Source organism: Pseudoliparis swirei, chromosome 16, assembly GCF_029220125.1.
Source record: "Pseudoliparis swirei isolate HS2019 ecotype Mariana Trench chromosome 16, NWPU_hadal_v1, whole genome shotgun sequence".
Lineage (NCBI taxonomy): Eukaryota > Metazoa > Chordata > Actinopteri > Perciformes > Liparidae > Pseudoliparis > Pseudoliparis swirei.
In genome coordinates, this window is record NC_079403.1 from 16,652,871 (window position 1) to 16,717,045 (window position 64,175).

The window sequence follows — 64,175 nt, forward strand, 5'->3', positions numbered from 1 at the left end:
ACATACACTAAAAAATCAAACCCACTCAAAACGAAGTATAATCCCCGGATCCCGACAGTCCCCAAAGTCTTTGCAGTCCCCCAAAACAAAGTAAATGACTGCACGCACACCCCTCCCCAAAAGCCGGCAAACAGCTGACCGACCAGGCGGAAACGTGGCGAGGCGCCGCGTTCAATCCCCGCGCTACTTCACCCTAGTCCGGTAGGTGCTGGGCCAGTTCACAGTGTTCATGCGCAGTCTTCGTATTAGTGATCCCGCCCGTTGGTATAAATCCAAAATAGAAACAGTCGCCGGATTGCTGCCGTTCTGAGTCCGCCGCCTGTCAGCGCGCTCCAAACAAAAAAAAACCCGCGTCACCTCCCCCTCGTCACCTTTTATAACCCGTGACACGTACAAATAATAACAATAATAATTATTATAATACAGGACAACACATGATCCTAACTCAATTCAAGTGTCTGCAAGGCTGCGGCTATCGTAACTGGGTATTTACGACACTGAAGTAAACGTTAAATACCTCAAAAACTGAAGGGGGCGCTAAAAGGGGAAAACTACATAGTGGGGCTTTAAGCCAAGTATGAGACACCACGCTGATCCTGCCACACACACTCTGCCGTACCCACTATATATGAAAATTATCTGCCGCAGTTAAAAAAGAGGAAACATTTGACATTACAGGGAATGAGACCACAAAAAAACATCTTCTCAAATGTATTTACCTCACCTTCGATACGATTTGCTTCCCAATTATTGTGAATGACTATCTTAGAAATATTTCACATAGACAATCAGAACCATGGTTCCCAGCCCACCCAAACTCTGCCGAGCACATTTGGGTCCATGGCTTGGTCCAGCAGACAGTCCACCTGCTTCTCCACCGACAAGCCGGCGGCTGGAAGCCGAGCCCGAATGTTGTGCTCCTCGGCCCCCAGGGCCACAGACTTCATCCCTTGGTAGGCAGCGTCCGTCTCAAAGCCCAGCTTCAGCTCCTCACTGACCAACAGAAAGCGACATCTCATCACGCACAGCTTCAATTCAAACGATGCCAGTTAAGACAAGTTACAGTATCGTGGCTTGAAAGACGATTTCAAAATGTAACATTGTGTCAAGTAGGTTTTGATTTTAAACATACATCAAAGATCGTGTCAAACTTAATAAAAGTGTTATTATTAGTTGAGTATTAGGGCTTTGATAAGATACCTGGTTAAAGTTGCTGGATTTGCTCCTTCCAGTTTTCTTCTGGCAAAGTTCACCTTATGTAGAGGATACCAGTTGATTTCTTTGGTGTTCACGCTCTCCGTCCATGTGCCTTTTTTCTTCATCTGTTTCAGCTCAAAGTTCTGTTCAGAGCAACGGGAAACACCGTGTGTCACATAGTTTATTTACAGTTTACTGTACAACAAAGACAAATCAGATTCACACCATACATTCTGCCTGTAACACATTTAAAATGTCCATTTCCCAGTTACATTCCTTGAGAATGTCCTTCCCTCTTTTATCTGCAGTTCAAACAGCGACAGTCAGAAATCCAATGTTGAATGGGACCCCTGCAGCAGGAGTGATCGTTACCTTCCAGTCCAACGACGGCTCCTTGACGAACACGTCCATGGTGTTCAGCAAAAGGTCCGGCTCGGCACTGTAAGCGCGGAGGGAGTGGACCATGATGCTCTGGATCAAACCCGACTCTCTCAAGGGCTGCATTAGATTCACAAACTGCTGGGTCAGCCGGAAGGGCATGAGCTCCGGCACAGGGAGGAACTGTGAAGAAATACAATATTTCACGGAGAGGGAATTATTTATACAAGAGATGGTCAAGAGATGGTGGTGTCCTACAAAGTGCTGTTCACATTCATACAGCTGGACACATAAACACCTCAGAACCTCACGGTCTTCCGTTTGCTACATTTTCATGATCGCGTTACGTCTCAATGGACGCCAACGTCGGCCTGGCCATCGGTCAGGCCACCACTTTGGTACGGACTAAAATATCTAAACATATAGTTAAAATACAATGTTTTCCCTTCCCTCGCCCTCGAAGAAACAAGCACGGCCAACCTGTGTGGCTGAGCCGAACGCGTGACCAAAGTCGATGCCGATCATGCCTCCCGTTTCCATGTTGATCATGAAGTTGGAGAGATGGCGGTCACCGATTCCCAGAATCCATTGGCTGACGCACAGCAAGGCATGAGAGCTGATGAAGTGGGAGCGCAAGGAGAGGAACGCCTCGGGACTGTTGCACATCTTCAGAAAAGCTCTCCTAGGTGTTGAAAAAAAGATATCAAGTGATTCTACTGCAAGCGTTAAACGACCATGAGCAGATTTGTAATGCAGAGATTCAACTCACTTCAGGAGATCTCTGGGCACATGCTGCAACACTTTGGAAAAAGCGTCGACCGTCTCAGAACGTCCCACATTCCTGGCAAAGGATGAATATGTTGGAGCTCCGATTTGACAAAACTGTATTTCCCCCGGTGGCATTGCCGAATGTTAAAACAGACGAGAATAGATTATAAACTAGAACGGGCACTCGGTAGAGCGCATACCTTCGCATATCACAAGATTGGGCATTGAATTATGAACATACAAATTTACCGTGCTATGGTCAAAAGAAGATGTTGACCTTTTCATGACCTTGACCTTTGACCCGATCGATCCCAGAATCTATTCAAATGGTCCTCGGATAATAACCAATCATCCCATCAAATTTCATGCGATTCGGTTTAATACTTTTTGACTTATGCGAATAACACGCACGCATACAAAGACACGGCGATCAAAATATTTACCTTCCGCATTTTCAATGCAAAGGTAATGATGTGGATATTAAACTACAATCAAAACAATTCAACTGAAAAAGTAAAGAAGGAACTAAAATGAACATTCAGGAGACTTACTTGTAAGCATAACCATACAGTGCAAAACCCTTTAACTCTGGAGCAAATTTTTGGAGCCATTTGTTGTGATCTTCAGCACACCTTTAAGAAAGAGAAATCCAAGTTTAGAAACAACATTTTGAACAGAAACTCATCACAGTGGGCTGACATCTAGGTTATTAGATTTAAACATGTACTGTACCTTTTGGCCCTTTCCTTTTCCTGGTCAGTGATTAGGAAGTCTTTCAGAGTACAGGTATTCTCCATCCATTCAATCAGACCAATTCTGTAAAAGGCAGTGAAGGTGGTCAATTAAGTTTTCTTAACATTAAACAACTAATTCAAGTATGAAATGAATCAAAATTAAATCATCAATCTCAGCAATCTGTGTCGAGTCGTATGGCTGGTCTGCTGGACGCACAGGAAACAGATCTGGTCTAGTTCTACTTCCACTCGTGGAGTCGGTCTATGCATTCAGTTCAACTGGAAGTCCAGAAGCACCTGGTGGTGATGGGAATGACTTGATAGGTGCGCAGCTGCATGCCTCTGTGTGTGCATGCGGCGTCATGACTCAGCACAATGTTCATGACGCCAAAGAGCTGCTCGATGCGTTGGTCCTGGCGGAGGTCCTCTCCCCCCTTCACCAGGAAGGGGTGGTCACGCTCATCATCCCCGCGGATGATCAGACGTTTGGGGCGACGGATCGACGACATCACCTTCACCTGCGGGGCATAAATCCATACTCATAATCCGACCAGCACACAGTGGGATTTCAAACTTACATAGGACTGCTATTAGAACATTTAACATTATTATCTCGTAACAATAAAAACATACCCTTTCGTCGAAGCCTGTTATTTTTGCATGATATTCTGGCAAAGGTTTGTTTCTGCCATCATACTGTCCTACAGGAGGAACAGGTTAACAGGTTAGCAGCAAATATGATGTTCTCTAAAATCAGTGACTCCCAATATATATATATATATTCATACCTGCAAACTCATGAGGGGTGAAAAAGGTGACAACGGGGGGGGGGGGGGGTGCAGGTGATTTTTTTTTTTTTTCACCACACCACATCCACGTTGTTTGAAGCCTCAAAGCTTTTAGAACCACAACTACAGTAATTTTATTGTTCTGACCACAAATCTAAATAATGATAATAAACAGTTTAAGAACAAAAGGTCCTCCGCTCTGACTCAGCCCTATAATGATAGTAATAACAAATATACATTGTCATTATATATAATATGGTTAAAGTCATTCATGAACCAACTTCCTTTTTGTTGCCTGAACAGTCCTCATGGACTTCTCCCTGAATCTGTTCTGTCTCTACCTGTTTGTCACGATACTCATATTATAACTTCTATACATATTACATACCTGCCATAAATATCATGATACCCGATACCAGAATTCAATACAATACCATAAAAACAATATGGTACCATAAATACGAGACTGGTATATTTATCTATAATAGTAATAAATAAAACATCTGTATGGTTCACTTTTTACCAACTTTTTCAACACTTAACAAATGACAGTAATATTAGTATTAATACAGCCAGATATGAATGAAACTACATGGTTCCATCATAGCATTGATTATACACTATGAGGCCGTTAGTCTCTGACCAGATGATACACAGCTCATCAGGATGAGCAGCTGGAGAGTTACAGAACTTTACAGACTGAAACATTTCACTTCTGGCATCTTTGTATTTGTTAAGCCGAAGTCGGTCTCTAAAGCTGCGCCACTTCTCTCGCTGTGAGCGCTGCGCAGCGCAGTGTGCGCAGACAGCTCGACACGGAGCAGCGCGTGCGCTCTGATCGCTCTCTTAATGAAGTATCGATACTAAAAATATGCTAAATCACATCGTGTTTAACGTACGGGTACTTTGTTAGTATCGCTACACCGTGCAGCGTGACAGCAGCAGATGTAGTGGACTAACATTCAAGCTAACCTGAACCACCAAACGCTGTGGACATCTGAACGCTGATTGGCCGAGACGCGACACGTCCATCAAAGATGTTCTATTGCGAAGAGCACCACTTCACATTTTCTCCGCGTCTCACTGCAATCTCAACGGCAGCGGGCCAGATGACCCCCCCCCTAAAAAACAAAAACTCTTCGGATCTCCACGATTCACGTGGATGACCTATTGAGTTCAAAACAGTGAATTTCACCGAAAGGTGACAAGTTTGCAGGTATAATATAGATATATATACAGTGGCGGCTGGTGACATTTGGGGGGGGGGGGGGGCAGTTTAAATAGCACTCAACAATGAGAAGAAAAGAGGTTTTGAGTAGAATATTGTAAAAAACAAAGCTTTATTTCAAGAAAACACCGTGCTCAACACTGTCCAATAACAACCATCAACATACTGTGACTTTGGGCATGAAAGGTTCAGAGCAGCTTTAAGGAACATCGGGTTGGGTTTCAGAGGTTTGCAAAATAAAAGAGTTTCACCCTCACATGAAAGAGGTTCAGAGCAGAATAGTCAGAAAGAGATCACATGTTACATTGGGTGACAGAGCAGACCCACTACTGTAAAGAAAAGTAGCCTCCTCTCTTTAAAGTAGTCAAACTTCTCAATAACTCTGGTTAAAGTCAATCATGTCTGTAACCAGCCTGTTTCCATTATTCTTGAGGGAATGTGTCTGTTTTTCAGAACTTCTTCGTTGTGTTTCGATGCCAGTTCGGTCTCCTTCTGCTGCTCTGCTCTGCAAACAGGGTTAGCTTCATGCTGTTAGCTAGATAACTGCGGCAAGATTCGTGCTTTACACTTGTCTGAAGCTCTTTTGATCCCTCACCCCGTTGTAGTCCAGAGAGTTTCAGTCCCAGGACTTTGGAACAACAGACAGGAGAAACTAAACAGCATTACTCACTGAGCCTCCAGCTGACCAGCTCCCCGAAGCTCCGTGGAGCTCTCTGGCTGAGGGAACGATACCGGTCTCTGATTGGCCGAATAGTCCAGTCACGTGAAATAATAAAACGATGACATTGGCCAATGAGCGCACATTTTTGTGGCCCAAGATTCACGTTTCATCCGCCAATGAAAAGCCGTCCTTGCCGAAACGACTGAAATGTTTACTCGCTCCCCGCACACACACGTTGGGCCGGTGTCCCGTAAAGGGGGCGGGGCTTCTCTCTGTGATAATGAGTGGCGATATATTATATTTTTTCACATTAACTTAAGTGATTGTTGACAGGCTGACGGTCTCCCACACACATTTAGCGCGTCAACACGGTATATTTACTATTTAAATGATTTGGCATATTATGTTTTTGACAGGATGTATTTTTTTTTCTTCTTCTTTTTTTCATCTCAAAATTTTAAGTGGGGCGGCGCCCTAGCGCCCCCTATGGACGCACCGCCACTGTATATATATACTGTATATATATATATATTGTAATCAAATTAGTTGAGCTACTCTTGATGCCACAATGGGCCTATACAGAATTCATCAAAACCAGCAATGTCCAAGATCTAAAGAGTTCCAATTGCCTTTCTTTCACAGCTCTGCACTGACCTGGGATCTCCAGCTCATTGCTGAATGTGTCTGCTTTAAATCCACTCAGCCAGGGCGAGTATTCCTTCAGGTTCCCTGGTTCCTTCTGAAATACACGCATGGATGTTGCCAGATCTTTCAACTGCTTCACAAAGGTTTCTTCCTTGCTCTTCTCGAACAGATTTCTGCCTTTAGATCCCAGCAGTGTCGCCACATCTTTAGCAAATTTCTGTTAAATACAAAGAATAAATAGTTTGAAAAGTGCAATGTATTTTTGTACAGTGGACATGCTTTTGCAATACAACGGGGGAAAAGCAAACTACTAACTCGGATGAATTTGTTGCGAAACGTTCCGTGACCGCCTCGATTACAATCCCCGAGGGAAGCGTGCATCTCCTCGTACAGGACGCCCATCCGCTCCTCGTCAAAGCTCGGTTTATCCAATTCATTTTTCACACCATTCATCCAATCCTGTGTGAAACAAACGGCAATAATCGTTGACAGGCCAGTAACCAGGAAGTGGCAGGTCGGTTAATTTATGGCTGAACTTGCACTTATTGCGTTGTATGTGTAGAGATTGTAAAGCCCTTTGAGGCATATTTGTAATTTGTGATGTTGGGTTATATAAAATAAACTGAATGACCTTAAAAAGCATTTCAGGGTTTGTCAGCTGCTGCAGTGCATCCACAAAGTCCTTCACAGATCCTCCCTTATCCAGCATGCTCATGAGCCTGTTGACACACACACAGTATCATTAAGCAGACGTTTATATATATATATATTTTTTTCCTTTCATCCCAAAACAGACGGACAACATTAGACCATTTACCTGTCGACAAATCCCTGCTGCTGGTGGCCTGTAGCAGAGTCCTCAAACTGGTAACTCTCCCTGCTGATCATCAGAGCGTAAACCAGAGCTTGAGGGTAGGACTCCGCGATCTGCTCGATGCAGTGCTGCACCGCCACAGCTTCCGGCTTGTCCAGTAGGGCGACCATTTGACTGATCCATCCAATCAGCATCCAGCAGGGAACTGACACCATCTACAGGTGGTGAGAAAGGGTTTTGATGTGTTTCACTCCCAAAGCTGGTGACTGTTGTTCACAGTTCTACATATCGGTATGATCGTTCTCACAGTCACAGCAGGAGAAAAGGGTCACACTGTATTCTTGTGTCTGAAGCTTCCACAACATCCGTGGTCTTAACATACTAACCTCTTTCATCATGAGGTCCAGTGTCTCAGAGGGGTACAACTCAATGATCTGCAGAAGACGTGGGAACTTGAGGCGAGCGTCCTCAGAGTTCATCTTTAGTGCTTTCAACATGCTCTTCAATATATGAACGGGCAGTGCCAACATATCTGGGAATTGGCTTTCTGGAACAAAACGCAAAATGCATCAAGTTAGATCATTGGGTGACCGGCGCATGCTGGCATGAACGTACCGTCAGAGTGCACCAGTCAAAGAGAGCGTGTGTCCTCTACATGCAGGGTACCTGTATTTCATCCCTGCTGTGTATTCAGTGGCACGTCAGAATAACTGGTAAGTGCTCAACAAAGGCATACAGGATCGTTACTGACCAGTTTCACTCTGCTCCTCCTCTCGCAGCCGTTTGTCGCAGAAATTAGCCAAAGTCATGTATGTCACAATGATGCTGCTGCTCTCCACACAGTCCGGAGTATACGGCTGAAGCTCATCGGCCTTTCTGGTCGCGTCACACAGCAACTTCAATGCTTTCACCTGCAGCCCCACTTCCACTTTCTGCAGGGGAAAGTATGTGCCTTAAGATCTCTCTTTCACATAGACTGTTTGCACGTGCTCAAGTCATACTAATGACGAATACAAAAATATAATTAGAATGGGCACTCGTTGGAGCGCATACCTTCCCACGTCACAAGATTGGGCATTGAATTATGAACATTTTGACATCAGTTGCATGCCAATTGGATACAAATTGACCGTGCTATGGTAAAAAGAAGATGTTGACCTTTTCATGACCTTGACCTTTGACCCAATCGATCCCAAAATCTAATCAAATGGTCCCCGGATAATAACCAATCATCCCACCAAATTTCATGCGATTCGGTTTAATATTTTTTGAGTTATGCGAGTAACACGCATACAAATAAATAAATAAATACACGGCGATCAAAACATAACCTTTTCCGCATTTTCAATGCGACGGTAATTAGAGTACCTTTGAATTCTCATGGGGCCAAGCCGCTCCAGAAAGCTTTGCAACTCTCTGAGCTTTCTCAGCGTCCATAGTGCCCAGGACCGAGGGGCTTCTGCTTACAGCTGTGGCCAGGATGTGGAAGGATGTACCCTGAAGTATCTTCTGGTGTCTGAATACTTTAGCCGTGGCACTCTGACAGTCGGCCTGAAGCTCCTCTGCAGAAAGATAAGAGCTGACATGAAGCATCTCGACAGCAAACGAGAGCAGCCAAATTCCCACGTATTCGTATGAGCATGCTGCTGCGCCTGAAGTTCAGTTCTAGTTTAAAAAAATATATATTATCTCGATATCATATAATGATTACCTCATATTGAACAATTGTTTTATTATTACTTAATATAAAAGTCACTATAACTAAATAAAAAATGTGAGTTTCCAACTTAAAATGTTGAATTAGTTGACACGGTGACTAGATGTAAAAGTCCAAGAATAGAGTAGAAACATTATTAAAAGGTACCCCGTTTAGTTTTTGACCACTAGAGGCGCTTTGGAATCACTGTTTTGTTTGTTTTGTCAGATTCTGCCACTAGATTCTCTGAATTCTGCCGACATTTGGCGGCTGCAACGCACCGACGCTCAGCTTTGCACCAACAAAAGCAATGAAGAAGACTTCTAGAAGGAAAACATGAACATCAACACAAATGTTTAGAAAATGTCCTAGTGGAGGAAATCCACTATGATATTTGCTAGACTTCATAAAACTAAAATGTGTTTTCGATGTAAACAGAACTTTTGTTTGTTTACAATAAAACGACTCAGTGCAAATGTAAAATTCCCCTCATGGCGGTGAGAATAACAGTAATCCTGTCGAGGCCGTCTATCATTATCTATCATTCTGTCTAGATCATGTGCATGAGTCGGTTGCCTGCTTACCCAGGAGTGGGATCGTCTCCAGCATGACACTGATCTGTTCCACAGGACTCTGGGTCTGGCTGCGTTTCTGGTTGAAGCGGCTAAAACTGTGGACCCACCGCAGCAACCAGCCTCTGTTTGTTTTGGCTTCTTGGCGAAGTTCCTTCAGCAGCTTGGTGGCCACAGGGAAGTTATTCTGAAAACAACAGTCGTGTTCCAAGGTGAGTTTGTGGTAAACACGCGAGGGAACAAAACAAGTTACTTCCACAGTTGTTGCTTCACCTGCTTCCAAGCGCTGTCGGCCATTTGTAGCTTCATGTTGAACTTGCAGTCGTTTACCAACGTGTCGATGTCTCCCGCTGGGTCTTCTGAACCGTCCACCTCCATACTGTCACCGGGAGCGTGGCCTCTTAGTTTTACCCGGATCTTGTCCAAGAAGAAACATCTGAAACGCAAAGATCAAATATGACACCTCATCACAATTTGTTATCTGATCATTTAAACGTTTTGTACCAAAATATTATATATTATTACCTTCGCATTGAAAATGCGGAAGGTTATGTTTTGATCGCCGTGTATTTATTTATTTACTTATTTATTTGTATGCGTGTTATTCGCATAACAAAAAAAGTTTTAAACCGAATCGCATGAAATTTGGTGGGATGATTGTTTATTATCCGGGGACCATTTGATTAGATTTTGGGATCGATCGGGTCAAAGGTCAAGGTCATGAAAAGGTCAACATATTCTTGAATCGCATGACATTTGGTGGGATGATTGGTTATTATCCGGGAACCATTTGATTAGATTTTGGGATCAATCGGGTCAAAGGTCAAGGTCATGGATAGGTTTTACCATAGCACGGTCAATTTGTATCCAATTGGCATGCAACTAATGCCAAAATGTTCATAATTCAATGCCCAATCTTGTGATATGCGAAGGTATGCGCTCTACCGAGTGCCCGTTCTAGTATATATATATATAATGGTTTTTTTCCTACCGAGATGTAATGATGTCGTCCCATAAATTCACTGGATCCGCTTTAGCGTCAGGATACCGCTTGGTCCAAAGTCGGATGAGCTGCTTGAGTGAGCTCACAGACACTGAAGAATGAAACATGAATGTTGAGAGGGGGACAAACACAAAGACACAAAGACAGTTGCCTTGAAATGATTCCATCAGACAACATCTCCGCTCACCTTCTCCTTTGATGAACATCAGGAAGTCTTGGATTTCAGTCAAGGCCTGCACTGACTGCAGGATGGTCAGCCGACTTTGAGTCAACAGCGTGTCCACGCTGGAGTAATTCTATGAGTCAAAAACATTCAGACGGCAAGCTGTGGTTTATTTGCAGGATGCATACATTTCAATCTACTTATATATGCACAACCTACTGTACGGCACATACGTTAACTTAAGAATGCACTCTCAATAAAGATCTGTGTTGTTCTGAAGCTCAGGTGATGGACAGAAAGGATGTGTACAGCAGACCTGCATAAAGAGCTGCATGGCGTGGTTGGTGTAGTACGTCGCGCGGTCATAGTCCTCCTGCAGGATGTAGAGCAAGCTGAGCTCTTGGCTGTAATGACTTTCCAGCAGCTTTTTGCGCTCCTCCACCTTCATGGCTTTGTCGATGAAGCTGAGGAGAGTTTGGTCCACCGCACCCAGCTGCAGCTGCTTCAGCATGCTGCGAATCATGTGCGGCAGGTACATCTCCTGACAAACGGACACGACTGAGATTTCACTTCATGTTCATTGTGCATTGCATCACAACAGGAGTTTTATCACGCGAGGATATGCTACGGAATTCTTTTAGCTTTTTGGTAAAATTCGGTGTAAATTAGAGATGATTCAACAAGAGATGAAGAATATCACGGTTGGAGTCTAAACCTGCAGGACGTCCGGTCTCCCTGGTGCGTAGCTGAGAGTTCCGTGACTGTGAAAGGTGAGATTGAGTACCTGGTGGAGCGGCTCCGACCACATCTTCTCGAGGTTGGGCGGGGAGTATTCATCTATGTTCACGGTGGAGCAGTACTGAAGAGACTTCCAATCAGTCAGGTGGCCGTAGGCCTCCATGGCAGCTATTTTCCAGAAGTCCTTCTCAGAGTCGGTGGGCTCGCCATCGCTCCAAACCTCAGTGTTCAGGGCCTGCCGGGATGGAAGAGAGTATTCGAGCAATCTGATAGACCTGCACCAATCCACGTGCCTCGGCATGCTACCTCAGCACCACGCGAGACTTATTGCACTGGTGAAAAACTGTACCTCATTGTAAAGCTTCACAGCTTCTGCAAAGTCAGTGTTGGCTTCAGCTTGAAGCGCAGTGCAGGTGATCGACTTGGTCCCGACTTTACCCCCAAAGATGCCGCGCACGACATCATAATCCTCCAACGACCTGTAAAGCCTGGAGAAGAGAGTAATTTGTGAATAAATAAAGCTCCCAACGTTCAGCTAAAAGACAGAACTGATAGAACCGGTATCACGGTCAACAACGTTGACCCACCTTGCTAGGTGGATCCATTTGTTGGTCTCTGGGGGGATTTCTTTGTGTCCTCGTGATCGCTTGGCAGGAGGCTCGTTCTGGCCCCCGTCATGCAACAAGCCCTCTTCCAGCAGCAGGATGCCCGACGGCTGCTGGAGGCTCATCAGGCAGGTGGAGCTGATGGCGGCTGGGTCGACTTGACGCAGCTCCTGATGCTGGCGGCACATGTCCTAACAACACAACCAGAGAGTATCAACTCAACCTATCGGATTTCAGCCTTGAAGTTTAAAGTCTTGAGTTTTACTCTAATAATTAAGCTATCGACTACCGAGGCATTTTTAATCTTAAAATACTTCCTCTGGGTTATACCTGAACACATGCTATGAATGGAGGGAAGCAGAGGGTGCTCTTGGTCAGGAATGTATTCATGGTGCCTCGCAGCTCCTCTTTAATCCTCCCGCTCTCCTCTCTCGTTTTGTGCGTTTCCATTTCTTGGAAGATTCCAGCAAACAGGGAGCTAAACAGCTGTTTGGCTAAAATTGGATCTCTCTAAAGGAACATGCATAGGAGAAGAAAAAAAAGGGTATAAGTATTGATTCATATTTAGAGACGGTGTACTTTGTGGGAAGGACACAGAGAGCAGAGGGTGTGTTACCTGGGCTAAGGCTTGAAGGGGGGCGATGAGGCTGCTGTATGGGATCTGGATGTCTGGGAAGTCTCCCACTCGGTAGTTACGATAGAGAGTCACCTGAGCCTCTTTACGCAGCCTTTGATCAGCTTTGTCTACCTATGGGACAAACGACACAACCGCAGACAGTCAGTGAGACTCTACAGTAATCAATCTTCAAAATGTTTGTGCTGCAGTCTTTCTCAAATGAACTTCACTAAGGACGTGTATTGATCTGCATATTGATTTGTTGCATTTTTGATACCTTTTTCTGTCTTTGTTGTTGGATCTCTTTATGTGCAAAAATCAAGCTGACTTTCTCCTGATCTTTGAGAAATCTGCGCCTCAATCTGAGGATGCTACTGCACTGCTCATTTGCCGCTGTTGAGATAAAGACAAACAGAAACACATTTACAGAATTCCACTCCATTTGAATCACTGTTTCTGTCTTGGAACAGACTCAAGAAGAACAAAAACGTTAAGTGCCGGATGGAAAGTGAAAACCAACCATTAGTGCGACTGTCCACCTCATCGGTTGATACAGTAAGGCGCCTCAGCCCAAAGCCTTCTCCCACTGGTCTCCTCGCTGTAGTTTGCCACTCTGATTTCTTATCAAACGCCAACAATGACGACAGAGACTCAGAGCCAAGTGTGTGCTCTGCTAGTGTGTCCACCGTGCTGCCCGTCAGCCAATTATAGGCTGAACGGCGACCTAGAGGGAAAATAAATACAAATCAAGGTAAATATACATATCTTCACCTCAAAGCTTTCGATACAGAAAACTCTTCCATCTAGTGCTGCTCCAACACCAGGATATGGACTTATAGCAGTACCTGCTGTTTGGGTTTGGCTGAACTCTAATGAACTCTGAGTGGCTCGGACCTTCCCCATCAGGCCTCCAGACTGCGATGCTGCCACACTCTCCGGGCCTTGAGATCTTTGGGTTTCAACAAACATGGGAGTCATCACTGTGCTCCTGAAGCGCCAGTTGGAGTCGATCACATAGTCCTAGAGAGTGGAGGAATATAATTAACACAGCGGGCTCATCAGTGACATACAAATCCAAAAAATCTCAAAGCTAATTCCTTGCAAACCCCCTGAGAAACATAAATACTGTGGGTTTCAAACTGACCTGGAAGGTACACTCTGACAGTGGGTACTCAAAGATGTTTCTTTTGAAGTCGGGACTCTGGCTGGTCATTTCCAGCAGCAGATTGGTAGCCAAGCTCAAGAAACGCCTCTCTATTGGACGGGAGTAGAGAGAACCAAGCACCGTCAACATCCGCTCCAGGGTCGTAGTTGGTAGGCGCTTCTCCTGACTCCAGAAGTTATGAACATAAAGCCTAAAAAACAAAACAGGAGAGGATTTTCTTTCAGTCAGTTTTCTTGCATAATCTGAAAAATTATCAGATAAATCAAACAAATGACGACTCGTTGCTTCTTACTGAAGGCCTTGGTTTTCTTCAGCCAGTCCCTGAAGTAGTGTTTCTTTCGCTGCATTCAAAACCTCGATTGAGGTGCTGTCCTCCATGCTCTCTGCATCACTGGAAAAATTACAAACAGCATATGAATAAAGATCATACCAGGAAGTGACCAGTCACTGCTCATGCCACTGCATATTGCAGTCTGGTGCAAATAGAAAGCAGTATTAAAAAAGCTCTATGGACATTCTTTGCCCTACATTGATATAGTATTTAAGGCCGCCCCTGAGTAACATCAGCAGAAGGTTATTAAAATCAATGCATTATGGGAAAACAGTACCTGTAGTTGTCCTGGATCCACATGAGGATGTCATACATCCTCTCTCTGCACACTGGTGAAGGATGGGAGACAAACGCCGTCACGGCTCCCAGGAGCTCCTGAAGCTGAACTGGACTGATCTTGGCGATGATCTTGTGGATGATATCCAGACACACTCTCTGCCTGGCTTCATCCCTGAAGAGCAACATGCACAAACATGGTTTCAGCACAAATGAACATTTCGAATGCGTTATTACAATTACTCACGAGACAACACCACTTTAAACCATCTGCAGGACAATAAACATGCAGGTGACAAAGAGGAGCCTGGACCGGACTCACCTGTGGCCCATCATCTGGATAAAGCCTGTGGTCTTCAGATGGAGAAAGATGTCCGGGATGACATCAGCACGGCTCAGCACGCACTCCAAACAATGAGTCTTTAAGATGCCGTGCAGTTTGGGCAGGAGGGAGAACACATCGTTGAAAAACCTGAAGAAATTCAAAGTGAAGCCGCGGTTACAATATGACATTTACATACACTGAGATTCAAGAAATTATTTATTTTCGAGGGGAATCGCATAAAACACAACTACGAACTCACCGATCCATAAACGGAGGAAAGTGCTTTGAAACTTTGTTCAAGCAAATAATGAACTTGTCATCCATGTTTTGTTTTTTTTCCTTCAGATTGGTTATCTTACTTTCAGCAGCACTGAAAAGCTCTCGACGATGCTGGGACAAGAAAGACACAAGATCTGACTAAATATCATGGATTCAATATAAGAGTATTGCAGATAACAGATATCAAGTGAAGAGCGATGTGTATATCGACTGACTGAGGCATTCATTTCCCAGATCTTCTAAGATCTTTGCTACGGAGTTGCTTTGAGATCTCAGACAGAAACATAAATGAAGAGTCACTGTACTTCAACCAAACTGAGGAAGATGTCATACCTCGTCCGTTTCACTCATGTTCTTCAGGGTGAGGCCAATAATCTCAGCAGCAGCTGCGTAGACCTCTTTATATCTCACGAAGGACACGTTGTTGGTGAGGGACTGGATGTACCTGAAAACATCAGAGGAAACCAGTAATGTTTGAATATATTGCGCTCGATCTCTTTTCATAGATTCTTTTTCTCCTGCAGCGCAAAGAAGGAACAGTTGTGTGAGCAAAATAATCGGTGGTATTGAATAAATAAAGATGTCAGCTTACCTGTCGTATTCAATTCCACACGAGGCCTCGTAAGCAGGGAGGTTGTTTGCCAGGATGATTCCCAGTAGCTGAAGTCCAACAGAGTTGTCTTTGCTGTTTGGGTCCGTGCCACGAAAACGCTCATATATCAGACTACAGGGGCAAGAAAACGATAAAGTCACGGACCGGTTCGATTCCATTTTCTTTGTACTACCAGATTTCATACACCAACCAGCAAGTAGAGCGTATTAATATGATATGATATATACACCTTTATTCGTCCCACAGTGGGGAAATTTCTAAAATCACAGCAGCGGTGCACATCAGAGCATCAATAAAAAGAATTATAAAACACAAAACTAAAAACTAAAAAACTAAATACTAATACTAAATATACAAGGGGAAAACAAAGTAAAGTGCTGAGTAAAGTAAAGTGCTGAGTAAAGTGTTGAGTTTGCCAGGATCTCCAGCGATCTACTGCAGTTTGTTGTGCAGCCTGACAGCAGCTGAAGGAAGGACTTGTGGTTCCTCTCCCTCAGACACCGGGGTGAATCAGCCGGTGGCTGAAGGAGCTGTGCAGAGCTGCTAGAGTGTCAAGCATGGGGTGGGAGGTGTGGTTCATCAGGGCCGAGAGCTTTGCCATCATCCTCCCGTCCCCCACCACCTTCACAGTGTCCAGAGGACACCCAGCACGCTGCTGGCCTTCTTTAGCAGCTCGTTCAGCCTCTTCCTGTCAGCCGCTGCCATGCTGCTGCTCCAGAAGACCACTCCATCAAAGATGGCTGATGCCACCACAGAGTCAAAGAAGGTCTTCAGGAGGGCTCCCTGCACTCCAAAGGACCTCAGCCTCCTCACAGGAAGAGTCTGCTCTGTCCCTTTTTATAAAGTGCGTGGTCAGCCCAGTCCAGTTTGTTGTTCAGGTGAACATCCAAGTACTTATAAGATTTTACAATCTCAATGTCAAGTCCCTGGATGCTCACTGGTACTATTAACCAGTATTTTACAGAATTACACAATGACAAACGCATTTATATTATTCATAATTAACATCTTGAGTCAGTTTTCCATCTGGTTTTGAAATCGCACCTATGTTTTTGTGAAAATCTTTCAAATTAGGAGTACACCTGACCGTAGAGAAAGGGGAAAGGGACAAGCTCATTCCAGAAAGCCTTCTGGGTGTCTGCTTCAATCACAGTTCTACTTTCAACAACAGCTTTTTATGACAAGACATTTCTCTTTAAACCTCCAGGGAGCATGCCGCGTGGCGTAGAGTGTCTCCAGGCTCCACCACATGAAAAATAAATGTAGGTCTAGAGCAGTGGTCACCAACCTTTTTGAGCCCAAGATCCCTGACCTCCGCCTTCATGACCGGCAAGATCTACCTATTGAGGCGTTGCGAGAAAACGACTGTCCAGATAAGATTTATGACTTGAGGCTTTTTATTTGGCCTAATTCTAATCAAAACACTTTGGTCCAGCTTTCAAATTGATGAGACCAGTAACACAGAATTTAAGTGCAATATAAAAAGTAAGATATTTGTTCACCGCACACAATATGAACAAGAAAAAACACATTTGCAATGAGCAGCTGGATGAACTACCAATATAAATGTTGTATTTATTTACATTACAACACGACACTGACAACATGATCAGTCAGTGCCAGTGGTGTATAGTAACGAAGTAGAAGTACTTCGTTACTTTACTTAAGTAGTTTTTTTGGGTATCTGTACTTTATTTTACTACTTATATTTCTGTTTACTTTTACTTCACTACATTTTGCAATGAAAACTTGTACTTTTACTCCGATACATTTCCCCTGAAACAGTATCGTTACTCGTTACTACGGAAAAAAAAAATCATGAGAAACATCGTGGACTGTTGTGGAACACGCCGCAGCGCACCTGAACGCAGCACGAGCACCAGGTTGGGGATCAGTGGTCCTTGCCGCGTGTTTTCTCTTCCCAGTGATGCCCAGGATGTTAGCGAGCGAGCGGCTACAGATACGACTAATTTCATGTGGAGCAGCAATGGAAGCTACTCGAACAACCACGGGGACCAAGATCAACGTCCGTGGCCATATTTGGGCGAACTCTTTTCTTTTGTCGGAGTGAAAGTTTCTTCCTACCGGATGAAGTGCCTCTTATGCCGACCGAAAGCTACGGAGATATTGGCCTTCAACAACTCACCAACCTCAGGAAACACATTGAGGTAAATTAACATTAATCCCATGAGCCGCAACGTTAATGGTTGGTCATCATAAACCTGTTAAGATATCTAGCAGTGTTGTCCTCAGGATTGTAGTAAGTTATATCTTTGGCAGGAGAGGGGGAGACAGGTGTCTGATTGTCCTCCGCATGTTGTATGTTAGGCTAACGTTCGCTAGCTATCGTCAATTAAATGAGACAATTAGCGTGAGTGCAGCAGACAGATCTCTAGCGAGTTAATGAGCTGAAGAAGTGTTGACAGTTGTGAGAATTTGTTGATTTGAGTCGTCTTAGCTATAATATAATGCTAATCATTACAGCATTATTATAATTATTTGTATTAATATGATAAGAGTGACGGTCCAGTAATGGCGACGATATTGATTTGGGACTGTTGTGTTTAACTACAGAGATACAAGTACATATTCACAAATCAACTCTGGATGCACGGACAGTGCATGAAACTAAATGTATAAACTTCAAATTAAAACAAACTATTTTGTACAAAACTTTAGGTTGGGGTCATGACATGTTAGGAAGTGTTATTAATTCTATCATGTCTGTAATACTCTCACTTTATTTCAGGAATGGACTAATAAAGCAGCACATGGAAGAACCCTCCCTGCAGCTATGTGATGCCACCAGGTCCAGTTCATCTGATGAAGAGGACTTCTTCTTCATCTCAAGCGCATGACAGCAGCAAACAGCTGGATGGAGACGTGGATCACGTTGACTTGCTGAAATGCTTCCCAACTGTGTGCTGCTGTCTGTGAAGCTAGACACACTCTACCTGCACCATCAGGGCCTGTGAAGCTAGACACACTCTACCTGCACCAGGGCCTGTGAAGCTAGACACACTCTACCTGCATCAGGGCCTGTGAAGCTAGACACACTCTACCTGCATCAGGGCCTGTGAAGCTAGACACACTCTACCTGCATCAGGGCCTGTGAAGCTAGACACACTCTACCTGCATCAGGGCCTGTGAAGCTAGACACACTCTACCTGCACCAGGGCCTGTGAAGCTAGACACACTCTACCTGCACCAGGGCCTGTGAAGCTAGACACACTCTACCTGCACCGGGGCCTGTGAAGCTAGACACACTCTACCTGCATCAGGGCCTGTGAAGCTAGACACACTCTGCCTGCATCAGGGCCTGTGAAGCTAGACACACTCTACCTGCATCAGGGCCTGTGAAGCTAGACACACTCTACCTGCACCATCAGGGCCTGTGAACGGCTCTTCAGCATCGCAGGACTCGTCTTCAGCCCCAGAAGAGAGACACTGAAATCTGTCCATTTTGAAAATCAACTTCTTTTGAAGATGAACAATACATTTTTCACTTTAAAGTGATGATTCTGGTTGTTACTTTTGGTTCTGCTTTTTTCTGTGTTAATCGTGTTTTTATATTTTAGTAATTTCATAGTATTCATATATTGCTAAGTTCATCCGAGCTCATACTCCTTGTTCATGGCGGCCACAGCACCCAAACAAATAAACTTAATAATTCTCAAAATTCTGACCCTCTGTTTTTTTTATTAACAGCATTTACTTTTACTTTCAATACTTAAGTACAAAAAAAATCAGATACTTTAATACTTTTACTCAAGTAGTATTCTCATAGGTGACTTTTACTTTTACTTGAGTAATTTTCCAGTCAAGTATCTTTACTTTTACTCAAGTATGACTTTTGGGTACTTTATACACCACTGGTCAGTGCAACTCATGTAAGATCAGCTCTCATCATAATGCCATCAAGTCATGTGACTCCAATCAGTGTGATGCATGTGACTGAACTCTGTCTGTGAGCTTGTAGTTAGTTCATAAACACAGACAGACAGTCTGAGGCAGTTTGTGAGCTGTCTGTCAGTAATCCAGCTCCTGGTCTTTGATTTGGTGATTTTCTCAACTTCACTGACGGGTTTTTCGGGGCAAATTTGGTATTCATGAAAGTTTTCTCATCTGGGACTGGTTCTGAAGTCAGCCCGTTGGTGAATACGTTCACATCAGCTCTACAGACATCCTCAGATTAAAATAATTATAATAATAATAAATATGAGATCCCCATTTGTGACTCCTGCATCTGTTCTTTTTCAAATAATAGAACAAATACAATTGCAATCACTTTCAAGTAAACCAGATTGCTCCATCAGACAAGAAAAAAAGCTCAATGTTGAGCTTTTGTTTTGAAGGACAACAGCAGAAAAGCCAAACTCACGGAGGTAAGACCTGGCAAGTCGCCAAGAATCTCGGCAGTTGCGCATGCGTAGACGTAATTTGTTAATGTCGTAACGTAAACATTTACACTAAGGGACAGGCATTACAACATTTATTTATTGATGACGTAGTTGTATGTCCTTGTACTTTGAACTTGTGTAATATGTAAAGTTATGAATAAAGGTCTTTCTGCATTTCCCCTGCGCCCCACCTGTACTATACGCTCCCCTCTGTCAGGGAGCAAAGCTGACAACACGGCTGTCAGAGAACCCGTTTTCAGGCGTTCATTAAAATCAGGCGGAGATCTTTTCTGACGTCGATCTTCCAGTCAGGAAGAAAACGTTTCAGAAGACACTTCAGAAAATGTTCGAGAACGAGGAACAATGTGTTTCTGATTTTATTTTCATTTTATTTTGGAGATCGACAGGGAACGTCTCCGAGATCGACCGGTCGATCGCGATCGACGGGTTGGCGACCACTGGTCTAGAGAATCACTTTAGATATTGGAGGATCAACGTCTCATTGTTGGCAGACACTCAAACCAAACTAGAAATACAATCCGGTCTATCTGAGTACTTCTCCATAAATGATGATGGTAATGTTTCTCCCTCAATATTATGGGATGCAGGAAAGGCCACAATAAGAGGTAACATTATTGCTATATGATCCAGGATCAAGAGACAAAGACTAGCGAAACAACAAGATCTGGAGCGTGAATTAAAAAGATTAGAGAGAGAACACAAGATGCATAGAAAAGAGGATACATTAAAAATGCTCAAGGAAGTTAGGTTACAATTGGACGAGGCACTATCATATAAGGCAGAAGGAGCTCTCAGGTATATCAACAGAAACTACTACGAAATGGGAAATAAAGCTAGCAGGTTGCTGGCTTTCCAACTCCAAAAAACACAATCTAACCGTGCAATACCTAAAGTTAAAAACCCTGAATCTAACTGTCAGGAAACTGACCCTAAGGAAATATCAGATGCATTTGCAAAATATTACAAAAAATTATATAAGAGTCAAGAACAAGAATCAAAGAAAGAAAAAATAGAAAAGTTTTTGAAACCCCTCAAAATGACCAAAATGTCAAATGAGGAAGCAACTAAATTAGTAGATCCTATCACACAAGATGAAATTAAAGAATCCATTGCTAAACTAAAAAACAACAAATCACCGGGAACAGATGGATTCACTGGAGAATATTACAAAGCCTTTGTGAACGACCTCACTCCTATATTATGCAAAATATATAATTATGTACTAAAAATGAGAGATCCACCGAAATCATGGTCTGAAGCCATCATTACGGTCCTACATAAAGAAGGAAAAGATCCCTTGCAGTGCACCAGTTACCGCCCAATAAGCCTCTTATGTGTAGACTATAAAATCCTGACGTCCATCCTGGCGGCCAGAACCCAAAAATATATAACAAAATTAATAAAACCAGACCAAACTGGATTCATCCTAGGCCGTCAAGGAACAAACAACATAAGAAAAGCCCTAAATTTACAATCAATAGCGTCAAGAGACGGACAACATGCAATGCTTCTCGGCTTAGATGCCGAAAAGGCATTTGATAGAGTTGACTGGTTATTCCTGGAACAAACATTGATAGAGATGGGTTTCGGCGAAGAATTTGTTAGCTGGATCAACTTGTTGTATAGAGACCCAAGATCAAGAGTCAGAGTGAATGGTCACTGCTCAGAATTTTTTAAGGTGGAGAGGGGTGTGAGACAGGGGGATTCACTGTCACCCATCCTCTTTGTACTTAGTATTGAACCTCTTGCAGAAGCTATACGCCAAAATATACAAATTCAAGGAATAGTGGACGAAAGCGGAACAGACCATAAAATAGCTCTGTTTGCAGATGACATTTTGCTTTTTATAAAAAACCCTCTTCTCTCCATTCCTGCACTTATGCAGTGTCTGCACAAATACGGCTCAGTATCAGGGTATAAAATTAATGAAAACAAATCAGAGGCGATGATGATATCTGGAATCTGGCCCACACAGTTGAATGAGGATGTTTCCTTTCACTGGTCTAAACAAGGATTTCGATATTTGGGAATTAATATTACACCTAGCTTCACACAGCTGTTTGATGCCAATTACAATAAGATAATCAAACAAATAAAAAATGACCTGACACGTTGGCAAATTCTCCCTCTTTCATTGTTTAGTCGAGCGGAGACGGTGAAAATGAATGTGTTGCCCAGACTCCTCTTTTTGTTTCAGTCTCTACCAGTGGCAGTCCCAGTTTCCATCTTCAATATGTTAAATAAACTAATCTCAAAATTCATCTGGCAGAATAAGAAACCCAGAATAAGACTGAAAACACTGCTTCTACCCAAAGAAAAAGGAGGTCTCGGCCTACCAAACCTGAAACTATATTATTGGGCAGCACAACTAACGTCTATAGTGGCATGGATTGGAAATGACCAGGAGACAGGATGGACCCAGATAGAACAGAGCACAGCTGAGGGTATATCGATATCAACATTGCCTTTTATTGATATCAAATCATTTAACAAAATAAAAATAAAAAACGAATGGATAAAACACACACTGAAGATTTGGACAATAATTAAAAAGAAGCTTGAAGGACCCAGCTCACTCTCAAGGGCGATGCCACTTGTAGGCAACATAGAATTCCCTCCCTCGATATGGGATAGTGGATTTAGACAGTGGGCTGTAAAAGGTCTGAAAACCATCAACCAATTATTTGATGAAACAGAACTCAAATCATTTTCGCAGCTGCAAGAACAATATACACTTCCATCAAAGGACCTGTATAGATACCTTCAAATGAGACACTACATTACAAACCATAAAGACAGACAGTTAGTGAAAAAAAAACCTAATGTTATGGAATACTATTTTATTAGCATAGCAGGAAACGGATTTCCAACTAAAAACCACGTCTCCCACATATATAGAAGGCTTACAGCTGACAAAACACAAAATACACTGAACATCAAGGAAAAGTGGGAATTGGAATTAAATGTTAAAATTGAAGATGCAACATGGGAAGATCTGTGCAACAAATGTCATCAAGGAATCAATAGCCAATTATGGAAATAATTTGATTGGAAACTAAAAGTCAGATATTTTAATACACCTCTTGTCATCTCTTCATATGTGAAGGATCCTTCAGCTCCATTATGCTGGAGAAAATGTGGAAAAATAGGAGATCACACGCATATCTTTTGGGACTGCCAGCTTCCAATTTCAGTCCGGGAGGCAGACACAGTCACCTCGTTTAAGAGTAGACTTAAGACCTTCCTCTTTGACAGAGCTTATAGTTAGGGCTGAATCAGGTTTGCCCTGGTCCAGCCCCTTGATATGCTGCTATAGGCTTATAGCTGCCGGGGGACGTTTTAGGATGCACTGAGTACCTATCTCCTCTTTTTTCTCTCCTTAAGGATGAATTTTCATCTCTCAATCACACGTTACTAACTCTGCTTTCTCCCCGGAAGTCCTTTTGACTTTACGTCTCATGGGGTCATCGGACCCTATGAGACGGCATAGATCCTATCTGCCTGATGGATCGTCTGGGTCGTGGAATTCCTGCTCATGACTACGCCACTGTCCTGTTGAGACTCCGCCACTCCTCCTCCCCACCGCCATCTGCCTGATGGATCGTGGAGGTCTCCATCGTGGAATATGCCTACTATGAACTATTCATACACTCTGTCATATTCATTGAATGTATTTTAACTCTAAATCTGTCCTTCTGTACACATTACATCTATTGCATCTGTCCATCCTAGGAGAGGGATCCTCCTCTGTTGCTCTCCTGCAGGTTTCTTCCTTTTTCCCCTGAAGGGTTATTTGGGAGTTTTTCCTGGTCCGATGTGAGGTTTTGGGGCAGGGATGTCTATGTGTACAGATTGTAAAGCACTCCGAGACAAATTTGTAATTTGTGAAATTGGGCTATACAAATAAACTGAATTGAATTGAATTGAATAGTCAAAGGTTTTTGGAAAAATATAAAGAAAGAAATCAATAGAATCATTGAAGTGGAGGTATCCTCAGACCCATTAATATATGTGCTGGGGTCTATACCAAGAGATTTAGGGGACACCAATCTGAGGTATATTCTCCGTATACTTTTAATGATTTAATGATTGCCAGAAAAACAATAACTCTGAACTGGAAAGATGCAAAACCACCAACCATAACTCAGTGGAGACAGAGATTAAACCAGGTCCATACAATGGAAAAAATGACTGCAAAACTACAAATGACATTCGATATCTTCACAAGAAGATGGGCGTGTGTGACGTTATGTCTAGAGTCGATCTTGGATGTAAATGTTCTAACAGAGGGATTGAGGTTGTACACATACAGTGCAACTGCAAAACAAAGAGGCCTATGAAAAATCTGGGTATGAAATGAATGTCTGTTGATTTGTTATTTTTTATTTATTTATTTATTTTTTTAACTTTTCACATGAATGCCTTTTACCTTTCTTTAGTTATTTTACTTTGTATTCCATGCTTATCATTTGGTGGTATGTAGTTTGATTGTTTGGTCCTTCCCTCCCTCCTCATTGGGTCCTACTCTTGGAGGGCATTTGTGTTTATGTGGATATGGATGTGTGCTGATTTTATTTTGTTGTAGATATATAATTATTATTATTTATTTTTTATTATTATTATTTTTTCTTCTAGATGTCAAGGAATAATCTGTTTGTGGAAAATGCAAAATAAAAAGTTATTAAAAAAAAAAAAAAAAAGGGGAAAGGGACAAGCTCATTCCAGAAAGCCTTGTGGGTGTCTGCTTCAATCACAGTTCTACTTTCAACAACAGCTTTTTATGACAAGACATTTCTCTTTACACCTCCAGGGAGCATGCCGCGTAGTGTAGAGTGTCTCCAGGCTACGCCACAGGCTTGTGTCAAACATATCTGTTCATTCAGAGTATACAAGACCCACCTGTAAGTAGGGTTGGGTACCGAAACCCGGTGCCAATATGGTACCGGTTCCAATACAACCGGTATTACCCGGATCGAAACGCAACGCACATTTCGGTGCTTCTTTCCGGTGCCTGAGCCGATTGAAATTGAAAAAAACTATTGTCGTGAACTTCTCAGGTGACTCCGCCCTGTCAGCAGGTCACGATAGCCTCTCATATTTAACTCTGACAGCGGAGGCTGCGCCGTGTGTGACTAGTGAACCCGTGTCGAGCACACCAGCTTCAGGCTGGGCGCGATGGGGAGACCGTCACCGGTCCCCCTGAACACGTGGAGACCGATTATGACGAGCAGCCTGAACTCAGATTAGTACCGTAACGTTGATTGCAAGTCTTGCATTCATAAAAGTAGCCCAAGAAATAATAAATTAGCCATTATAACCATGCTTAAGCTAGTTCGTAGCTAGCGTTAGCTCGTAGCTAGCGCTAGCTACGAGCGTGACAGTCTGCTAGCAGATGTGTTGATGTACAGCGGTCCCGGCTGTATACCCGGTGTTACCGGGAATATAATGACGGAGGAATAAAGACCGTGGGGCGTCACTTTGTTTCAGTGGAACTCTCGCTGTCAGAAGCAAAACTTTATTTGTCACGTGTCATATTCAGTACCTCTGATTGGTTGTTCTCTTTGCCCATCAAAACAGTGACAGGATTAACCCTATAAGGTCTGCACATGACAATACATATCACATCATATAATGGAGAACATATATTGTGTATGTTAACAGTCTGATATCCGTTGTGTGTCAGTGCTCCATGATAACGGCTTCTACAGGGAATATGGCCAAAGAGGTTTTTAATGTCCTCATTGTGCGTTTAAAAAAAAAAGTATCGGTTCAGGCACCGTTTAGGCACCGGTATCGTTTTAAAAGTACCGGTTTAGCACCGGTATCGGAAAAAACCCAAACGATACCCATCCCTACCTGTAAGGCACATGGAGACAGTCTTTCCAGCACTCAACCACGGTACGAATGATCTCCAGATTGTGCCGGAAAACTGCCCTCGTGGAGTGGAAGCTATGCGTCATCAGGTACTCCAACAGCTGGTTGGCGAGCACTTTATCTCTGGGGTTTTCCTGGGACAAAAGAACCTTTTTACTAACAGTAATACACCCGTTATTTCATGTGATAGAAAAGAAACAATTTAACTTGTGATGACTGCGCAAAAATGTAATAATCAGCCGCGGCCTTTAAAAAGAAAGTATTAGCCACCTTGGGGCTGACCAGGCTCGTCCAGGAGAGCACTATGACGATAATGTCCACCACCATAAAATGGATCCCCTCTCCTCCGTTCTTTCCAGAAACGACGACCTGCAGGAGCGGCCCCAGCCAGTGCTTGGCATAAGGCCGGAAAACCTGGAAAGATCAACAGCAGGTGTTAACTCCTCAGACCGATGGTGAAGAGGAGCAGCAGGATGAGGAGTCGCATACAGGTTCACATTGAGGGACGTTTACGACTGGAACTCCCTCCTGGTGGGTCTACCTGCTGGTGCCACCCGACCTCTGCAGCTCATCTAGAATGCAGCAGCTCGACTGGTCTTCCGCCTAAATTCATCCACACTACTCCGCGCACTTCACTGGTTCCCAGTGGCTGCCAGCATCCGCGTCAACACGTTGGTTCTCGCATATCGGTCTGCGAACGGATCTGGTCCAAACTTCATCCACGATATGGTCCAACCTTATACCCAAGTCCGTTCACGCCGCTCGGCTTCTGCCAATCGGCTTGTAGCGCCGTCACTTCGAGCTAAACGCTCAACAAAGTCGCGACTCTTTGCTGTCCTGGCTCCTCAGTGGTGGAACGAACACCCCACTGACATCAGGACAGCAGAAAGTCTCTACATCTTCCGCCGCAAACTAAAACCACATCTTTACCGACTATACTAAGAATAAAGAAAGCAGCACTTTAGTTGCACTTAGACGGCACTTCTTTAAAGCACTTTGTAGTTTGGCTTTCTTAATTCTTGTGTTTGTACAGACGGTTGAATACACTTATGGTAAGTTGCTTTGGATAAAAGCATCTCCTCAGCATAATGTACCTCCTCTGTGTTGATGATCAACTTTGAGATGAAGAGTCGAATATTCAGAGGTGTCGCTTGATTTGATAGTTTGCCATGTAGAAATGTCATCCATGGAGGCAGTTCACTCGGCATGGTTCCCTGTTTCATTACCGAAGAAGAGAACGGTTTCAGAATAATATTTGCATATGATTATGTGCATAAAAAAGAAAGAGACTAAATGACTAATTTATTGGATGTAAAAAGGTATGCATTTGTTTTTCCTGCTTTACTCCTCCTGGTGCCACTGACCTGTTCCGTTTTGGGGGTTATGTTGTTCCTTAGCATGTGTCCAATAAGAGCAGTCATGGTCACCATGCATTCATGCTGATTCAGCTCATCCATTTCTAGATCCACCATTGCATCCTGGGAGGGATTTTTCTCCTCCGTTTCCTTGATGCACAAACATAAAAACACTGTTCAGACCATCATAACCACTAAAGCATGCCACCAGCTTGGTGCAGTTTCATAAAAGGGAAACGCAAAAGACTAATGCCTCTCACTCTTTTTGCAACAGGTCGCCTGTGTCCTTCTGGGTTTTGGGAGCTGAAGGAAAAGCTTTGGACTCCGGTGGAGAAATCAAACTGGCTCATCTCCTCACTCAGGCTGCTGTCGGCCATGTAAGACTGGGACGACAGGTACACTGGCGCTTCTGTGGGAACCAGAACATAGATCTCATGAACTCATCCACTGGAGATACACTGACCTCTATGGCCACTATTGACCTTTTGTTAGCTCAATCGCATCCCATTACATTGTAAAAAGCATTTTCTTCAGACTTTAGGCAAGTCGCAACTCATCTGTGGCAAAGTGCGCGAACTTCCAACAGCTTCAAAACATTGCCAGTAGCAGAACATACCTCCACTCTCCTCGCTCACTTCTTTACGAATCATGACATATTTCTTCTTTCTCTCAAGTGGGACCTACGGGGATATATATAAATATATATGAATAAACTGCAACTCAAAGTATCGTCCTAAACAAACAGGCCCGTTAAAAAAAAGAAACGTACTTCAATTTCAATTGGAAAGTTGTAGGTCCTTTCAACGTCGATGATATTCTCCAGAATGAACTGATTCTAGACGAGGACAGAAAACCACAACCAGTGAACTAGAATACATCGCCTTTCATCTCTTTCCATGGATTACACACAGAATCAGTCGTAGCGCATGGCTCAAAAATTAAAGATGGCCACAGCGCTGAAGAGAGTTGCATATAATTAAACAAGCCGGTCAGTACCTTCTCGGGTTTCTCACTGAAGAGGAAGTCGTAGTAGAACTTGGGCTCATTGAAGCTACAGCTGATGGCGGCGATGGCACAGTTGTACGCTGCACAGTGGTAGTGCCTCCTCAGTTCAAGCAGCTGAGTCTCACCGGCCATGTTCTCAGTGAAGGCTTCAAAACACGACCTAATTCAAATGAAATCAGCATTCGGTCATGGAACAACGAGGACACTTTACATCACTGTCGTGTCACTTCTCGAACCATCAAAGTGTCTTACTTGATCAAGTCATTCCCTTCGGTTTTGTCTGATCGACAGTAGGCTTGATTAATGCGGGATTCCATGGAGTAAACCTCTTCTTTGGGAAGCTGACAATACAGGAGCTCCATCAGCTTGAAGCAGCCGTTCTTCTTCATCAACTGGATCTCAAATTCCATTTCATTTGACTGAAATTGATAAATAAATTAGCCATAAAAAACATTTTCCATGTGCCTCTCTGACCTAAATAATTCAGCATTAGCTTTGGCCTGTGAGGATACAAACATATAACTATATTAGCAAAGTGTTTAGATTAATAAGCTAAACATGAGCACATATCTCTAAAAAAAACTAAACTAACAGTGAAATAACAAACCCAGCTGCAACAGCTATCATCTTTAATTGTTTTCTTTAAATACTCCCCAAAATGTTAAGACGCAAACCTTTGTGAAGCGACTGAGCAGCAAAACTATGATGTCAGACACATTGGTGACAAAGAAGTCATTGAGGGCCTTGGTGCTGCAGTGAGAGGCGAGAGGTAGCAGGACCCTCTCCATCATGGCCTCCAGCACGGAGCTCATCGGCACGTCGCCCCGCTGGATCACCCCGAACACGGTGCACAGCAGCGCCAGCTGCCGCTCGCTGCTCGACCTACATGGAGTCAGACATTGACAGACATGGGGAGTGGAAAACAAAAGAAGAGAATTCCAATAACTCAAGTAATAGGATAATTTAACTGGCCAATTCAACACACTGATGCCTCATGGGTAACCTCGCCGTCTCCCATGAATGAGTCTTGACTAACCGGCTAGCGATTCTTTGGAAACAGGTTTGGAAGGCCTCCTCCATGATGTGTTTTCTGTCACGACACAGAATCCCTGCCATCAGCTTGAGAAGAAGTGGGCTCTGAGAAAGCTCAAGGGCATCCAGCAACTAAAAGACGGAAAGAAATGTACGATTGGTGCAACATTACAACCTTTCTTACACGGTCAACCATGCAAGAGATACGTGCCACATATGAGGGTTTGAAGAAAAACTAAATTATATCAATGAATTTGGCCCCTGAATCTGTGGTATCCTCCTTAATCTCCAAAACCCTGACTTCACCTTTCGGGTACAGTCCATGTAGTTGTTGCGATGCAGCGAGCCCTTAGCGAACTCATCGGACTGCATGGGGAAGTGGGACACGACCAGGTCGTCCAGGGCTTTCTGCAGGTCAGCAAGTGGCTCCTCTGGGAGGGTTGTGAAGAAGGGCAACACCAGCAGAGCCTGACTCTGAAGAGTTGAGGAAATCAAAGAAAATAAAGCACACACAGAGTCCGATATGGCAATTTGAAACGAGCCACGATACTGAGGCTATAAAATGTATACATTTCCATTACCTTGAGATTCAGTGGCAGATTCACGTCAACCAGCAGCATGGTGAAAGTGGAAAACACCGGTTTGAAGGCTTTGTGGTTGGCATCGGAGCAGATGGAAGAGTCAATCTGATGACAGAGGGGGATAAAGTGTCCGTGGAATAAATGGAGGACATTAAAAAAAAACAATAGGTAAGCTTGTAATTTAATGCATTGTATGTATTTTTCACAGGCTGGTCACTTAAATGCCGATTATTATTACTTATTCACAAACCTGGCAGCTACAGTTCCTAGTTAACACGATAAAGGATGTTTCTCTAGGGGACATGCATGCGGTAACTGCAGCATCAGGATACCTGAAGCAGCTTGGAGAGCAGCAGTAGAGTGGCCGTTTTGCTCTCTGGCGTGGAGGAGTGTCCCTCCCACCACGACTGCAGACTGTTCCATCTTCCTAGCACCGCTTCGACCAGCTGTTTCCCCTGGTTCTTCCTCACAGAGCGCTCTCTAAAGCTGTGGTCCAGAATGCCATTCAGCAACACGCTCACCTGATTCGACACCAGAAAGAAAATAACCTCAAATGCAGGAAAAACAATAATGCTCCATCACAGGTGCATGGCTAAAACAGTTAGGACAAATGTTCTGGAATTGAAAAATGTAATAAAAAAGAAGACGAAGGAGCTACCATGCTGGGGTTTTGAGAGGACGCCTCCATGAGGCGTGCCACCGTGGTGTTTAAACTTCTCAGCAGCTCAGTGTTGATGGTCATCTGGAAGAGACTGTAGAAGTACTCGCCGTGCGAGAAGCTCAGGAAGTTATGGCTCTGACTTCCAGAGATTGGCACAGAGAGCATGATGGTGTTCAACAACAGGTCCACCAGCTGCTCACTCTGCAGAGAAACAGCAACATACAAGAGGAAAGCTGTCAGACACTTGGTATACTTATAGAAAATAAAAAAACAGTTTACAAGATGTCTAATCCAGCCACTATTAATATTGCTTCATTATTTTCATCCTAAATTTTTTCAACTGTCTGCAGCTCAAATAACTCACCCCAGGTTGTTCACATTTCCTCTGATTTGATCAAAGCTAACCCAAAGAGAGGCAGCACTGACCTGTTGATTTAGAGAGAAGGCGAGCTGAAGCAGGCCATCCGCCAGACTCTTGGTATTTATGTCCAAGGATGGAAGTGCCTTCCGCTCCTCACCCGGCGCTATTCCTTTATACACTGCCATTAGAAGTCGGGACCCAAGGGATTTGGCATATGTGCCATCCTTCAATGCGACGAGAAAGACAAACACAAACAAAATGTGTGTTCTTTATTAGAGGATACAAACACTGTATTGCCATTGAATGGTTACGAAAACTGAAATGCATGGCACATCTCAACAAGCAGAAAAACGGTGCTGCAAATATAAAGCGTATTGTGGGTTAATGGTCACACGATCCCATTTAGAAAAGCCCCATGACAAATACCTGACAGTGCAGAATGGAGCTGAGGAAGTTGGCTTTGTGGATCTGCTTACAGGACGACAGAACCATATTCATCTGGTCGTGGCGGCTGAGGGTGCTGGAGTGATAGAGATCTACAGCACACAACTCCTCCACACTAGAGTGAACATTCACGGCGTGAGGAAAGAAACAATATGTGATGAACACAACCATCATGGTATCATCGAATGCAATCAGAAGGTATTTTGTTCTTTATTTGAAACAACTGATATGCTATCCTTTATATTATTTTTAAATATCCAATTCAGCTGCCTATTTGTTTATATTGGACAATAACAGAAACACATTGCATGTGGCTTGTCCTGTTTTCTAATAGTGAACTTAAAATTAGAGTACTACTCTAGAGATGATTTACAAACCTTTCAATGGAGATTTTTGTCCGCAAACTGGTTTCAAGTCGAGTGCGGTAAGGCGAGGCCAGCAGCGCCTTTAGTAAAGGAACGCACACTTCTGGTAGGTTCCTCATTACCTCCACATCTGCCATGTTGAACCCCACAGTGGAGGGCTCACACACCACCAGCGCAGTCAGCTCAAAGAAATCAGAGACAAAAATGTCTTGTTCCAGAAGCTGGGAATAAATAAAGGAAATGGGGAACAAAAGAATAATTTAAAAAAGGAGACTAAGAAGAAAACTCATGACTTTAATGTTCAGAGTGTCTTAAATTCTTTGATACCTTGCAAAATTCTTTGTCTCCTTTGACAAGAATCATGGTGGCAAACTCCAGTAGGCGGACAATGATGGTGCACTTGCTATAGTTGTACTGGTCCTTTGTAAAGAATATATATTATAGTTTAGCATAGCTTAGTATTGTTTGCATATAGATTATGTGTAAGATGGAAAACACTGAATGGAAGTTAAAATCTCCAGCGGAGCACTCTGGTGCCTGACTGATCTAAAGAAAGATAACAGTGACGCTTGGTGAGGTTCTGTTAGCCCCCCTCCTCCGCATCCACACATTCCGGAGGTGATCACATACAAAGAGCTCTCTATACTCTCAGAGCATAGGAAGGGTCCAGATGTGGCCATTATTCTCCTTTTAGACACTCGAGGCCACTCACTTTCCCCCCCTTCACCTATCCCCCTCACACGCTCACACACTCACACATGGGAAGAAGCCCCCGGTGTGTGGACGGCCTTCGGAGAAGATCCAGGCCTCATCCCTGAAGAGATAAGGCCCGAAGGAAGTCTTCTTACAAGAGAGGGACTATTAAATCAACTACCTCCCCTTCTCTCTTTTCTTTTCACAACATATGAACGCATTGGCAGACCACAAGAACCAATGAAGGAGCGACAACGGCGGAAGTAGAGAAACAAGGGCCAATGAGAAGACACCGCCCCCTTATGCTCCTGTCCAATCAGAACTGTTCCTTTCGGCTAGTTAAAATGGCCGAACACTCTGAACCGGCGTCTTCTCTCCAGCGCTGGGGCCACTGGTCCCAGCTGAGGAGGGGGGTCCATGCATGATGTCTACTTGTATCCTGATTTCTGAATAAAACGCTTATAGATATAACGTAGAAGTCTACCGCTCTTTCTTCCAGTGAGTGTCGTCCAGGTGGTGTGTCGCTGTCCAACTCCAACATCTTCTTGCCAAAGGGGAAGCAGCTCTCTGCTGCTGCCGGCTCGTGAGTTGCCAGCTCCATCAAGAAAAAACGTATTCCTTTCAGAAAGCTCGACTTCTCTTCGGAGCCTTGACAAAACAGTAGAAGAAGGAGAAAAAGAAAAACTGTGATCGCTGCGGGGCCAACATGTTTTTACACTGGCCATCCGGTATAAAAGGTGTGTATGTTGAGCAGGGGAGGACTTTATGAGCAGATGATGTCAGTAAGAGTGATTTTCTGATTACTTACTCAGCATGAGGTTCGGCTTGATTATGTGCAAGTCGATGAAGGTGTTGTAGCAGTCCAGGGCAGCCAGCAGTACGTCCATCCACAGCAGGGTGGCTCTGACACTGAACGGACCCGTCAGGTCCCTGAGAGTGGGCTGAGAGAGGAGACCGCCACCCTCCAAACGTGAGATCAGGAAACCGTTGCCGTGATCCTTCAGTATGCCGTCTACCCACTGAGATGCAGACTCCTTTCCTAAGTTCAGTGACAAATATCAGAGAATTTATTCACAAATTAATGCATCACCGCTGTCTTGATAGGATTCGAGTTTGGTTTAGAATTGTATTTTCTTTTTATAACTAACATTTGATGTTCTGACTCGTTCACCCGATCGAGGCTACCATGGGAGGGTTTCTCACCTGGGAGGAGAGGAACGAACTCATGGAACAGTGCCATGCATTTGTGGCGACACTCAGACTGAGGACGGCCACATTGTTCCAGGAGCCATAACACCACATCAAGGAGGCACAACTTCCCATCAGGTGGAAAGCCCCTTTATGAACAGAAAGGAATTAAGACGATGATGGAACATATGATAATTATAAACATATAATCAGTAAGGTTTTATCTTTTCATGAGCATTACTGCGACTCAGCGTTTTGTACAATAAAAGGTGAAAACACTATGTAGTTATGAAATGAAATGCTTAATATACACAATTTACCGTTCCGCTGAAATTCCTTTCAAAGCAATTATGTCCTGTACTATTGTTTATTCAGGTTGACCATGTAAAGTGATGTAACAACCCAGCTGATAACCAGATTGCCAACCTTGGGACGCGTGTCTTGGGGTTGTGCTGATTGAGACTGGGGGCCTTGTGACTGATGATTCTTTTCAGATGATCAATGGCAATGCAACACTGCTGCACGGTACCTGAGGATGGAGGAGCGGCAAGAACAGATGCAGACCTTTGTGAAAATGAAACTATTATTTTCCTGTTGCAGATGAAACTTGTGTAACCCACCAAGAGAGCACTGGAATAAAAATAACACATTTATGAAATACATTCTCAATACAATTACAAACATGTGGAATAAAACATTGTACTGTAACATTGCAGTGAAATGCATCACCGCGATACATCACCTTCAAGGAAACACTGCTTTTAAAACATACATTTATTCTGCTAGTTAGTCTTATGACAAGAATACGTGGATAGTGATATGACAATCTGAATGTCCCATCTATAAAGCTAAAGAGGAGGAACAGTTACCCATAGAGCGCTCATCTGAGTGTGCAAGAGCCAGACTTTCCACAAATATGACGAGAACTTCAAAGATAAACTGCTCCACCAAAGACTTCTCCTCCCTGTAGAGAGAAATAGGCAGTCAAACCAAATCAGTCAAACCTTAAATATGACAAACAAGATACAGATTGTGTCAAAACAGCAACAAAAAAGTATTCTACCTGAATTGTCTGTAGATGCTGTTGAACGCTAAGGCTGCACCAAGTCTTTTGAAGCCATTAGGGTGGAGAGCCAAGCTGTAGATACGCTTGAACAAGGACTTCATGTTGGTCGGGCTCTTCTCCTGCTGCGTGGGGGTGGTTTGTTTGATTGACCATTTGACAAACTCTTCAATGCAGCGGCCACAGAAGTCCCTGAGAGTGCAATCCATCGGGTCAACCACACCGTCCTGAGGAGAGAAAACAAAAACACACCGATGTGTGTATGTGTGGCAGAAAGGAATCCTTCTGAAATCCATCTCTTGATGCATAGTATCAGGACTTGTTTGAACACCTGTTAAGCCCTTCACTGAGTATCACCCCTTACCATGATGGCCTCCAGAACAGCGACTGTGTCTTGGCTCTCGAACTTCTTGTTGTTTGTGAACCAGTGAATCAGCTGCATGACCAGCGGTTCAAAGAGCTGTCTGGTCACCTGGTAAAGACATTTAAATTCATAAATATTACTGTAGATATCTTCATGTAAGAACCAGGCTCTGGCTGATAACTACATCAGGAGTTAACATGAAACTGACAGAACTAATAACCAACTGGAGACATGAAAGATGCAACTTCACCTGTAGCAGCTAAATCAACAAGATCAGTTCAATTTTTAGTATTTTATATAGTTTAAAAAGGGAAAGTCTACGAAATAATCCTCTCCCAAAAAGATTCTCTGACCTGTAGTGCTATACATAGTGCTATACATCAATCAAAATGGCTGTGGTGTGGAATGCCTAGTTTTGGAGAGGAGGACGTTGAAGAAACTTGTGTCCATATTGGACAACCCGGACCACCCTCTCCACCACCTCCTACAGGGACAGAGGAGTACCTTCTCCAGACGTCTCCTCACGCTCCGCTGCCACAAGGACAGATACAGGAGAACATTCCTGCCGACGGCTATGAGGCTCTACAACAGTTCACCTCTTGCCAGATCACCCTAACCCTTCTTATATTTTGTGTTTTTTTTTATTATTTTTTTTTATTTGTTTTTTTTTATTCTTGTGTGTTGCTGCTACTGGCTCGACAAATTTCCCCTTGGGGATTAATAAAGTATATTTCTATTCTATTCTATTTCTCAGTAGTATATTATAGGACTATATGGCACTCGGCTTGTGGCGCTAAAAGTGCAACGTCTCTTCACAAAAATCCTCAAAATTATCCACAGAACTTGTTGTGCTGTGGATTATCTATATTCAGGTCTCAACTCATACATAACTCATATCTAGCACTCACCAAAACCCTCAAATCAACCCTGAAAACTATCATTCCAAATAACCTCAGTGCTTTTCCCCTGAGAGATAATCAACATGCGTCTTTCCCCGTTTGGATTGCAACCAGCGCACAAACCTGATCCACATCGCATGCCAGACGCAGAAGCACAGGAAACAGCCTCTTGTGCAGCTTGTCCATGGGCGGCAAGCTATTGTCCCCCTCCACCATCTGAGCACTTTTCCCAACCATGAAGACCACCAAGCTGTGGAGAAGCTCACAAGCTGCGACCTGCAGCACAAAAGAAACAATCATTTCTATTGGGCGACACCATTGTCGTCATGCCAAAGTTGGCATCGCATTTGGGAAACGCTTCGACGATGGAGGACGTACTTTGGTTTGTCTGTCACTTGTGGACAGAGCCAGTTCACTGATGTGCGGCAGAAATGGGTCGAGGTAGATGACCGGCTTCATGTCGGCGAATGGCACCGCAAAGCTGAGCCTCTTCTCAGAATCCCAGGCAACAAGTCTCTTCATCGTTTCCTCTGATGAGACCCCTAAATGTGAAAATAGAGGCGTACGATCAACAAAACAGCACATGTGTCACGTGTTCTCAAACCCTCTCTGTGGAGCATGGCCCCGATGCGTCAGTGTCAAATGAATGAGACTTACCAGTTACAAGGTTCCTGTTCAGCTGTCCTCCCAGGTGACCGAGCAACTTCACCACCCGGAGCCTCACCGCGACAAGAGGAGCGTCTTCCTACATCAACATAGAAGTAATCAGTGAGCTCGAGGACAGGACTTCTCATCAATGTGGAGCAGCTGCACTCATCGATTTCTGCAACGTGCAGTAACAGCTAATTCATCAGGAGTCTATTCTGAAGTAATTCATCTTTATAAGAAATTAAAATATAAATTAAATGCCTCCTGTTGTAACTATTTTTGGGGGTCTGTAAGTTCTAGCAGACATCATAACCAGAATGCCCTCCTCCTTCCGTGTTTGTATCATTGCGCTCATGAGGCGAACGCACTACTCAGTGGACGGAAGGTAACGGTCCATTAACCTTTTGGAAAATAAACAAATGTGATGATTTTAGATAGAATGTAAAAATATAACTTCCGACATGAACTTTACTCTGACTTGATGGGGTGGAGACTAGAGAGCAAAGTGGACATGCTATTTTAAAACCACGGTGAGAAATAACACAAAGAGCAAAGCGCTCCCCAAACACTGAAAGACGTCTTCCACTTTCCCATCCAGTACCGTGGTGAGCTGGCGCGATTTCTTCAAGAGCCTCGTCATCACTCGGCTGTATCCTTTGCCACTTCTCGAAGACACAGCAGACGTCACCTCCCAGTTGCTGTCGTCTTTGTCTGAAGTCAACAACATCGGAATAGATTTTGGTCATTTGAATGATAACCTTCATTTAGTAAACTGAAATCATTTCAAATGGAAGCGAACAGATGTGCCTGACCTCCCCTGAAACCATCGTGCGCTTACCGTCGGAGGTGGTTTTCAGGTATCCATCCAGAAGAGGAAGGATGCTCGCATAGCAGTGCTGCATCGTCTCCGGAGGAATGTGGGAGGACCAGTCCTCAAGGGCATCGAGGGCTACGTTGGCCAAAGGAACATGGCTCAGACCCAACTTCAGAGCCGCCTAGACGGCACACACACACACACACACACACACACAGAGACGCACAATTGACGGTTGAAGTTTCCCCGCAGCCTTGTCAGATTAAATTAAGCACCCCTTCCTTCAGCAACACCTGTCATGTTCCAAATACATTCATTTAAATTCATCTGAATATGGATTTAATAGTGTAAGTTATATTTTAGCTAAGTTTGCCCTTGCACTACCACTTGAAGTGGCTATTAATCCACGACTTTCAGCTATCTATTTCAACCATTGGTTTCCATTTTATGTCATTTCTATTTCATCAAAGTACATGAGCTACAATTCTTCCATTTATGGCCTGGTAATTGTGAATTACTGCACTAAAGCGCCTCCTGTACTTCTGTTTGAAGCGGTGCTCATCTATGATTATCTAGGTCACACAAACCCAACGGAACAAGTTCATGGATCCCACCTCGAGAGCAGGGCAGTAGGCCTTGATGTCCAGATCTACGATGCTGTGCTGCAGCGAGAGGACGAAGGTCAAGCAGGAGGCCAGCAGCTCATCTTTGTACTGCTTCATTCTCACACACACCTGGAAAGATACCACACGTCATTCACATGCCTACCAAGGTGCTTCGGGAGTTGATAACATTCCCAGGAGATATTGTAGAGAGAAGCTACCTCTTTTCCAAACTTAGAGAAGAGAGCGAAACAAGCGCTCTTCACCGTGTCACTCTGGGGTGATATGGAGCTTCTCGGGTCAACTCCCTGATCGGAAACAGAGAAACAGGAGAAATGTCACACACGTTGTAAACACACAAGCAATATAAATCGTGCCCCGACAAGGTAAAAACAACGAATGGTGTCGGGAATATTACCTGGTAGTACTTGATTCTCTTGGCAATGTTCATGGTGACAGAGAGCAGCTTGTAAAAGCCACTGACAAGTGGATTTCGTATGGAGTGGAGGATAAGTTCATGGCTCAAGGGATACATCCAGGACTGGAAATAGTCCAGGTGTTTAGTCAGCAACAATTCGCTGCAAAAATAGGAAAACAGTGTGAGACCGACATTGAAAATGTGGTAAAATACACAGTATGTTCAATTTATTAATCTTATTAATAATATTACATTTTGTTTGTATAGCACTTTAAAGAAGGTAATGTAAAGTGCCTTTATATGTAATAACAATAAACGGTGTCTGCTTGTTTCACTGTTAACTTTGCCATTTTTAAAAGGCTCCCATGTACGTTGACTCCAATACCTGCAGAAGTCCACCAGGTTGATGAAGGCAGTGAAGTCTTTGATCTTATTGGGCAGCAGATGAGCTGTGGGGTCGGAGGACGGCAGGACATGGGCCGCATCATCCGGAGCCTGATAGACACGGACGGGTTTTATGTTTAACCGATACCGCCAACAGCAAGTGTGCAAAAGCGTTATCAATTTGAATGCCATCAACAGGGGACACAATCAAGTTGACTGAAACAATATCAGCATCTCTCATACACAGGCCCATTCAAGTTCACTTGTCTACAACGTTTTATGAATGTCAATGAAGTACATCGAAGTGGGACCTGAGAGTGAGACCTCACCTCCTCTCCCGTTGTCACTTTCTGCACGGACAAGTCCAACTTTTCCAATATTTTGAGAATTGATTTCACCAACTCGTCGTAAAGCAGACGGCTGAAAGATACGAGGGAGGCGTTCTGACTTTCAAAAGCTCCATCCAAAAATCCTGAATCCTGCAGAGGACGGCACAAACATAACACGGTCATACAAATATACGCGCTGCTTATTGTGAACCATGACACCATCTCCCCTGCAGCATACTGCTGGTCCATAAACCCATCTCAGGACACAATGTACCTCAATATTTGTGATTCAAAACTCTACATGCTGAATGTACTTCAGAACAAGTTTAATTATGCAACGAGAAGCACTTAAAGTAGTTTACAGCAGTACAGTAGAATATGATACATAATAATCTGAATATAGACTTATTGATAGTATTTATAAAAGGTAGAACTACTGTGGTGGCCTGTTCCTTGTTCCTGTCCTATCCTGAGCCACGTTACGGGACTCCGTTTCTTGACTCACTCATTAAAAGGCTCCAATAATAACTCTGTAGACGTTGATTCCATTTCGATCATTTTGTCGATATATTTTCACTTTTATCGAACTTAACAAATCATAAGTCAAACTTGAGTTTTAACGAAAGCTCTAACGTGAGGTCCAAGACTGTCCCGATGTCTCGTTCTAGATAAAGAAAATAAAACCAGAGACTCGGTCCCGCCCCTTCTTCTTATTCCAGCTGATCCTCATCAGCTTAATATAAAATATTCCGAAAGAAAAGCATTATTTCGAATATGAATATAACATCCATTTATTTGGCAAAGGGATGTCTTTAGATGATACGAATAAATCAAATAACATGATTTGTAAATATATATATGTCTCTAACAACTACCGTCTTCAAAAGGGATGCAAATGTGATGCAAGATAAATAACAGGCTGTCCCAAATAAAACTGCTAAAATTAATAACATTAAAACATTTTTTTAAATGACATATGTACCTTTAGCAGATGGCAGTCTAGAAGTCCTTTAAACAGGGCGAGGTAGTTCTGACTGGATGGAACTTTCCATTTTCCAGTGTGAACTTGGGAAAGCCCGCTGTCTTTGTCCTGAGGGGAAAAAAATATATACATATTGTTTGTACCAGTACAGTAAAAAAATGACATTTTTGATTCAAGGAAAAGGAATTAAACTGTAAATAAAATGGCGCCTGACCTCAGAGAGCATGATGGGTTTTGAACAGACACGAATCAGGCCCTGGTGCACTGGAAGAAAAGAGCAAAGGTGAAAGTTTGAGCAGATGTTATGTGCAATCTCATCACAGATATCATATTAAAGGGCACCGAAAATACATTTACTGTATTTTCGGGGCCCTTTACCACAATTACAGCCTACTCTCTCATTTCTGCACTGGATCAACAATTGAATGATGAACACATCAGTGTCAAACTGGTACCTGGTAAAGGGAAGTGTTTTAATTCAAAATATCATGGTGGTCTTTAGGTGCAACGTGCTCATGGGCGACCTACCCACAGAGCTAATGAATCCCAAAAGGACCGGTCCTTTGGAGGCCATGGCCACCAGCACCTTCAGGATGGACCTGCAACAAACAACCTGCATTTTCTCGCTGTACTGCGGGAAGCTGTCGATCTGCACCACGAGGAGACGCTCCAGCAGCGGTGTATACACCTCTGGAATCTGAGACCAGGGGAAAAAAAGAAGTTTAAACTAGCTGTGAGAGGGTGAATTAGTCTTTCTTTCTCCTGCAGGACACAATGGTGCGTATAGAGGCAGGTGCACATATGGATGAAAATCGATGATTCTCAGTTTGATTCACATTGTTGTCGTCAACATTTGGTCCAGGTCAACGACAAGGAACGTGACTTTGTTACCTTGTCCAGGTGAATCAGAACACTGGCTATGGCGTCCAGGAAGCTGGGCAGCTGGTAGAAGCTGTCGTCCTCCCCATCGGACTCGGTCAGATACATCTGCTTACAGCTCTGAATCAGCTCGGTGTACATCAAGTCCACGTCTTGTGGGCAAACTTTCTTGCATGGCTACAGAAAAGATATAATATATTTTTTTGGTATGTTGTATTAAGACACAGGAACATAATGGGAATGCAGAATACTAGAAAGAAGCAAGTGAAGGAAATATGTATCACAACAGCACGAGCAGCAACGTTTGTCAAATAGGTTTTGGGCTTCTACAGCGGGATTAAAGGCAAACAAGGCAATGAACGTACGGTGGCAAAGAATCCATATCCCCGGATAGCGATGGACAGCTCCTTGTGCGTCGAGTCCATGGTTCTAATGATGCTGCAGAACTTCTTCATGAAGAACTTAAACTTGCTTTTGTGCTCCTCAATATTGTCTGCCACCAGCAATGCAACCTTGGAATAACAACAACAAAATAACATGAATGCTCAGCAGAGATGTTAGAACAGGCCTATTCAACTAGCTGACTGCCTGCAAATCAGTATAGCTTGGTAAGAAAAAAATAAAACTGACGGACACGCCTCTTTTATACATTGAGACATCTAACCCAGAGCCATTGAGTTTCACTGTTGCCTCAACCAAACCTGTATGGTTACATATTTGGTTGCCGTGTTGGTTGCCGTTGTTACACCCCTACTGGTTTTCAGACCTACTGGTTTCCCTGCGCGTGCGTGCGTTGTGTTCTCTTCACATCTGCAGCGGGGCTCTGTCTCGCTCACCAGGTTCGTCACACATTCACAAACATATTGCTGGAGATCTTCAAGCCACCCTTCATATCCATGTCGGCGATTACGATTGTATAAGTGAGCAGTGCATCACAGCCACGGATGAAGAAATACATTTTCGAAAAAATAAAAATAAAAAGATCGCCCGACCTGGTTTCGATCCCTTTCACGCAAAAGGAGTCTGCACTCAAAGACACGCAGTCTGTGCGCTGCGCAAATCATTTATATATTGATCCATTTGGGGTGGCTGTAGCTCAGTGGGGTAAGAGGGCCGTCCCTCAACCGCAAGGCTGTGGGTTCGATCCCCGCTCTCCCCATTAGTTGCAAGTCGAAGTGTCCTTGAGCAAGACACTGAACCCCCAGTTGCTTCCCGGGCGCATCACTGCAGCCCACTGCTCCTTAATAACTAAGGATGGGTTAGATGCAGAGAACTAATTTCCCCTATATTTCCCTTATATTTATTATAGAACTAATTTCCCCTATATTTCCCTTATATTTATTATAAGTCACATTTCTTATGTTTTCATGGGAACAGTTTGGTTGAAGGGATCTGAAACAACTGGTTACCTTGAGCGGATATTTACACTTTGAAACATGTTTATAGTGATGCTTGTTCGCAACACTTTTGCCACACAATACCGACGCATTTTCATGTGTGACTGTTTACCTGTGGAAATATACATTACTGTTTTAAATTTTTTGCCATTATTTGATCAATATTCTGTGCGGCCCTCACACCCCTCGTGATTTTCTTATTCGGCCCACTTGCTACTGAAGTTGAATAGCCCTGTGTTAGAATATCATCATGGAGTGTCTCGTCATGGAGTGTCTCCTCATGGAGTGTCTCCTCATGGACAGTTAGTTTCTACACTCTGGGAGAAGTGAACGCATCATCTCACTCTTCCGGTAAGCGCTGGTTGCCAGCCCAGCAGCGAGCATGATTTCTTCTTCTCTCCCTCCCGGTCCCTCTTGCTCAGTGTGTCTCATGTATAGTTATCCCTCTGCCTCCCTTAATGATAACGATACATGCAACAAGTGTAGTTTATTTGGTAGGTTGAAGGCAGGTCTAAGTGGGTTAGATGCACGGCTCCGCGCCATCGAAGCTCAGACAGCTATGCTAGTTAGCCCGCCCTCTCCCGTAGCCGGCGCGGAGCTACAGTCAGCTGCTAGCTGTTCCCCGGTGGTGCCCGAATGGCCGGGATCGTCGATAACTGCATCACTGTGTGGGGCAGTAGCTGCACTGAACACAGCAAGAAAGCACTGCAACGCATAGTGAACACAGCTGGTAAGATCATTGGTGCCCCACTCCCTTCCTTGCAAGACATTTACACCACCCGCCTCACCCGGAGAGCTACCTCGATTGTGAATGACACCAGCCACCCTGCACACAGTGTGTTCAGCCTCCTACCCTCTGGAAGAAGGTATAGGAGCCTCCGTTGCCGCACCACCAGACTCAGTAATGGCTTCATACACCAAGCTATCAGGAAGCTAAATTCTCTCCCCTCACTCCTCACAGCCATATCCTCCAGTCTGGCAGGAAGCTGAAAATCCCCCCGCCCCCCTAAAAAATCACTCAAGACTCTGCACTTTAATTACTTATATTCACTTGTTTAAAAAATGTATTACATATTTATATATATATATATAGTATTTATATATATATATATAGTATTTATAACAACTGTACGTGAATCTTTATGTTTACTTAGTATTAGAAAATGTCTTGTCTTGTCTTATCTGTTGTGCCTGTGCACTTTTATATGTTTCACCGTGGGAGAGTGGGAAACGTCCTACCGATTCCTTTGTATGTCTAACATGTGAAGAAATTGATAATAAAAAGCTACTACTACTACTACTACTAACTGTTCGCAGGAGTAGTAAGTCTATACAGAAGCTCGCTGTGCACCAACCACTTCACGTTTCCAACCGGTTTTCCCTGCTCAGCGACACACCCGCTGAGGAACACACCCTGGTTATCGGGAGCTCGATAGTCAGGAACGTGAAAATAGCGAAGCCGCGGACCACAGTCGTGTGCCTCCCGGGGGCCAGAGCGGGCGACGTGGAGTCTTGTTTGAAACTGCTGGCTAAGGACAAGCGGAGATACAGTCAGATTGTAATACACGCCGGTGGTAATGACGCCCGAGCCCGCCGCTCGGAAGTCACTCAAATTAATGTGGAATCCGTGTGTGCTTATGCCAAGACGTTGTCGGACACCGTCGTTTTCTCTGGCCCTCTTCCAAATTTGCAGACAGACGAATTGTATTGCCGAATGTCATCTTTCAACCGCTGGCTGTCGAGGTGGTGCCCAGCGAATAATGTGGGCTACGTAGACAACTGGAAGACTTTCTGGGAAAAGCCTGATCTGATGAGGAGAGACGGCATCCATCCCACGTTGGACGGAGCGCGTCTCGTTTCTGCAAACATAACCAAGTTGATCAATGGACAGCCATATCTGTGACAACGCAGGGTTCATGTCATAAAGCAGAAACAGAGTAGCCCCACGCCCCTGTCATCCCTGTCACCCAGTGTCCCCCATAGCACATCCCTCCCCCGGGGCATCCGCCCCCTCTCACCCAGTCCCTCCCAGAGCTCCATAGAGACTGTGTCTGTCCCACGGCCACTTAAACTTAAATTAATTATATCAAAAGAAAGCAGAAGAGGAGTCGTACACAATAACCTTATTCAAGTTAACACCATTATTTCAGCAGTGCAACAAAACAGGACTATTAAATGTGGTCTCCTAAATATTAGATCTCTGTCATCTAAAGCTGTGTTACTAAATGATTTAATATCAGATAATCACATTGATTTATGTTGTCTAACTGAAACCTGGCTGAGCCATGAAGAATATGTCTGCCTGAATGAATCGACTCCTCCAAGTCATATTAATACTCACATTCCTCGAGGCACCGGTCGAGGAGGTGGAGTAGCAGCCATCTTTGAATCGAGCCTATTAATTAATCCTAAACCTAAATTACACTACAACTCATTTGAAAGCCTTGTTCTTAGTCTTTCACATCCAACCTGGAAAACACTACAGCCAATTATATTTGTGATTCTGTACCGGCCACCAGGTCCATATTCAGAGTTTATATCTGAATTCTCAGAATTTATATCAAGTGTGGTTCTTAAAACTGATAAAGTTATTATTGTAGGAGATTTTAATATCCATGTGGATGTTGATAATGATTGCCTAGGTGCTGCATTCATCTCCTTGTTGGACTCGATTGGCTTCTGCCAGAGAGTACAGAAACCCACTCACAGCTTTGGCCACACGCTTGATCTTGTTCTTACCTATGGCGTTGACATTGAGCATTTGAAGGTCTTCCCACAGAATCCTCTTCTGTCAGACCACAACCTCATAACTTTTGAATTTATACTACCGGAGTGTACTCCGTTAGTCAAAAGTTTCTACACTAGATGTCTAACTGATAGTGCTGTAGCTAAATTTAAAGAAGCGATTCCTTCTGCATTTGATTCGATACCACGTCTCAATATAACAGAGGACTCCTGGTCTAACTTTAGTCCGTCCCAGATTGATCATCTTGTTGACAGTGCAACAGGCTCTCTGAGAATGACACTGGACTCGATAGCCCCTCTGAAGAAGAAGACAGTGAGGAAGAGGAGGTTTGCTCCCTGGTATAACCCTCAGACCCGCAAACTAAAGCAAACGTCATGAAAGCTTGAAAGCATATGGCGTTCAACTCATCTGGAAGAATCCTGCTTAGTTTGGCGAGATAGTCTTAAAACTTATAAGGCCCTCCGTAATGCCAGAGCAGCCTATTACACGTCAGTAATAGAGAAAAATAAGAACCCCAGGTTTCTCTTCAGCACTGTAGCCAGGCTGACAGAGAGTCACAGCTCTGTGGAGCCGAGTATTCCTAGAGTCCTCAGTGGTAATGACTTTATGAACTTCTTTAATGAAAAGATTTTAACTATTAGGGACAAGATTAATAATCTCTTGCCCTTAACCAGTGCCAATCTGTCCTCAAGTGGAATGGCCTTGGAAACCGTGACCAATTATCTTCAACGGTTTCTACTTCTAACACGTCTACCTGTCTCTTGGACCCCATCCCGACGAGGCTGCTTAAAGACGTTTTGCCTTTAATTGGCAGCTCTCTATTAGATATTATCAATGTGTCTCTGCTAACACGTACCACACTCCTTCAAGGTGGCTGTTATTAAACCTCTCCTGAAGAAGCCCACTCTGGATCCAGAGGTGTTGGCTAACTACAGACCGATCTCTAACCTCCCTTTCCTCTCCAAGATCCTTGAGAAAGTGGTCGCAAATCAGTTGTGTGACTTTCTACATCATAATAGTTTATTTGAGAAATTTCAATCAGGATTTAGAAAACACCACAGCACCAAGACAGCACTGGTGAAAATTACAAATGACCTCTTAATGGCAGCAGATAAAGGACTCCTCTCTGTCCTGGTCTTGTTAGACCTTAGTGCTGCATTCAACACCATTGACCATGACATCCTATTACAGAGACTGGAGCAGTCGATTGGCATTTCAGGCACGGCACTAATTTGGTTTAAATCCTATTTATCAGATCGATCACAATTTGTATTTGTAAACGATGACGCCTCGATAACCACCAACGTTAATCACGGAGTTCCACAAGGTTCTGTGCTTGGACCAATTTTATTTACCTTATACATGCTTCCTTTGGGCAATATTATCAGGAAACATTCCATAAACTTTCATTGTTATGCAGATGATACTCAACTATATCTATCGAGAAAACCAGAGGAGAGCAACCAACTCGGTAAAATTCAAGCATGTCTTAAAGACATAAAAACATGGATGACCTGCAACTTCTTGATGTTAAACTCAAACAAAACCGAAGTAATTTTAATCGGCCCTGAGCACCTCAGAGATCAATTATCTGGTGATGTGGATTCTGTAGACGGCATTGCCCTAGCATCCAACACCACTGTAAAGAATCTTGCCGTTATCTTTGATCGGGACTTGTCCTTTAACTCCCACGTAAAGCAAATCTCAAGGACTGCATTCTTTCATCTACGTAATATTTCAAAAATCAGGCACATCTTGTCTCAAAAAGATGCAGAAAAATTGGTTCACGCATTCGTTACTTCGAGACTGGATTACTGCAACTCCTTATTATCAGGCTGCTCTAATAAGTCTCTTAGGTCCCTCCAGTTGATCCAGAATGCTGCAGCTCGTGTTCTCACTAAAACTAAGAAAAGAGATCACATCACTCCTGCACTAGCTGCTCTGCACTGGCTCCCAGTAAAATCAAGAATCACTTTTAAAATTCTTCTCTTAACCTACAAAGCCTTGATTGGTGATGCACCATCATATCTTAAGGAGCTTGTAGTACCATATTGCCCCACTAGAGAGCTACGCTCACTAAATGCGGGACTACTTGTAGTTCCTAGAGTCTTAAAAAGTAGAATGGGAGCCAGAGCCTTTAGTTATCAACTCCTCTTCTATGGAACCAGCTTCCACCTTCAGTCCGGGAGGCAGACACAGTCACCTCGTTTAAGAGTCGACTTAAGACTTTCCTCTTTGACAGAGCTTATAGTCAGGGCTGAATCAGGTTTGCCCTGGTCCAGCCCCTGGATATGCTGCTTTTGGCTTATAGGCTGCTGGGGGACGTTTAGGATGCACTGAGCACCTAACTCCTCTTTTTTTTCTCTCCTTAAGGATGAATTTTCATCTCTCAATCACACGTTACTAACTCTGCTTTCTCCCCAGAGTCCTTTTGACTTCACGTCTCATGGGGTCATCGGACCCTATGAGACGGCATAGATCAGTGGTCCCCAAACTACGGCCCGCGGGCCGGATCCGGCCCACCTCCCCATGTGGACCGGCCCCCTGAACAATACCAGAGACGCGTTTCGATTTATAATTTTTTTCACCTGGCCCGCTGCCGTTGAGATTGCAGTGAGACGCGGAGAAAATGTGGAGTGGTGCTCTTCGCAATAGAACATCTTTGATGGGACGTGTTGCGTCTCTGCCAATCAGCGTTCAGATGTCCACAGCGTTTGGGAAGTTAGGTTAGCTTGAATGTTAGTCCGCTACATCTGCTGCTGTCACGCTGCACGGTGTATCGATACTAACAAAGTACCCGTATGTTAAACACGATGTGATTTAGCATATTCTTTGTATCGATACTTCATTAAAAGAGCGATCAGAGCGCACGCGCTGCTTCGCTCCGTTAAATGCTGTCTGCACGCGCAGCACTCACAGCGAGTGGCGCGCACATCGCTCAGCCGCGATGCGCGCACACAGGTGAGCACATTCTCACTAGCACCCCCCCCCCGGCTGGCCCTCCAGCAGACAAGGCAAACGTTATGTGGCCCTCTTAGGAAAAAGTTTGGGGACCCCTGGCATAGATCATATCTGCCTGATGGATCATTGAGGTCTGGGTCGTGGAATTCCTGCTCCTGACTACGCCACTGTCCTGTTGAGACTCCGCCCACTGTTGAGACTCCGCCCACTCCTCCTCTCTACCGCCATTTGCCTGATGGATCGTGAAGGTCTCCATCGTGGAATATGCCTACTATGATCTATTCATACACTCTGTCACATTCATTGAATGTATGTTAACTCTAAATCTGTCCTTCTGTACACATTACATCTATTGTTCTGTCCATCCTGGAGAGGGATCCTCCTCTGTTGCTCTCCTGAAGGTTTCTTCCCTTTTTTTCCCCCTGAAGGGTTATTTGGGAGTTTTTCCTGGTCCGATGTGAGGTTTTGGGGCAGGGATGTCTATGTGTTCAGATTGTAAAGCACTCCGAGACAAATTTGTAATTTGTGAAATTGGGCTATACAAATAAACTGAATTGTCTCGTCATGGGGTGTCTCGTCATGGAGTGTCTCCTCATGGAGTGTCTCGTCATGGCGCTGCTCACCTGTTAACCTGCTACATGTCCTCTGCGCCTGTGTGGAAAAAAGCCTCAGAGTGTTTACCTGTTTGAGGAAGGCCTCAAGTGCGTAGTAACTCGTCTTCTTCATCTCAGCGTTGCCATGTCCACAGAGCTTCGACATGACCTCGAACAAAGCTCCGTAGTGGTCCATGAGGCAGCTGCTGAACTGGGACGCATGTTTGGCGAGGAGTCTGAGCCCGGCTGTTCAAGAGACAGAGTCAGAGACGTATGAGTTCTCGGGGACTTTGGTCTTCATGTCGCTGTAGAAATGGCGGGACTTACCGAATGTGACAGCGTAGCGCGTCATCGACATCTACAACAAAGAAAACCGTCATGCTACAGAGCCACACATTTTAATGTAAAAAGCAATCACAAAGGAATGCAGAGTGCCAAGACACATCATGCACAAAAAAACATGTGCTACAGAAAAAAGTATTTAAAAAAAATATATGTTTCAATCTGGATGTCATGTTTACCACCTGCAGTGACAGGTTTGGCTGCACGCTACGACGCTAGTTTCACCAAAAAATTATTGAGCCGTAACACCCGACTCGACACGCTGCAGAAGACCGTTAGACGGCGGTTACCTGCGGGCTGACGGCCTTCAGGGCATACTGGAAAATGTCGTTGGATGTTGCTGGGTCTGCAAGTCAGAGACGCACACTGATCATGCACCCATCATAGAAAAATCATGTTGTTGAACAATTTAAATACACAGATAAAGCAAAACATATGGATGGACAGACAGACCCCCGCCACACACACCTTCCTCCATTGTTTTAGGGAAGTTGACCATAAGCGCAGTGATTCCTCTCAAACATCCAGCTACAACTAAAAGTTTGGGCTTCTTTGTTGAAGAGGTCATCTGGAACAAAAAGATTGACAGCCACAGCCGATCACGCACACATTTTAAAATACAATAACTGTAGAGGAAAGTGGCTGAGCCAAACACTCGGCCCCGTCAGAACCACTTCCCCTGTTCCCGTACCCGTTCCTTGAGCTCCGCTAGATAGGCCTTGTAGAGTTTGTCAGAGTTCTTGTCCATCTCACTGGGGTGAACCTCTGCGAGAACTCCCAGCAACTCGTAGATTTTGCCGAGGACTAAAACAAAAGATTGTTTTTATTTTCTATGTTTAATGTACGTCATTTACATGTTACTTTCCTGGATGAATTCCTGTCCAGCGTTAAACCAAATGTTGCCTTCAGACATCAAACAACGACTCACCTGAATCAGGCAGTTTGCTCCTCTGACAGAGATCGCCGTAAAACCTGTTGAATATGTCGCAGACTCGAAGCTCTGCAACCACACTGGAAGCTTTTGTTGTTTGGAGAACCTGAGGAGAGTCACAGCAAGAACAAGGTCCAGCCAGCATATCCTCCATATTCACAAATATGTCAAACAGACTCTTGCAAGAGCACGAGAATGGTGAATTGTGTCAACAGTGGATCTCTTCTTTCGCTCAGTTCATGTCGCACACCTGTTGCACAAAGAAACAGCACAGGCTGCCGAGAGAAACCAACCTTGATGAGGAGATCCAGCACCAGAGACCGACACTTGGCTGCTTTCTCCTTCGCATACACATCCATGCATGTGTCCTGCACGGAGAGAGAAATGCAACATGATTCCATCGTGGCATTACATGTACACACACAAAAGTCTGGTTCGAGGTATGCCTCGGTTGTCTTGTGTTATACCGAGAGGTGTTAGGAGATATTACTACGAATAATATATATAGAAGCTACTTTGGTGTCAGTATCAGTTTGAGGCGGACGTTGAATTTACTTTGAGGACATGGATGAACCATTATGTGTAATGATCTTTATTTTTCCCTGCTGTTGTCACGCACACATGGAAAAGCAAGTGATTGTAGAATGAAACTCTGAACATTTGATCTGGTTCTGAAAGGGGAACGTACTCGTATGTCAGTGGCGTATGTCTTCTCCCAACCCTTGACACTTGGTGAGACCCTGTCCAAGAATTTCTCCAAAAAACCCAAGATCTCAACTCGGGTGTCCCGGAACTGGAAAACAGATGTTTCTGTTAAAACACGAGAACTTTTCAGAGTCGTGACATTATTGTCCCCTAGATGTTCCTCGATACCTACCTCCTCTGACGCCAGGGACTTCCTGAGGAAGCTGAGCAGTCCATAGTCTTTTGAGAACAATAAGGACGTCTGAAAAGCTTCAAGGCGAAATATGCACAAAAAAACGGAATCAGAAGGAAATGTTAATATTTGTTTTCGCAGTATTTTTTATCACCCAAAACTAAATTCAGCATCGTGCAATTTGATACATGAAAACATCTGTGCAATTTTAAAGCCTCCTTCATCAACTTGTTTACTGCGGCCTTACTGTGTTAGTAATGTGATATAACTTCACAAAAACTATATTGACCAGTTTAAGGACCCAACAACTATAATCTAGAGATGAGGAAGAACAATTTTGTTGGATTGAAGTTAATTGGCAAGCAAGAGAGAACAACATTAAAAATGTTATGTTTTGCATATGGTAATGTTATGTAATATGGTAAGCGCTACAGGCTGAGCCCCCCTAGGAAAAGGTGTATAGCAGCGATTCCCAAACTGTAGCCGCGGACCACTGGTGGGCTGCGAAGGTACTGCAGGTGGGCCGCGAGAGGTCATTTACAATGAATAAATAAATAAAATATTTGTAATTTTCAATTCTGAAAAGTTTGAAATTAATATAAAAATATTTATGATTTAAATTACGTGTTATTCTTTTATCTGACCTATTTTTCTGACCACCAAACAAAACAATGTCAAATGGGGCGCCCTCTTGTAGTATTAGTTTATGTTTTGATCAGAGTTGTGATCAGCGCCGCCGCTCCCATAACGCGCACTACGCGCTGCGCGTAGGGCACCAGGTCCTGAGGGGGCACCACAAAATAGGCAACTAAAAATATCCTCATAGTTATAATAATTAATAATGCCGATATTATTTCAGTCTAGAAATATTAGGCGCCTTTTAGGCATGTATATCACAAAACAGGCAGAACAAGAGAGATGTTTAAGCACCACCCCCCCCCCCCCCCCCTGTTAACACTTCTCGGGTCGCATCGCTCTGTCTGCCGTGATGCGCACACAGCAGGGTTTTTCCTGGGTCAAAATGGGTCTTCGGTGCTCCCAAAAAAATTCATGCACCATCTATTCATGCACGTCGGGCTGTTGAGTGAGTGATCAGCAGCTGGCCGCTCAGACAAGTCCCGCACCTCACAGTTGCGTATTGATCAGACAAGAAGACACGCTTATCAACTCCAGTGTTTCCCCTACTATTATAACAGGGTGAAATCTGACCACCCGTCACCCTGTAATTTTCGTCTACCCCCCGTCAACTCTTCTCGGCTCGAGCGCGCCAGAGCTCCGATGCCGGCGCGCGCCTCCCTCAGCCGGGATGCGCGCACACAGCAGGTGAGCACACCTCAGTAAATTACGGCTTGGGCGCGCGCCCACATTTTCTCTATGCAGGAAAAACCCTGCACAGGTGAACACCCTCTCACTAATGGAGTTGTGGGAGTGGCCTCCTCCACGCCTTGCTTATTGTCACGTGATATTTATATTGTATTCACCACAGTGAGTTTAGAAGGAAGTGAATGACGTGATCGATGCAGGGAAAAAACTTAATAAAAAGTAAATGCGCAATTCTTGAAATAATGTATGCATTACTAATTGACAAGTACCGAGTAAAGATCCATATAGCACCTCGTCCGACAAGGTGTTTAAGTCTCATCATCATCTTAGAACCATCGTCAATATTAAATTGCCAGATTGTTATTGGGAGTCTGGCGCGGATTCACGGCGCTCTCAAAACGAAAGGAGTTGATGGACTTTATTGTCTTACCAAGTTCGTTGTCGGTTGGTGTGAGCATGCACTCCTGTCCCAGGTCACCGATAATATCGTGGCATTTCAAAGCTGCGGATCGTGTGTCTTCGTCTGCGAGATATTCATGAAGTTTCAGGAGATGCCCCTGAACGCCTCCAGCAGCGTTGCTCTCTGAATACATAGCGTGAGCTGCAGCGCGGGGCTAAGCTAACGTTAGCATCACTTCAGCCACCCTACTTTCTCTCATGAGTACATTCACCAGAAGAAGGGCGAAAGTAGTGTTGTTACGAGATGTGTCGACGCTTCGAAGCGTGTGTCGAGTAATGGAGGGGGCGTTTCCTCGAAGCGCGTATCGAGGCTTGCTTCATTTAGGGGAGGAGCCAAAAATGATGACGTCCGAAGCCTCGCTGCCCGGCTGTACCACGTGACTGCTTCGGGAAGTGGTTCAGATTTTGCCGGGAGGTTTGACAGCAATATAAACCCCTCAGGCTCCATTCAAAATGTGGGTTGTTGGTTGAGAGTTTGGAGAGTTTGGAGAGTTTTGAGAGAGAAGAGAGAGAGACAGAGAGACAGAGACAGAGACAGTTCGGAGAGTTTGGAGAGAGAGAGACAGTTCGGAGAGTTTGGAGAGAGAGATAGTTTGGAGAGTTTGGAGAGAGAGAGACAGTTCGGAGAGTTAGGAGAGAGAGATAGTTTGGAGAGTTTGGAGAGAGAGAGACAGTTCGGAGAGTTAGGAGAGAGAGATAGTTTGGAGAGAGAGAGACAGTTCGGAGAGTTAGGAGAGAGAGATAGTTTGGAGAGTTAGGAGAGTGAGGAGAGAAGGATAGGTGATAAGATGGAGCCAGCTAGGAAGAGGAGGATTTCCCCTGTGTGGGAACACTTTGATTTGATAACTCCTAATAAGGTAAGCTAAATCTAACTATTTCAGACTCATTAGGTTTGCTTATCAAGAACTGTATTTTTCACAGTTTCTTATTTTATTCAAAGGTGAGGTGTTTATTGTGCTCCAGGGAGTTGGGGTACAATAACAACACGTCATCCATGCTAAGGCATTACCGTGCCTTGCATGAGAATAAGGAGGAAACTGGAGCTTCACCCAGCCATGGTAAGTCATTACAATATGACAAATGCACCATCACAATTTTTCCCTGTTCACTTTTGTTTATTGTGCAAATAAAGACAGGTAACAGACACTGTATGTATTCTCTTTTAACCAGCCACCAGAAAACAAGAGCTGGATGAAGCCCTCGTCTCCATGATAGTGAAGGACACACAGCCCTTCAGTGTTGTGGATGATGTTGGATTCAGGGCATTTGTGTCCAAACTGGATCCTAATTATGTTATCCCTACAAGGCAGGTGTGTATGGGTGGGTGCATGCATGAAACAAATGAGTACTTTACTGTGTCTCACAGTTCAGCACTATATTGTTTTTCCTTTAGGCTCTGAAGGCCATGGTGGAGGCCAAGTATGAGTTGGCGAAGGAGAAGGCTAAGGCTAAAATGGAAAAGGTGGTTGCTGTTAGCCTTACTTCTGACATGTGGACATCCATCAATATGGATGCCTACCTGGCTGTAACATGCCATTTTGTGGGTGAGAAAACCAAACTCAGTTCAGTGCTGTTAGGAGTGCAGGCATTCCCCCAATCACACACTGCTGAAAATATCGCTCGTGTGAAAGCCTCCCTGATGGAGGAATGGGGAATCACTAATAAGGTGACATGCATGGTCACTGATGGTGCTCCCAATATGGTTGCCTGTGTGAGAGAGCTGAAGCTTCGGCACCATATTTGCATTGCACACACACTGAATCTGATAGTGAAGAAGGCACTTGACCAGCAGCCTGTGCTCTCTGGCATCCGGGCCAAAGCACGGAAGTTGGTTGGCTTCTTTAGAAGCAGCACCACTGCTAAGGTATGCTCTTTCCTTTTATTCCAATTTCTAATAACGCTAATAGTTTGTCTGTGTTCCTACTGCAGTCATTTATTGGCCTACTCATCTGTATCTTTAAAGGAGAAGCTTACACAAGTGCAACTTCATCTGGGGATGGCAAACATGAAGCTAATGCAAGAAGTGGAGACCAGATGGAACAGCACATATTTGATGCTGCAATGTTTGATGGAGCAAAGGGAGCCAGTAGGAGCAGCGTTAGCTGGTTTACAACATGATGTCTCCTTCCTAACAGCAGAAGAATTCAACATTGTTGGAGCGTGCCTTTCTTTGCTGTCTCCCTTCTTTGATGCCACTGTAGAGCTGTCGGCAGAGGAAAATGTGTCTGCCTCCAAAGTGGTTCCCCTGGTGAAGATGCTGGAGCACACCCTTCAGGAGGAAATCACAAAGCCGGCACCTGCAGCAGCATTGGAAATGGGAAACCAGCTCATCAGGCAACTCCGTGAGAAGCTGTACACTTTGCAGTCGATGAGCATCATGTCTCTTGCTACCCTCCTGGACCCCCGATTTAAAGTCATAGGATTTTTCAGCCAAACAAAAGCCACCGAAGCAATAAAACGACTGACCTCCGAGTGTGCCACCATTATACGGTCAAAACAAAGCAGAGAGGAAATCCCCCAGGCTTCCACCTCTCATGATGTCACAGGAGGTAATCTATTATTTACATTTTGAGATCAATTATTCCGATGAAAACACTTCGTAACATGATCTGTGGGTTCCTCTTAGGCAGCAAACTGTGGCATCGTTTAGACACCAGCGTCATGGAGGCACAGAAGACTCAAAATGTAACAGCAGATGCCACTGTGGAGGTCCAGCGCTACCTTTCCGAGCCAAATATAAGCAGGCTGGAAAACCCTCTGGAGTACTGGGAGAGGCAAAAATTCCTGTATCAAAATTTATATAGACTTGCTCTTGCGTTTTTGTGCACGCCAGCATCTTCTGTACCCTGTGAAAGGGTGTTTTCGAAGGCCGGAGAGGTTGTGTCAAAAAAAAGGAATCGCTTAAAACCAAAAACTGTTGAGAAACTGTTATTTCTGAATAAAATGTCCCCTGTCCTGTACATCACTGTCCAAGTTCCACAAGCATATTCAGTCCCCTCTTCCTAGTTCCACAAGCACGTTCACTGTCCTCTGCCTGCTTAAGCCCATGCCATTTTCCTAAAGTGACATAATAACATTATTACACAACCTGCCATATCATATGATACTACCATTTTGGGAACATTTACACACAGAATACATTCAAAAAATATTTTATTATGCACATATGTGATAATGTATATACAGAAAATATTTGGCCATACATTTTTGTAATTCATAGTCATACCCAACAGCCATAACAGATACAAAAATGCAATGCATCACATTATGTTGTCCAGATACAGCTGCCTGTGATTATGCACTTGGCCAGTAGGTGGTGTCGTGAGCACATGAAGCTTCGAATAATGAACCCTTTCTCGAACCAATTGGCTGAAGTGGTTCGATGCCTCATGAGGCTTCATCTCACCATCACTAGGCGAAAGTGTATAGAAAGAACGCACTCTGTCAGGCGCGCTGGGGAAGAGCCATTCACTCTAAAACAGTCACGCACATCGGGAAGTGTCAGAATAAGATGCATTTGTTTCAAAATAAAAGCTGCGGTTATGAAGGTCCGGGAACTTCCGATGACATAAAGGTTCCTCTCGTGGCCGTAAAATAGTGGTCAGCGCAGCATTACGTTAAACAATTACGCTGAACGTATATATTGTTTATTATCATTGACAACGTAGCGTAACATAACGTACTGTAGCAACATATTGTAGCGACCCTGTGAAGTGGCTGTCAAGCAGTGTGGCACCGTGCGTGCTGGTCGAGGGGGCGGGCCTGTGATTGGCGGAGTAGAGGGGAGGCGGGGTTAACCTGTTGGGAAACGGGAAGTTAAGGTTGGTTGACGGAGAACTGTGTTGTTGACGTTGGAGCTGCGGAGCTGAGAGAAGCACGCTGTCGGTGGATGCACAATAAAGAAGGAGTCATAACGTCGTCCCGTCTCCGTGTCATCAGTCCATAACGTCGGAGACGTTACATTGGTGTCAGAAGTGATTTCGGACTAACAAGATCGATAAATCCGGTGGAGAGCTAACCTAGCGTGGAGAGAGCTAGCCGGTTAGCCTACTGTTTGCCATGGATCGTGTCGGCGGGACGAAGGTAAAGAGAGAAGATTGAGACATGGAGGAGGAGGGAGCTTGCGGATGGTCAGAGGACATCGCCAGAGAGTTCACGAGAGCTACAAGGGAGGCGAGGCATCGCCTGAGAGAGTCTGCAGCGAAGATGGCCAGAGACGCGGGTTTGAGTCCCGCAGCAACTTTTCGCGCCGTTTCTCCGCGGAATGTAGCGATACCGGAAGAGGGTTGCGGCCAACACTCAGTTGCAATGCCGACGGTAAAAACGCCGAAATACTCCGGTAAGGCGGCCTGGGAAGCCTTCCTTGCCCAATTTGAACTTCTATCGCATGCTGGGCGATGGTCCACGGAGACTAAAGCACTGCAGCTGGCGTTGTGTCTCACTGACGATGCGCTGTCCTGCCTCCTACTGCTGAGCCCGGAGGACAGGCGGAGTTATCAAGCGCTGGTGGGGGCCCTGCAGAGGCGGTTTGGACAATGTTTACAGCCGGAGCTCCTGCGCAATGAGCTAAATAACCGCTGCAGAAAACCTGGGGAGCCGCTGCGTGTGTTAGCCAATGACATTGAAAGCTTATCACGGAGGGCCTATGTACACATGCCCCCTGGAGTACAAAGCGAGCTGGCACGGGACCAGTTCATCAGAGCAATCTCCCCCAATGAGTTGCGTGTCCAAGTGCAACTACAACACCCACAGTCGTTGCAGTCGGCCTTGGAGATGGCCGTGGAGAGAGAGAATGTGTGGGGTGTAGTGGCTGAACGCGGTCAAAGAGAGGGTCCACCTGCCGTACGGTCTGCAATGCCGAGTCACTCAGAGGGAGAGAGACCAGCATGGGTGACTGAACTGATTAGAGCCGTGTCTCTACAACCAGCACACCGACCACGCCCCGGCCCCAGGCTCTGCTGGGGGTGCGGTCAGCCAGGGCACTTAGCCAGGGAGTGCCCCAAGTCAAGCGGGTCTCAGGGAAACGGTTCAGGGCTCGCATAGAGGAGGATATGCGGACCCTGACCCCAACTCCAAAACCCTATCCTCAAGTCTCGACAGCAGGAGCCCAACAGTGCACCCGGAGGCACCCGACTCCGCGTTCCCCAGAAGCAGACAACGACTCAGAACTGGAGCCTGTTGTGGCAGTGGGACGTACTGGTAAGGGAGACTCGTGCTATGTCCCCATCACTGTGGAAGGAGTGCCCTGTTTGGCGCTATTGGACACAGGGTCAACGGTAACCCTGGTTAGACCAGACATGGTCCCAAGCTGGATTCGTTTCAACGACACCACTGTTCGACTGCGCACTGTCACCGGAGAGCTGGCACCCATGAAAGGCAGAGGTCTACTGACCATATCGATGGGGGGAGCGACGGTCTGTCATCAGGTGTGGATAGCGGCCGTACAGGACCCATGTATTCTGGGTGTGGACATTTTGAGGGCCACAGGCTGCCAGTTAGACCTGCAACGATGCACAGTGAGTTTCCAAGGAGGGCCTGCTATCGCGATGATCCCCAGTCTCACCCCCGCACTGCCTCCCTCCGGACCTCCCGCACCATCAGCGAGTACCGTAGAGACTGTAGACAGCAACCCAGGCCCCCTCACTGTCTCCCCTGGGGCAACCCTCGCTTCATCTGACCACACGATGAGCTTCACAACTACGCCCCCGTCCGGGTTGGTCCAGGTGGAGGTGGATGGGACGTTGATTGCGGTGAGGGAGTTGTGGAGCAAGAACTGTGGCGACCAACACCCTCAGCAGCAGGAGCAGTTGTGGCAGCTTCTGCTAGAGTTCCGAGGCAGTTTCGCAAAGAGTGAAGACGAGGTAGGTCAAACTCATCTAGTGCAGCATGAGATTGACACAGGGGATGCACGTCCTATCAAGTGCCGCCTCCCGCTGGCCCTTTAACAGGCATGTGACGAAGCGGTCAAGAGCATGCTGCAGGCGGGTGTCATCGGGCCTTCCGACAGCCCCTGGGCAGCAGCCGTTGTCATGGTTCCAAAAAAGATACGTGGCTGGCGACTCTGCGCTGACTACAGGCCTGTAAATGGGGTAACCAGGAAAGATTCATACCCACTGCCCCGCATTGATGAGTCTTTGGACCTGGTCTCTGGGTCCTCATGGTTCTCTTCTTTGGACCTCCGCAGTGGATACTACCAGGTGCCTCTCGCCCCGGAGGCCCGGCCAAAGACTGTGTTTTGCACCGGACGGGGACTGTGGCAGTTCAAGGTCCTCAGTTTTGGACTGTGTAACGCTCCTGCCACCTTCGTCAGGTTGATGGACAAGGTATTGGAAGGAATTCCACGTCGACAATGCCTGGTTTACCTGGACGACATCCTGGTTCACGGTAACTCGTTCGAGCAAGCCCTGGCATCATTGCGGTTGGTGCTGGAAAAAATCAGAGCGGCAGGCCTAAAGCTACACCCAGAAAAGTGCCACTTCATGCAGAGAGGTTTCCTTCTTGGGACATCGGATAGGCAGGGAGGGCATTGGCACAATGCAGGAGAAGGTGCAGGCAGTCGCCGACTGGCCCACCCCCACCAACCAAAAACAGTTGAAGAGTTTTTTGGGCCTGGCCTCGTACTACAGGAGGTTCGTACGAGGGTTTGCGTGTACTGCTGCGCCCCTGTTTCAATTGTTGCAGAAGGACAGCAACTTTGCCTGGACAGAGCAGTGCCAAACGGCGTTCAGCAGCCTTCGGCAAGCCCTGATTGAGGCGCCGGTGCTAGCCCCAGCCGACCCTAGCCTACCTTTCATGCTGGACACGGACGCTAGCGGATCAGGCGTCGGGGGAGTACTTTCTCAGGCAAGACCCGAAGGAGAGAGAGTGGTGGGGTACTTCAGCCGGGCGTTCAGCAAGGCTGAGCGGCGCTACTGCGTTACCCGCAGAGAGCTCTTGGCAGTGGTGTTGTCAATCAGGCACTTCAAGTACTATCTGTGTGGCCAGACATTCACTGTGAGGACGGACCACTCTGCTCTGCAGTGGCTCATGACCTTCAAGGAGCCGGAGGGGCAGGTGGCCAGGTGGTTGGAGCAGCTGCAGGCTTTTGACTTCATCGTGGAGCACCGGGCTGGGACGCGCCACACGAATGCCGACGCTCTCTCCCGAAGGCCATGTGCCGCTACTGCGAGCGGAGAGAGACTCGTGAGAAGGAACTGCGTGAAGAGGAAGGAGACTGTGCTGCAGTTCGTCGGTTGGAGGAGTTTGTATGCCGAGAGCTGCAGACGGTGGACTTGGCAGAGTGGAAACAACACCAAGAACAGGATGCAGACCTACAGCCGGCACTACGGTGGTTGGAGGCACAGCGGAGGCCACCGTGGGAAGAGGTGGCCGTGTTCTCCAAAGCAACCAAAGGTCTGTGGTCTCAGTTCGGTCTCTGCGCCTGTCTCAGGGCGTGCTGCAGCGGGCATGGAAGGAGCCAGCAACGGGAGAGGAAAAGTGGCAGATGGTGGTCCCCAAGGACTTACGGGATGCGGTGCTTGAAGCCATGCATGGAGCTGCAGGTTCTGGACATTTTGGGGTTTCTAAAACACTGCGGTGTCTCCGGAAGGGCTTCTACTGGGGCCAGTGCAGGAGGGACGTGGAAGACTTTTTCCGCCGTTGTGACCCCTGTATGGCACGGAAAGGTCCCCCAGGTCGCTCTCACGCTCCACTGCAGCAGTTTCCAGTTGGGGCACCGATGGAAAGGGTGGCCGTGGATGTGGTGGGTCCGCTGCCGTGCTCAGATGGAGGAAATCGGTATGTTCTCACCGCCATAGACTACTTCACAAAATGGCCAGAGGCGTATGCTATCCCAGACCAGGAGGCAGAGACGGTCGTAGAAGCCCTGGTTGGAAGCATGTTCAGCCGGTTCGGAGTACCGGAGACCATTCACAGTGACCAAGGGAGGAACTTTGAGTCGCGGGTGTTTGCGGCCATGTGCGAACACCTGGGCATGCACAAGACACGCACCTCCCCCCTGCGTCCTCAGTGACGGGTTGGTGGAAAGATTCCATCGCACCATGGGCCAGCAGCTTGCCATCCTCACTTCGCAACACCAGCGCGATTGGGACAAGCATTTGCCTTTGGTGCTCATGGCATGTCGCTCTGCAGTTCAAGAGACCTCATCCTGTACACCTGCGCTGCTCATGCTGGGGAGAGAACTCCGCACCCCAGCAGAATTGGCTTTTGGACGGCCCCCTGATTCCCCAGACACCCCCCCAGGGCCTGAGTACGCCAGGAGACTGCAGGACCGCCTTGAAGTGGCCCATGCTTTTGCTCGAAAACAGCAACTGAGTGCAGGTGTGAGACAAAAACGCAACTACGACGTGAGAGAAAAAGGAAGGCACTTTCAGGCTGGAGAACTGGTTTGGGTCTACAACCCTGTGCGCAAGAAGGGCCGGTGTCCAAAACTCGACAGTCAATGGGTCGGTCCATGCAGAGTGTTGGAGAGGGTGGGAGAGGTCGTTTACAGGCTACAGCTACCTCCTAAGGGAAGGAGAGTGGTGCTTCATCGGGACCGACTCGCCCCGTACAGAGGGGTTGCTTCGCCAGTGGCACGGGGAACCCCTCCTCAGCCTCCCCTCCCTGCTCACTCCCTGGCCAGCTCTCCGGGTTTGACGGCCCCCTCTGACCCCACTGGTCCAGTAGACACAGCCCCACAAGCGGCTCAGCCGCGAAGACAGAGAAGGCCCCCGGGCCGGTTCAGAGACTTTGTGGTTTCTTAGGGGAGGAGAAATAAGTTAAAGTGAGACCGTAGCTTCCAGAAAGGGCAAGAATGCACCCTGGTCTCACTGGAAGTGATGGTAGTCCACCCTGATCTTCTTTAAAAAAAAGGAAAAGTTCTTATTGTTTTCCCATTATTTTGGAGATGTATTGTTACTAATGTTGTTCCTCCTGTTACTAATGTTGTTCCTGCTGTCGCTTATGTTGTTCCTCCTGTTGTCAATGGTGTTCCTTGGGGGCAAGGAACTTTGTAAGGGGAGGGTAATGTAGCGACCCTGTGAAGTGGCTGTCAAGCAGTGTGGCACCGTGCGTGCTGGTCGAGGGGGCGGGCCTGTGATTGGCGGAGTAGAGGGGAGGCGGGGTTAACCTGTTGGGAAACGGGAAGTTAAGGTTGGTTGACGGAGAACTGTGGTTGTTGACGTTGGAGCTGCGGAGCTGAGAGAAGCACGCTGTCGGTGGATGCACAATAAAGAAGGAGTCATAACGTCGTCCCGTCTCCGTGTCATTAGTCCATAACGTCGGAGACGTTACAATATCTACCATATCTACATTTTTTTATTTTGAAATGTTCACCGAAAAACAGCACGATATTACCATACATCCATGGACGGATGGCTGAGAAAGAAAAAGTACATAATCATTAGTGTACACTAACAGTAGTCATAGTTTACAATTACAGTGTTGTTTGTTAAAAGTTGTATTCTATTATAAATATATATATATATATAATTTCCACTGAAGAACGTGCAGTTGTCCATCTAAAAGGAATTAACATTGTTGATGTGTCATAACTTATTTTTCCTGATTTCAGTTTAGCGTATTTTGAATATTCACCAGGTAATCATGTCTCCGTTAACGCCAGCTTGACGAATTTACTATACTGCAGTTCCCTACTTTGGCCGCTGGAGGGCACTAAATACGAATTTGTTCACAATTATGAGGAATAAAGAGCGGCAAACCACTCTCAAAAATGTTTTGTTTATTTCACAGGCCTACCTGTCTGAGTTAGTTTTCACTGTTTGTTGTGTTATAGGAAAAACTGAGATTTCTTTTTTTTAAAGGTCTTCAGGTTAACACTCACTCACACAAAGTCACCTGACATCATGAAGTTGTCTTCATGCTTTCTTTCTGCTGATCAAGTTCTCAGATTGTCATTGCTAAATATGTCCTGTAATCATTGTATTTTGTTGTAAGTGAATCAAAACCTGCAATATTAAGATAATATATGACAATTATAAATACTGTATGTAATTAACTTTAGTTTTGAGTGAATATGCCAAGTCTGTAGGCTCTATAGTATTTTCTAACTTGGACAGATTATCGTACTTTTGTACTCATCATCTCATTAGAATGATTTCTAAAGTAAGTGTGTGAGTGACAGAATATTTTCTAAAATCCATTGATTTTTAACAAGGAAACACACATGAGACAGGGGAAGGGAAAGGAGAAAGAACACCATTCACACTACTTAAACAATATATATATATATATATACACTACCGTTCAAAAGTTTGGGATCACCCAGACAATTTCGTGTTTTCCATGAAAACTCACACTTTTATTTATCAAATGAGTTGCAAAATGTATAGAAAATACGAATTTTCACATGAAAGTTCTTTTTTTCTGGCCATTTTGAGAGTCTTATCGAACCCACAAATGTGATGCTCCAGATAATCAACTAGCTCAAAGGAAGGCCAGTTTTATAGCTTCTCTCATCAGCAAAACAGTTTTCAGCTGTGCTAACATAATTGCACAAGGGTTTTCTAATCAGACATTAGTCTTCTCAGGCGATTAGCAAACACAATGTACCATTAGAACACTGGAGTGATAGTTGCTGGAAATGGGCCTCTATACACCTATGGAGATATTTCATTAGAAACCAGACCTTTCCACCTAGAATAGTCATTTACCACATTAACAATGTATAGAGTGTATTTCTGATTGATTTAATGTTATCTTCATTGAAAAAAACAATGCTTTTCTTTGAAAAATAAGGACATTTCTAAGTGATCCCAAACGACTCCGGGATGCTGGCCTTCTAGGCAGAGTGGCAAAGAAAGAGCCATATCTGAGACTGGCCAATAAAAAGAAAAGATTGGTATGGGCAAAAGAACACAGGCATTGGACAGAGGAAGATTGGAAAAAGGTGTTATGGACAGATGAATCCAAGTTTGAGGTGTTTGGATCACACAGAAGAACATTTGTGAGACGCAGAACAGGTGAAAAGATGCTGGAAGAGTGCCTGACACCATCTGTCAAGCATGGTGGAGGTCATGTGATGGTCTGGGGCTGCTTTGGTGCTGGTAAAGTGGGAGATTTGTACCAGGTAAAAGGGATTTTAAATAAGGAAGGCTATCACTCCATTTTGCAACGCCATGCCATACCCTGTGGGCAGCGCTTGATTGGAGCCAATTTCCTCCTCCAACAGGACAATGACGCAACGCACACCTCCAAATTGTGCAAGAACTATTTAGGGAAGAAGCAGGCAGCTGGTCTGCTGTCTGTAATGGAGTAGCCAGCACAGTCACCAGATCTCAACCCCATTGAGCTGTTGTGGGAGCAGCTTGACCGTATGGTCTGCAAGAAGTGCCCATCAAGCCAATCCAACTTGTGGCAGGTGCTTCAGGAAGCGTGGGGTGACATTTCAACAGATTACCTCAACAAATTAACAGCTAGAATGCCAAAGGTCTGCAATGCTGTAATTGCTGCAAAAGGAGCATTCTTTGGCGAAAGCAAAGTTTGAAGAAAAAAATGAATACTTCAAATACAAATCATTATTTCTAACCTTGTTAATGTCTTGACTATATTTTCTATACATTTTGCAACTCATTTGATAAATAAAAGTGT

General features: G+C 44.9%; 1 protein-coding gene across 1 annotated transcript; it reads right to left on the reverse strand.

The window, feature by feature from the left end:
• Positions 1–353: 353 nt before the first annotated feature.
• Positions 354–53,057, reverse strand: LOC130205973 (DNA-dependent protein kinase catalytic subunit-like). Its single transcript, XM_056433587.1, has 87 exons — positions 52,558–53,057; positions 50,805–50,881; positions 50,616–50,720; positions 50,221–50,295; positions 49,925–50,033; positions 49,688–49,800; positions 49,465–49,564; positions 49,287–49,342; positions 48,982–49,012; positions 48,743–48,900; positions 41,323–41,469; positions 40,970–41,134; positions 40,607–40,775; positions 40,293–40,342; positions 40,079–40,186; positions 39,097–39,246; positions 38,769–38,878; positions 38,384–38,543; positions 38,187–38,273; positions 37,978–38,097; positions 37,388–37,544; positions 37,151–37,260; positions 36,559–36,646; positions 36,280–36,443; positions 36,025–36,177; positions 35,003–35,110; positions 34,639–34,865; positions 34,445–34,539; positions 34,002–34,104; positions 33,591–33,724; positions 33,196–33,426; positions 32,872–33,035; positions 32,022–32,114; positions 31,707–31,915; positions 31,312–31,444; positions 30,951–31,109; positions 30,522–30,725; positions 30,196–30,384; positions 29,864–29,968; positions 29,589–29,756; positions 29,287–29,414; positions 28,925–29,132; positions 28,503–28,669; positions 28,242–28,410; positions 28,015–28,080; positions 27,862–27,925; positions 27,506–27,654; positions 27,255–27,395; positions 26,985–27,104; positions 26,161–26,304; positions 25,873–26,024; positions 15,575–15,706; positions 15,316–15,427; positions 14,963–15,093; positions 14,701–14,850; positions 14,380–14,553; positions 14,064–14,162; positions 13,751–13,961; positions 13,452–13,626; positions 13,127–13,330; positions 12,884–12,999; positions 12,607–12,738; positions 12,321–12,500; positions 11,973–12,181; positions 11,735–11,873; positions 11,432–11,620; positions 10,964–11,188; positions 10,672–10,780; positions 10,473–10,575; positions 9,755–9,917; positions 9,494–9,668; positions 8,582–8,775; positions 7,965–8,145; positions 7,600–7,760; positions 7,217–7,428; positions 7,031–7,118; positions 6,715–6,858; positions 6,409–6,616; positions 3,711–3,778; positions 3,375–3,595; positions 3,076–3,159; positions 2,895–2,975; positions 2,345–2,416; positions 2,056–2,257; positions 1,570–1,758; positions 1,201–1,340; positions 354–993 (listed from the first exon to the last, which is right to left on the reverse strand). Exons 1-87 carry the CDS (start codon positions 52,718–52,720, stop codon positions 789–791), a joined length of 12,333 nt encoding a protein of 4,110 aa, XP_056289562.1. The 5' UTR covers positions 52,721–53,057; the 3' UTR covers positions 354–788.
• Between the last annotated feature and the right edge of the window lie 11,118 nt (positions 53,058–64,175).

Coding starts and splice junctions, on each gene's coding strand:
- LOC130205973 (XM_056433587.1), bottom strand. CDS start 52,720: ATGTATTCAGAGAGCAACGCTGCTGGAGGCGTTCAGGGGCATCTCCTG. Junction 28,670..28,924: donor TGCTCAGTCGCTTCACAAAG/GTTTGCGTCTTA, acceptor TATCAATTTCAG/TCAAATGAAATGGAATTTGA. Junction 11,189..11,431: donor GGTCGGAGCCGCTCCACCAG/GTACTCAATCTC, acceptor TCCGTTTGTCAG/GAGATGTACCTGCCGCACAT.